At 40.9% G+C, this 72,089-nt stretch overlaps 1 protein-coding gene across 3 annotated transcripts; it reads right to left on the reverse strand.

Moving 5' to 3' along the window:
- Positions 1-3,331: 3,331 nt before the first annotated feature.
- Positions 3,332-52,926, reverse strand: Tcaf1 (TRPM8 channel-associated factor 1). 3 transcript variants are annotated; one of them, NM_001399349.1, is made up of 9 exons: positions 52,810-52,926; positions 20,367-21,000; positions 13,383-14,377; positions 13,032-13,129; positions 12,291-12,504; positions 11,745-11,984; positions 10,158-10,495; positions 8,366-8,663; positions 3,332-5,630 (listed from the first exon to the last, which is right to left on the reverse strand). In NM_001399349.1, the coding sequence occupies exons 2-8, from the start codon at positions 20,984-20,986 to the stop codon at positions 8,406-8,408; spliced, it is 2,763 nt and encodes a 920-aa protein (NP_001386278.1). In that variant the 5' UTR covers positions 20,987-21,000; positions 52,810-52,926; the 3' UTR covers positions 3,332-5,630; positions 8,366-8,405. The 3 variants fall into 3 exon arrangements, with proteins under 3 accessions (NP_001386278.1, NP_001386277.1, XP_063142321.1); NM_001399348.1 differs by lacking the exon at positions 52,810-52,926 and adding an exon at positions 26,889-27,033; XM_063286251.1 differs by lacking the exon at positions 52,810-52,926 and adding an exon at positions 26,889-27,102 and having other exon boundaries at positions 5,253-8,663.
- Positions 52,927-72,089: the final 19,163 nt, after the last annotated feature.

A 72,089-nucleotide genomic window follows, 5' to 3' on the forward strand; every position in this document is an offset into this window, starting at 1 on the left:
GTCTCTTTTTGGCCTCCTTGGGCACCTGTATACATATGACATATACACACATTCATAGATACATACACATGCACATAGATAAAAATAAATAACAGGAAAAAACAATTTACTTTTGGGAAGGGAGCTACTTAGGAACGACATTCCAAAATATATGTCTTGTTGTTTCTTTAATGTGCTTCGTAGCAGTTTATTTCCCTTCTTTAGAGTTAATTGCAGGGTTGGCTGCATCATTCTTTTTGAGAATCTGCTTAAATACCACTTTCAGAGGCTTCCCTAGACCATTCCATAAAACAGCAAGTGTGCCCATTCATGGGACTGCACTCAGAAATCTACTTTCCCAAATTTATTCACACTATTTTCTTTCGTACTACTTCATACATCACATCCAATATGCTTCTTCTTTTAAACGTTAAAATTGGAACATAGCCGTATGAGGGTCAGTGTACTAGTTAATTTTACCTAAACTGTACACAGCCTAGAGTCACCTGAGAAGGGAGTCTCACCTGAAGGATTGCCTGAGTCAGAGTGGCCTTTATTTGATACAAAGACCCTGCCCACTGTGGGTAGTACCATTCATTCCCTGGGTAGGTAGGCGATCCTGGTCTGTATAAGTAGGCTAGCTACGCATGTGCCAGTGAGGGAGCCAGCAATCAAAGTTCTTCCATGGGTTCTGCTTGAAGTTTTTGCTTGAGTTTCTATACTGACTTTCTCAATGATGGAGTAGAACTTAGAATTATAAGTCAAATAAATCCTTACCTATCTAAGCTATTTTGAGTAGAGTGTTTTATGAAAGCAACTGAAAAGAACTAAAATAATGAGGGATTTGTTTTATTTATATTTCTAGACCATGGAACAATTAGGTAAATGTACATAGATATTAATGAATAAATTTACTTGCTAGACTAAAATAGGGCACCCAAATGTTGGAGTAGCTATAACACAAAAGTTCCAAATTTGTGATGTTTGTATGGATGTTTATGAGACATATTTATGGATAATTTGAACATTCTGTTTCAGTGTGTATGGGTGGTTTGCCTAAATATAATTCTGCATACCAAATGTGGGCATGGTTCTCTGAAGAGGCTTGAAGAGGGTACCTTTGAACTAAAGATACAGTTGTGTGCTGCCAAGTGGGTGCTAGGAATCAAACTTTGGTCCTCTGGAAGGGTAGCAAGTACTTTTCACTTCTAAGATATTCCTCTAGAACCCCATGAAGTTGTTTTGATTTAACACAGGGAGGTAATTGTTCATGTGGTTTTATTTAATTTTTCAGTGAAAGTGAAAGTCAAATGAAGCCAAAAACTATTACTAGCATAGTTTCCTGTCACACACAGGCTGAAAATTTAATGAGGTAATTTGGGTACTGAAGAAATTTTTTCTATTCATATATATGTATATGTGTATGTGTATATGATATATATGTGCATATTCATGTATATGTGTATATAAACATATATATCCAAGTGAAAATAAATATTCAGGCTTATTTTGATTTTCAGTTCTTTCCACATGGTCCAATTATAGCAGTTTGCAAGTAAAGTTTATGAATATTTGTGAAATGGGTCACTGGCTGGAGGGTTCATGGACCCTAATAACATAGTTATCTCTCCCAAGGAAGTGCAGACTATTGCCCCAATTCACTTCCTGTTCTTCCAGGAAAGGGTCAGAAAATCTGTCCTTAGGAAGTGATGATGCTTCCAACCATCCGACAAGAGATCAGAAGACCTGACATCATTCTAGTTTCATTTTAGTTTACCAAACTCTTCTACCAATCAGACAGTCATTGCCCAGGGTATCTCTTGAGTACCTTATACTAATTTTATTTAAAATTTGTTCTTTGTACTTAGTCAAGAGGAATGTACATTGGAACCACTGTCTGAGGAGCAAAGGCTTCTCCTCTGTGAATGTCTCACGTGCTCAGGAACTTTTGTTGCATACTTAGCCAGACCATATTTTCCTACTGTAGATAATCAGGTACCTAACACACTATCAGACTAGGCCATTGTGAGGCCACAGTAAAATGAAAGAAATATAGGTTGTCTGAGCAACTCAAAAAATATTGACAGCCTTCTGTCTTATCTAACATGAATTGATGAAACTTGTTCAAACAAGAAACACCTTTACATCCTTGTTAGTTAGTTTGCCTCTTTCCTGAGGGTTTTATTAGAATTCTGTCTGAAGAACTGCCAGTATTCCTGGGCAGCATCCAATCCACAGGAAAGTCTTGTCTCTTCCCACCCTCCCTTAAAGTATCCAAATCGAAGCTCCACGTCATATAGTAGCTTCCTTCTGGTATTCTTTGATGGAAATGCCCATAGTTCCCACTGTGTATATTTTCCCACACTACATAAATAATAAATCCAGCTTGTGCCACTCTCCATGTGTTACTGTGGTCTCTGGTAAAGGGCGTTGACAATGCCACCTGCAATCCCTCAGTGGTTTCTCCATTATCCCCTCATTAAATGACTCTTCTTATATTCTTGGTTGTGAGCCTAGCCTTTAGTGGCTGAGCCATCTCTCCAGCTCTAAATGCCTCTTCTTGTCTCAGTCCTGGATATCTAGCAGGCTTATGCCAAGTAGGGAGAGGGGAACTCAGATAAGAAATAATGTTATTGTAAGTATTTGTCTTTGGTTAGTTATGGTAATGAGCAAAAAGAAGAAATAGCTACTAAGAGAGTAGAAACTTAAAAAACTGGTAGCATGAATATTTCTATCAGATATTCTCCTTAAAGGCAGGGGGAAAATAGCTGAAAACTAGATCATAATGTACAGACAGTGGCAAAAGAAAAAAAAACATATCAAAGGCACTGAGAAATGGATAGGAATCTTCTTATATCAACTGGCCCCATGTAAGAGCAAGACTTGTTAAAGTTACTAAATGAATAGAACTGATCATCTTAAAGTCTTATTTGGATCTTCATTAGTGTTTCATACACTAATGTCTTGCGAAAGAACAGAAGTTAACAATTGAATACCAATGCCCTTTTGAAGATTCCTTCATTCCAAAACTATTGCAAGCTTGCTAGACAGGAAGCTCAATCACAAGACATGGCAAGAAGAGCAGGCTTTGTTTTTGTTGTTGGTTTTTGTTTTGTGTGTTTGTTTGTTGATTGGTTTTTATTTTGTTTTGTCCTTGTAGAATATCCATAGAAATAAGATAAGGTGAAATGTGCTCGAACCTTGGCAGACAGAGTGACTAGAACTGTAGAGTCATGGAGGGCTTGTGATTACTTAGCCTAGTATATCAGATGAAACTCAGTACTTGCTGGTCTTGTCAGCTGGTCTATGGGTTTGGTTCAACCACATCTTACTCAATGTGAAGCCTTTGAAGGATGTTTTATTTGAGTTTATTAAAAACTTTCCCAAATAATACATGCACAAGGTAAAAAAATTTAAATAGTACAGAGGAACTTGAAATAAAAATGGTTTCCCACCCACCCTCTTTCTCTAGTCTCATTTCCTAGATGCTTTTAATAATATCTATTTTTGGATCTTCTGGTGGCTAACTTCCTACTTTTAAACAACATGTTTGAACAATAATTTCTTGACTTATTAACTTTAGACAATTTTTAATCTTTCACCATTACAAAAGATAAGGATATAACATACACCACCTTCACCTTTCCCCTGCCTACCCTTGTCCAAATGCTTGGTAGATATTCTTTTGAGGGTCTGATTTATAGCATGGACCAGCAAACTAACCATGCAACTGTGTTCCATTATCTGAAGGCAGCATCTTTTCATCCCCACTTTGAATATTTAAGTAGCCCCATTTTTCTTCTACTTCTCTTCTCTCAACTAATTCAGCCTTCATTTTCTGCATCATCTGGTCAACATCCCTTTCCAGCTCTATTCTGGGTGTAACATTAAATCTTTTAGGCTTTGTTAATAAGCTAATCAAAACTTTGACCATCCATAAGTGGCATCTATATTACTTGGAATATTAAAATACCTTTATCAAGCCAAGTGGAAGAAATTTATTTTCTCTACACTCCCAATGCCATGATGCCCGTATAAGGGAAAGGAAACATACCTACCACCAGTGCCCAGTCAAGTCTTTTCTCATACTTCATGAGAGTTTGACATCCTATCCCATTCTATTCATGGTTCAGCCACAATTTCTTGACATTTGTTTAATATTTGTGATTAAAGGCTCTATGCCTTCCATTATCTCCAAATGTCCTATTTTCTCAGGGCTACTCTGGCACATTCTTCACAAAGCTCAGAGTAGTGCTCTCTTCTTTCCTCTTATTCTTTGGACTTACACACACACACACACACACACACACACACATGTATACACACACACATGTATACACACACACATATATTTTCTTTTAAATGGAAAACTTCTGTAATAAGGGTACAAAGGAAGGAGGGAGAGTTTCTAAAGACTCACTTGCCCAAAAACGTTTTTCTTTTTGCATTACTCTTGACATTCTGTACTATATGGAGTTCTGGGAACAAAAGTTTTCAAAAGTCAATCATTGGTTCCTTGACTTCTAGCATTCAGCACTGCTACTGAAGTTGCCAGACTATTCTAAGATTTACTTCAGTTGGTTTTCCTTCCCTGGGCACTTCCAACATGTTCCTTCTAACCCTATTGTTCCAATTTTATTTAGGACTGTGCCTAGATGTGGTCAGTACTGGTCCCCTCAAACTGGTGCTCGTCAACTGTTTCTTATTGTTTTATTGTCCACATTCTCTCTGTCCCGTCTTCTGGAAACTCCCAACAGTTAAACAGTGGTTGTCTGTTCCCCTTTCCTTCTTTCCTATTGTTTGTTGTTGCGCCTCTGGGAGGATTCTTTCTATTTTGTTTTCCAGCCTATCTGCTGAATATTTATGTCAGTCTAGTTTTGCTCTTAAAATGTTCAGGATTTTCTCTTAGTATATATTTTTAACAAATGCATCTCAAGTCTCTCTGGAGAGAGGGTCAGAATCTTACAGATTTTTTTCTGTATAAATTGTATTTCTTTTAGTTTATATTTTTTCAACCCTTTTATGTCTAAGTGTTTATTTCCCATATGCTTCTTCCTTGGTCCCTTCTATGTATGAATATTTGTATCAGAAAATCCACATTGAGAACCTCTGTTAACTATCGTCTGTTAAATGACTCCTGTTTGTCCAGCAAATCTCTGCTATGCCTAGAAGCTTTAGGCATGTGAGTAAGAGTCCCAACTCTGAGAAGAAAATTACCTGACAGGCTAGTGGGGCACATTGTTCCATGAAAAGAGTATCATTTGGAGCACTAATTCTTTACCTCTCCTCAGGTGGTTTATTTGATTTCTTTATTCAAACAACAATAACAATAACAGTTTCACTAGTATCAATGGTAGGTTTTCTGTGTTCTATGTACAAGAGTTAGGGCTGAGTAGAACGGGGGTTAATTTACAACTGGTACAATTATTTAGTAGCTAGAAGTGCTCAAGTCTCTTTGGGGTTCCAGTGTTCGGATCAGTGTATTCTGTCTGAAATGGGCGGCCATGTTTCCCACTCATTATTTCTCTTCATTTACTTTCTCTCTTCCAGAAATTTGTTGAGATCTTCTCCAACCAAATGCTTTTAGTTTCCTTTGCTGAGAGGTCTCAGTTTTCCTGGACTGTATTCTTGGACTTCAGTTTCAGTGAGGCCTGGGAAAGGAGGGAAGGCAAACTTACATGTTTAGTCCATCATCTCAAATCTGGAGTTTGACAGGGGAAGAGCAGAGGTAACTTTATTGAAAAGATCCCAGGCTTGATTGCTGAAAGTAGATGAAAGGGGTGGGAGTGGGAATAGAGAAAGCTTACTCTAAGAGATTGAGGATAAGTCTCTGAGGAAACGAAGCATCTAGGAATTTGGGAAGTCAGGGACTTCACTGATGAGCCACATTATTCAAAATCTAATAAACCCCAAATTCCCTTCCTGGTAGTCAGGGAAGAATGATGATCTCAGGAACCAGAGCCTAGAAGAGTTGCCTGATGCTAATGGTTCACTCTCTTTTCTACTGGGAAGCATTTTTGGAGCCTGATTTAAGTTCTTCCTCTTCACCAATGTTTAGGAGAAGCAGAGACTTTTTGTCCTGCTAAGTTTAGATAGAGACTATGTATGAAGGGCACAGAGTCTGGCAAGCAGGAGTATAAACGTTCGGTGTTGCTGATTTGTTTCTTTATTTGATTATTCAAAGCACCATAATTATGAACACTCATTCTGTAATCACAATGCATGGCTTCAAAAATAATAGACCTACCACTATTAGCAATAGAGTCTTACATAATTTACTTAATCTCCATAAAATTCAGCTCTTTTATTCCTAAAATAAGGGTGATAATAGTTTCTACTTCATAAGATTATTGGGACAATTAAATAGCATAACATATATATATATATATATATATATATACATATATATATATATATATGGACCAATATAATGCTTGGCACATACTCAATATGTGATAATTGATAATAATTATTTTAAAGATGTTCAAAATCCCTATATGATAGATATATATGAAATAAATCTAGGATTGAGAAGTTGTACAATAAAGACACACACACACACACACACAAATATCTTCTAGTCTCTGCATTCACTCACTTACAAGCTATGCAAATAAAACGGATTATACTAAAATAAATAAACAAAAAGAAATCAGAAAATTAGTGGTGCACAACATCAATCCTAGATATAACATTAATTAAAATCATAAAAGAAACTTTAAATTAAATGGGGGAAACCAAGAGATCTTTGAATGTATACTAATTAAATAAAAGTTGGATTAGCTCTGTGGAATTTCTTGTTTCAAAGTAAAGTTTTCCATAAATGTAGAGTCAGTAAACCCCAACAGCAATTATGTCTTAAATTGTCACTATGGGAATATAAATAACATTTAAAAGCTGGGTGTCTATTGTTTTCTAAACAATGTCTATTGATGGTTAAACACTATCTTAGGATTGCTCTAGATTTTGCCAAGATCTCTTCTCTGAATTTTATGAAAGCAGGAATTAAAGCTGAAAGAACTGGATAAAGAGGTCAAATGTCAATAGCTGTAAAAGACAAAAGAAAAAGGACTACATTGTGAATGAGGGTGTGGTTGTGCACACCTGTAACACCAGCACTTGGATGCCAAGGATGAAAAAGCATTGCCCTACCTATCATAGAGAGGGCCTGTCTCAAGCATCCAGCAAAATACTACAATGCAAGCTTAGAATCTTTCCTTTAGATTCATAAAGTTATGAAGCAGAGTTATTTTAGAGGTTGAAATGTATAATATAGGACAGGATAGGGCAGATAAGAGTTATTTAAGTTTATTTAATGTGTTTGTGTGGGTGGAGGTCAGAGGACAACATGCAAGAGATAGGTCTCCCACTGTGCGAGTTCTGAGGATTGAACTCAGGTTTTGGGTCTTGGCAGCAAGTGTCTTTACCCACTGAGTCCTCTCTCGGGCACTTGATAACAGTTATGTACTGTATATGGCAAAAAATTACAAATGATTGTGAATGTTCTCGGCCTGAAGAAATGATAGATATTGGAGGAGACGGGTGTGCTTTGTCTAATTCAAGTATTTAAAAATATATTCATATTAAATGATATATTGTTAATATATGTGGGCTTTATATTTATGTATCAGTTTAAAAAATTAAAAGTTTATGACAGTATCTGTTACTAGCACCTAAAATTAAAGTTTAGTTCCAGAATGTTGTTGGGTTAATTAGATAACAAAATTGGCAAATGATGTTTTCTCAATACCCACTAACCTCCCTAATCACTTTTAGAGGCATTGTATAACTCCCAATAATCATATGAAATAGATCCCAATGTATAGAATGAGGCCATAAAGTCAAGGAGAAGTCAAGGATCTTGCTGGTAACATACAAATGGTCAATTAAAGACCTGGAATTTGGGCACAAGGAGTCTAAGAGAAAGGCTGATGTTAACTTCTGAGCTGTGGGACCTAATGGGCCAGCATGAAATGGAACCACCCTTTAGTTGGCATCCACCAAACAGTCCGTAAGCTTCTTTAAAACCATCTGTCAGCCTCTCCATGTCCACCTGCAAGAGGCAGAGACTTTTATACCTGTCCCAAAGCCACAGAGGCCAAGGCTCCATGGCTCATCAAGATGGCCGGAGAGAAACAAATTCCCAAGCTCCCAGCGCTAGGCCAATACAGGGTCAGCAGGGTGCCTGACAACTGAGAAGCAGAAGGGTCCGGCTCATAAGCACAGGCCTTGTTCTTAAGAAATTCTGGCTTCATTTTGTGCTGTGTTCTTAACCTACTTCCTAGAGCAGAAGTTGGTCATAAGACACAGGAGCAAGGAATTAAGAGGTGAAAGCTAGAACTTTAGAAGACAGAGGTAGAGGAAAAAAAAAACCATCTCTGCCTACCTCCCCAAACCTCTCTATCTGCCACCTCGATGGGCACTCCTTACAACTGTGTGAGAAGATACAATTTCATTATATTTTCTTTCCATTCAGGCAGATAGGCTAAGCTTGTAGCCACTTCTTTCTGGATAGGCCAGGCCCAGGCCTCAAAGAACGGAGCCAGATTCTTCTGCACTTGCTGGGAGAACATCTTGACCCAGAGATTCATTTTGTTGACGTTGTCTGTGGGCGAGTTCGTTGTCTGGTTTCTGTACTCAGTGAAGAGACGAATAAATGGCTCCCAACCAAAGGCCTCTTGAAGCTAGAAAGGGAAAGTTGGAAGTAAGTGAGACATCCAATCTACAGAAAGAAGGTCCAACACATAAGTGATCTTAACGAGCTCAATGTGCTAAACTTTACCTTTGCATCCATCACTAAGAATTTGGTGTGCTGGCCTCATGCCCTACTCTGATTTTCTAATCTTAAGAAAAATGTTGAGGCTAGCACGGTGCTTGCAGACCCTCAGTGAGTGATGGGTAGGGAAACAGCTCCAGGGCTTAGTGTTTCCTGCCACTGTCACCGTCTATCCGCTCATGAGATCATGAATGGAGTAATGTGATTTACACACAGGGATTTAAAAATTGTCGGGGTGGAACAAGCCTTATTATCTTTCCCAGTAGCAAGGTTAAATTCCAATAGCTTGGAAAGCCACACGATTCTCAGTCATCCTCACATTAATTCACAAGGCCACTAAAAACGGCCTTTGGAAAAGGAAGTGACTCAAGTGGGTGTCTCTAGACAGTCCAGTTAATTAGAACAAAAAATGAGCGTTAGAAGATGCCACTGGAAAGAGTCGCATGGCTTCTTTGACAGTAACTTTCATGAGACTATTGGAAAGAGCCCAGGCTAGCCAGGATCACAGGGCTTTGCAGTCAAGGGGCCACATGGTAGTTACCAGAGCCAACATGTCTTCATTTCATGGATGAGCAAAGTCATTCATGCAAGGAGAAAGTAGCAGTGAGCATGGACAGAGAAGGATTTGAACAGGCGCAAGAATCAGAATAAATCATGCCTGGCTTGAATTTAACATGATGTCACTCCCCACAGTGATCTAGGGACTGATCTCAGGCACTGGGACTGAAAACCAGGGCACTGAATGACAGTTCAAAGTCAAGGTAAACCTCCAAACTCAAGGCAGAGAGGAATCCTGGGTTGCTTACATATGGTGGAATCTGTGGCAAAGTCAAGCTCTAGTAAGGAGACAATATATACATCTAAGGAAAAATTGAATCTAAGGAAAAATAGCCCGTTATAGAATATGTGATGAGAGTTGCCTGATAGCTGCTAGGTAGGAAAGGTTGGTTTCAGTCATTGGTTTGCCTGGCTTTAAAGTCACAGAGAAAAAAGTGTATTTGTAGTAATCTATGTGCCTCAGCCAGGTTTAAGATGTTTTTTAAGTGCTATGCTTTTGTGCCTCTCAACAGGGGTACAGATGACATTATTTTTTTTTTCGGAGCTGGGGACCGAACCCAGGGCCTTGCACTTGCTAGGCAAGCGCTCTACCGCTGAGCTAAATCCCCAACCCCTTACAGATGACATTATTAAGTCAGTTCAGGGCTGTGCACTTTGCAGTGTCATACAAAATACTGTACCAAGAGGCATCATTACATGCTGTTATCCCCAGATTCTCTTATTCTCAAGTAGCTGAGTGTGGGAGGCCGATGCAGCAGTGGTCTCTAGGGTCGCTACCTTACCATTTAATTATGGGGCCTTGGTAGTGCCACTTGTCGTATCACCCTCCAGTCTTCCCCAGTACCTGTAGGTACGTTTCCAACGCAGTCCAGGCATTCCAGTTTTTCACATTGGGTCCCTTGCTTAAATACATTCGGACTCTCTTCTCCCGAACAGGGGGCCATAGCGCAATGTTGGCACGGCTTCGAGGTATGCCCAGAACTGTTTCATGCACATAAACACACCACAGGTTGCATGTGGCTTCCGTAGTATGTGGGGGGAACTCCCACTCCTGCCTCTGCTGGTTGCGGCCCAGCTCATGCACAGGACCCCACAGTCCCTTGGTCCGGATGAGCTTCTCACTAATGAGCTCCTGCACTGACTCCAGATGGCACATGATGGGGTACCCTGCATGCATCCAGCCTGGGGACACAGAAGAGAGGGAGAAGGTCAGAATCCTCCCATTCTGAGGAAGGATCAGAGGAATCAGAGGGGTCAGGTATATATCATGAGAACAAGGCTCATTAAACCAACGGACTGGGACTCAAGGAATTTGCACAGATTATAGAGCCTACAGGAGTCTAACCCAGATCCCCTACCTATACGTCATAGCTGAGTAACTCGGTGTTTTTGTGGAAATCCTAACAGTGGGAAGGGGGGCTGTTCCTGACTGCTTTGTCTACTTGTGGGACCCTTTTGCCCCTCCTGGGTTGCCTTGTGCAGTCTTGATGTGATGGCATGTGCCTGGAATGTAGCTTATTATGTTTTGTTTGGTTGATATCCCTGGGAGGCCTGCTCTTGCTTGAGGGGACATGGAGTGGGGTGGAACTGGGGGATAGAGGAAGTAGGGAAGAGAGATGGGAGGTACGGGCTAGAGACAGGGGCGGGAGAAACTGGTGAGGATGTAATGTGTGAGAGAGGATAAAAAATACTTTAAAAACAAACAAAAGAATCCCGCCCCCCCCACCTCATCACTAAATTTGTCTCTGAACCGTTTCTTTTCCCAGTAGCCCAGGCCCCTTCTAACACCCATACTGCTCCAAGATACCATGTAAACCCAGACACTCGCAGGCTTTTCCCTCTGCTCATTCTGTACTGACGTTTTCACCTTGCCCTGACTTGAGCCCTGGGGAGGACAGATTGCTGAGGACCATTCATACTGTTATGTGAGTGTCCTGCTTTGGGGAGCAGGGTAGTGATGGTATAGGTGCGATGTGAGGCTGTGTAAGGGTGCCTCCACCCTGTTCTTAGATATGGAATTAAATACATTGATACATTACAAGATCACTCATGCATTGTAAAATCAAGGATTAGAGAAATTTTGATGGTGTTTCCATGCTGTACCCGCAGCCTTTGTTTAAGCTTCTTGGTTCCTTTGCAAATAGTTCTTTGTTCAGAGTTTTCCAGGACTCTCAACTAGGTCAAGGCCCTCTCTTATATTTTCCCACTGCTTTAAAATTCCCTAGAGGCACCTCAGGTCGCATCTCTCGATGTCTTTGATGAAACTTCTTGACATGCTGACATAAGGTACTATTGATTTCATGTGTAAGTCTTCCCTTTTCCATTTAAACAGCAAGGAATATAGCTACATGTCTTGTTAGCAAAACATTTTTACTCTCCTTGCCTTCTAGTGGGTGAACACACACACACACAGAGCTTCTGGGGCACCCACCTACTGAGATCTGAACATCAGCCACTATCCTCTGTGGCAGCCGCAAAGGGAAGGGCTCGCCTCCCAACTTAGCCACAGCCTGCATCACCTCATCCCAGAGGCGGAGCAGTGGCTCAGGGTTCTCCAGAGTTCGAAGATTTGCAGTAGGCACAGTCAAGATGAGGTTGTCAGTGGCCAGTTCTCCCCACGGACCTGGATATTCCAGGAGACGCCTCTTCCACTCTTCCTTGGATGTCTCCCCTATAAAGAAAGTCAATAGAAGTAGTGCCTTGAAATACCTTTCCCCAAATCCTTTCAGTTAAAACATACATACAACTTTGACTACAGATGAGAACCGCAAGCTAAGAAACAGCTACATCCCTTTTCTCCACCCATTTTGGAAGACCCTATATGTGTGACTTATTTATTCTTCCTTGCACCAAAGCAGAACGTAAAGAAAACAGTCATCTCCCTCCACTTGTCTACCCATCTCTTCCTTTTTCCCAGAAACCTCTTCCTTTTCAGCTTCTCCCACCGCTCAGTGTGAACCTTATAGTGTCTACTTACCTAGCTTGTAGAATGGGGCACGAACGGCTCCCTTCACTGTGAGGGGCACAGTACCCAGTTTGCTATTCTGAGGCACAATGATATAGAGGAGACCACCCCAGAGGCAGTTGATTGATTTCATGGGTTTATCCAAGCAACACCGGTTAATCACAAGGGGGCCTCGGAAGAGCTTGCTGGCCCTGGTCAGGTCATCAGTGTGACAGCCAATTTGTATCTGGAGCAGAGAAATCACCCTCAGTCACATGGAGTACGTGGGTGGCACAAGAAAACATAGGAGGCAGACTCAGAAGGGTCATTAGGTTATGACCCCATGTACCGCTGACACTGTCATGTATAACAGTATGAAAATCATAGCATTTCTTGAGTTCACATGTACTAAGTTATGGGATGGAAAGTAAACTACTATTCACTGACTGAATATCTACAAAATAACAGTTAACCTTCCATTCAAGGCATTTCCTACTCCCTACTGTATGATGTAAGTTGAAAGAACAAATTTTAAGAGTAGAGATTGCTATTCTGAGGGAAGATGGTTTAGACTCCTGGGCTCTAAGATGTATCATTTTGATATATTTTGTTATATATCAAAACACATTTTTCTCAGCATTAAGAAGGGAAAGGTGTTTACAAAAACTGCCCCAAACAGCCAGTAGGGTTTTTCACAGACCACCAACAATGCCAGTTGGGATAGCAAGACCATTTGAATTTTGCATCATTTGGTGAGATGGGGAGTGGCCTTACCTTCAGATCAGCAGAGGCAGCATCTTCAGGCAAGGAAACATCTATGACTTGCCTTCCAGGTATGTAGAGTCCAGTGCTCATCCAGCAGTATCGGGTGCCTGCCAAAGCACAGGAAGGGCAGGCTTCATCCCTGCTCTGTACAGTGCTGTACGGACCCCTCGTGACTTCAGCTGCTCCTTTCCCCACCATGTTGCTGTGACCCTTTCAAACACTGCCCAGTACCTGACCCCTATCATCTTGAAGAGGAAGGCAATGAAGGATAGTGATGACCAAACCTGCCAAGACTGCAGCAATCTCATGTCCCTGTTTTGCAGATGCCCGTAAAACCAAGCTCCCATCCTTCTGCCATACCTGGATTGGTGCAGTTGACATCCACGGTGATGGGAGACTCTGAGGGGCGTAGGTAGCAGCTGCTGTACACATCTTCAATTTCTGGGATTAGCAGTGAGAGGTCACTTCCAGAGTGGGCCAGACCTGTGGCCAGGGAAAGCATGGCCCCCCTACAACAGTCATTGATGACCGGGTTCTCTCTGGTTGCCACTGGAAGCCGGTAGCGACTCAGCAGCTTCCGCAGGAGTCTGTGCACGGACATGTAAGCAGGGATCTCCTCTGCAGGAATCTGCAGGAAAGCTGCCCCATCTGGGCCCAGCTTGGCTAGCCAGCCCTTCTCCACATTTCCTCTTTTCCTGCCCATTATCACCTGGAACTCTGCCAGGGTAGAGCGGAAGTGATAGGTCCTTGTTCCTGCTTTTGGGATATGGAAAGGTCCTGGATTGAGGCTTTGGCTTGTGATGCTGATACCAAAGGCATTGAGGAGCAGGTTTCCTGGGAATCGAGCCAGTGGGGACACTCCTGGGTTCTTAAAAGCCCACCACCAGGCTTGGGTTCCAACAAACAGCCCACCACCCTCAGCTACAAACTCCTGTAGTTCCTTAACTCCCACATCACTTGTGGGTTCGAAGCAATAGACACTTGCGTCACTGGTCAGTTGGGGCTCAATGCTGGTGTCTATACCCCCTACTGCAAGCAGACCACTTAGTGTTCTCAGCTCGGTCTGTACCACAATCTTGCCTCTGCGGCCGCCATCTAGCCAGCGGACAGCATTGAGCAGAAAGGGGCCGAGTTTACCCACAGTGAATAATACCTTATGACCAGTTACAACCACCCGTCCCCGGCCATAGCGGGCAGCAGCTATCACACAGCCATGGTGGGTATCTAGCCCCAAAGGAAAAGCCAAAGACCCATGCACTAGTAGCTGGGATGGGAAGCAGTCCGAGTTGGTGATATCCAGGTCTGAGATGCCATGTAGAAGCTCATCTCTGTCTTCTGAGAGGTCATCTTCACAACTGCAAAAGACACATTCACGTTCCTGGTTAGGAGGACCACTCTACTTGTAGTTCCTTTAAGATTGCCTGCTGCACAAGGGCACTCACTATTGCTTTAATTAATCTTGTTTTCAGTTATTGTAGAAGATCTGGGACAACAGAGTGGATGGAAATTTTTTGGGGAAGGAGACACAAGATCTCTATTAATTCTGTTATGTTCATTTTCAAATCACCATTTCTTCAAAGGAAACTCTATGGAAAAAAATCTTGCTGTGTTTATCTGATACTAAACTTAAGATAGCACATTCTAGACTGAATGTTTATTCCACCCATGTTTTCCAGAATACAAAGAATTAGGTGAGGAATTATGTTTTTATTCTTATAATGAGTCTTACTGATACATTTCACACCACTAATGTTATAAAGGAAAAGTCTGTGGAAAACAGAGTTCATGCAGTCAGCGAAGAGTCAGTTTCTTAGAAGATGGGGTTGGGGTTAGTCATTAGCCTTGACTCTCATGAGACCTGTGGTTCCTTAGACCACTACCTACATCTAAAACTTCACCTGTGTGTTGCTTGCCCAACATGAGTGCTGGAATGCTGTGGGGTTTTGCTCAGCACTGGTGTTTTTCCTACTCATAATACATGCCCTTTCCTGCTGAGGACCTTAAGCTACTTATAAATGCCAAAGGGAGAACGAGTCCTGGATGCTTAGGATGATTTCCATACACTTGCAATTCCAGAATCGAGTCTGTCACTTCTGTTAGGGATCAAGCTATGGCAGTCATGTGTCAGGAGCCAGAATAGGGGTGGAGAATGGATTTTCAATCCCAGTGCTGTTCAGAGCTCTGACTAAATGGTGAGAAACTGGAGTCTTGCAGCAGATTGGCCTTCTACTATCTTGGGGTAACACCCAAGAAAATCATTTTTTCTGGCTCTGATTTTACTTCTCTTTCATGGTCTTCTGAGATGGGATAGAAAATAGAGATGAACTTGCAGTACAACAGGGCACGAATCAGCAAAGCGGGAGAGGGGTTATTTATATTGGACACCACATAAAGGGATCAGATGAATCAGAAACCTCCAGGAACAGAAGAGTGCGGGATGCATGTAAGAGAAGGTGAAGGAACAACAGGGCCAGGGTGATCATTTGTTTGTGACAATAAGTCACAGGCACCAGTAAAGATCAGTCCAGAATTCTGGTGCACCTTACAGTGGACAAAAATCACCACATATCACAGCATACAGATGCTCAACAGGCATATAAAAAGGTGCTTGCCACCATTACTCACAATGGAAACAATTAAAATTCACAATAAGGTATGGATCCCCATCTACTAGAATGAGTATTATCAAATATCAAAAAATATCAAGTCTGATGATGACTTGAAGAACAGGGAATTCTTGCACACTGTTGGAAGGAATGTAAACTAGTAGGACCAATATAGAAAGTGGTTTGGAAAGTCCTTGAATTGACTCAGGCAATTCTCTATTGGGTGTATACCCAAAGCAAATAAGATCAGTGCCTTCCAGACTCCCATGTTCTTTGAAGCATTTTTACAATAGCCAAGATAAAGAAGAAAATCTCAGCGTACATGCTGGTGAGAGGTTCGCTTGTTATGTGAAGTTTTGGCGAGAACATTATTTAATTTCCCTTGGGTTACACTTAGGAAGGAGATGGCTGAATCCTATCAATCTTTCCCTTTTGTGGTCCTGTACATTGTCTTCCACAGCAATCTTTGCCTAATGTGGGGTTGCAAGTGGTTTCTTTTGTGTGTGTGTGTGTGTGTGTGTGTGTGTGTGTGTGTGTGTGTGTGCGCGCTGTAACAAAAGTTTTTCAATTTTCTTTTGTTCTTGGGTCTGGATCTACTTTTGAGTATTTTGTGTGAAACGGGTTAAGGATCAAAGTTCATCTTTCCCATAAGGGTATCTCATTGTTCCTGATCCATATGTTGAAAACACTGCTTTTTCGTCACTGAGCAAATCTCTCTGGACTATGTGGTCTGTTTCAGTGACTGATCTGTCTACCCTTATGCCAGTTTCACAATGTTTCGATCACACAGTTCATTTCACCTCTTTTCAGTACACAGGCATTGGAGTATCCATTCGCCAGATGGGTGCATATAGTGCAGAGAGAGGGTCTCTGAGAGCAGGTGAGATGGCTCAGTGGATGAAGGTATTTTCTGTACAACCCTAGAGACATGAGTTTGAACTAAAATCCCTAAAATCCATGTGAAAGACAAAGGACAGCACTGATTCTATTTTCTTCTGGCCTCCACACATGTGCTTGCACATGCTCGTCCATCCTCCATACCTCTCTCAAGTATACAATAATGACAATAATAATAATAATGATAAATGTAAAAAGATAGTTTCATAATTCTTTGATTAGAATATATTGTATAATTGTTAGATTTTTATTACTATCTATTGTATACTAATAATATACTTAATTTATAAATTAAACTTTAGTACATTTAGCTATGTATAGAATCGTCCATTTTCCAATTTTTCTTGTCTTAAAGAACTTGTGGAGTGCTTTCAATATAATGCTGAAGAGAAAGGATGACCACAGTCCTTGCTTTGTTCTCATTTCTAAGGTAGACACAGTTACCCTTTTATCCTTAATAATATTTCTCTAGCTGGATATATACAAAGGCACAGACCTGTAATCCTACAACTTGGGAGGTGGAGGCAGCAGGATTTATGGAGTCCAAGGCCAGATTTAGCTTCATAGCACTTCAAGACCAGCCTGTGTTTTATGAGACCCTTTCTCAAAAAAGCCCAATGAAACAAAATAAAATCAACTGGACAAAGTGAGGTTTTGAGCTGCATGCCTCTTATATGGAGTCTGTTGATGTGTTATCATGATTGAGTATGAAATCTTGTTAAGCATTTTGTGTGTATTCATTGAATTGCATGACCTTCTTATTCTTAACATTATCATGCTAAATTAACTAGGCTTCTGATTGCTAAACCAGTAACTTATACCCAGAAGAACTGAATTTTGCTATGATCTCTCTCTATATATATTAATATATTAAGCTATTTCACATATTAATATTTAATCAAGAACTTTGCATCTATATTAATGAATATTGCTCTATGGGTTTCCTTTCCTTAGTCTTTTTTTTTTCACTTTATTGTTTTGTTTGTGTGCGTATGAGTGAGTGAGTGCACATGCATATGCAAATGCAAAAGATTGGTATCATGTTAGGTACCTTCCTCAATCAATCACTTTCTTTCTTACTTTCTGAGACAGGGTCTCTTCGTGGATCCAGGCTTATCAACTGAGCCGGACCACCTGGCCAGTAAGCTCAGGACATCCTCCTGTTTTTCTTCCTCAATGTACAGATTACAGATGACTCCCCCTCCCCGCACCATGGATTTAAGGGAATCCAACTCAGCTCTTAATCATGCTTACATCACAAGCATTTTCCCTACTGAAACCATCTCACCAGCCCTTTCTCTAATTTTTGTACAACAGAAATGCTCGTGAAACAATAGAGTTGGGGGTGCTTTCCTCCTACGTTCTGGAAGAGTCTCTGTGTGGGATTCTTATTATTTGCTTCTTCAAAGCTTGATAAAATTCATCAGTAAGTCTATCAGGGACTGGGGAGCTGTTGTGCTCTTGCTGATTTTTAAATATATATATATTTATATACATATATATACATACATATATATTAAAATTCAAAACAGTAGGGGAGTTGTATAATACAGTTTCTTTCTATCTTTGACATAACTACTGAAAAAGTGTTAAACAACCCAGTTACACTTGATAGAGCTAAGGCCTTAAGACAGGTTAAGTACTAGTTACTAAAGTTCTTAGCTAAACAGGTGGCAAATGCCTATCAGACCACTTAGAATGCTGAGGTAGAGCGGACACTAGTGTAAGGCTAGACTGGACTTTATATTGAGCTCTGCCAATGAACAAAAATGACTAACTTTTTGTTGTTATTATTATTATTAATTATTATTATTGCAAAGACTAATACAGTTTTGATTGGCCTATAACTCATCATATAGGTCGGGCTGGTCTGAACTCACTATGTAGACATTTGCCTACATCGGCTTCCTGAGTGATGAATTAAAAGCATGAGCTATCATGCCTGAAAAACTCTTTATCAATTTTACTTGCTTTTCTGTTAATGACTACTAGAATTCAAACCAGTAAATCACCTTTTGTATAATATTGGGGTGCTTTAATTACAATTCAATTTATTTTAGTATATATTGTCTTTTTTTCTTATGTTTAGTTTCATATTTGTGGCTATTGAGAAGTCTGTCCAATTCATTTAAGTTAACGAATTCATTGGCATAAATTGTATAAATAGTTATCTATTACCCTTAAATGTCTATAAACCCACATTAATGACCCTCCTTCCATTTTTGAAATTCTTAATTGTCTCCTGTTGTTATGATCAGTTTATCCAATGGCTTATTACTTTATTGATTTTTTCCCATTAAGTAATTATTGGTTTTCCTGATTTACTCTATTCTACACTTCTTCAATACATAACTAGCAACAACCTCTAAGGATTTGTAGATCCCTATTGCAAATACTTATCTACACCTGCCTGATATTTTCCAAGCCACTTGTGGAGATTGGCTAATGTTTATCTTCAACTTTTAAAATTCTGAAATCTTTTTGGTAATCTGAAAGTCAAAAGATTTTTCTGTTGCCAATATCATTTCATGAATAATCAGGCTAGATAAGACACCCATAAATTTGAAAGCTGGCTAATTCAAGTTTCAGCGTGGTATTTAAGCAAAAGTATTCATTTAGAGCACTTGGGTATTCAGAACATGAGCATTTCTCTGACATCCATTTCTGCAAATGCCTGATGACTTTGGGAACACCCAAGGGTCTTTCTAACCAAGAGATCCATAGTCTGAAAGGGAATGGTGCCCTAAAAAGGAACCCAGAGGTCCTACTCCAACACTCCTCTTCTAGATGGAAAGAGTTGGAAGGACATTCTAAGGACACATCATACAGTTACTGGCCTCAGATCCCAGTTTCCAGATTCTTCTGCACTACAATGCACAACATCTTGCTACACAGTTACTCGGTTTTTTAATGTCTTTACTGCCATTAGAGATACTTCTGTGCACTGATGTTCAGATTTTTGTAACTCATCTTAATGTGTAAATCTGAAATTTATCTTACGAAATAATATATGTCACAGGACATAATCAATAAACTCTGGAATAACTAATGTATAAATAGACAAAAAAAAGATTGAACTCCTTGTAGAAGCCCCAATTCTGAGTTAAAATCAAACAAGATTCCTTCTTACCAAAAATATAGGGTCACAGATTGACAGGTTAATTTGTCATGAATATTTATTAATTTAGCTTATTCATCATCCCTCTAAAGGCCTTACTGTATTTTCCTCACCCAATCTGACTCCTTTGTTTCCATCAATCAGAAATAACAGTATTATTTCTTCCAAGAAAGCTAAGAAATATCATTCGACTCCAGGGATAAACTTTAGTCTTCTAATGACCAGCATTAGTATGTAGTATTGTCCTGTCTCTTTTCCATCTCAACTTCCAAATGCACAACTTCCTGATTCCATGTTAACTGCATGGAAAGATTTCAAAATGCTTCTCACAGCTCTTCTGACTTTGGTCCAGAGGGGATATATATATATATATATATATATATATATATATATGTATATATATTTTTTTTCCTAATAGTTTCTTCTTCTTCACAGCAAAGAAACTCCCTATGAACCTTCCTACATAAAGCAGGCCAATTCTTGGGGTCAACAGTACTTTTCAGCTAAGTTCTGAAGAAGATCATAGTCAAAATTCTTCTCCTCCTCAAAGAGCTAAATGGATTGGTCCAGGGAGGCAGTGTTGCTTCTGAGCCTCAGAGTATTAAAAAGCACCTAACTGACTGTGGCAAATATGTGACTGAGTTTCAAATTCTTTTCTGATAGCATGGAATCATGTCAGGTTTTTAGTAGAAGACCAGCTTCCCACTATGGTAAGACACTCACCGAACTAAGATGGGTATCTTAGGCATCTTCTTGGAGACTTTATAGCAATTCGTGTCCGCTTTGTTGTCAGTGAAGTACACACCAGCCACACTGGTCACCAGATTCCCAGGAAAGGAGAACAGTACTCTATCATCTTCACCCAGGTTATCCCAATCCCAGGCTTGGCCTCCTATGAGCAAGCCCCCGCCACGTTTCACAAACTGGAGTAGCTTATCCGTCATGGTTTCATTGTAGGCATCGATGCAGTAAACCCCCAGAGAGTCATTCACTTCTGGTTCAATCTTTGACTCTATTCCACAGCTCTCGAGGATTTTCACCAATGGTGCTAAAGATGAGTGCACACCAATGGTTGACTCAGAAGAGGAACGAAGCCATCCAACAGCATTGACAAGAAAGACAAAGAGCTGGCTTTCCACCAAGAAGTCCTCATGAGATGCTACCACCATGCGACCTCTGCCATAGGAAGAGGCAGCAATGAGGACCTGGCCTACATCATTCACCATTATAGGAAAAGAAGCCTCTCCAATAAGAAGCAGTTCACATGGAACGGAATCATCAGGGATATCCCAACTTGTTACTCCATTCATAAGCGCCTCAAAGGTAGCAGATGGAGTTGCCATGGTTCTGTTGGTTCCTGCAGAGTAAAAAAAAAAAGACTCATTTAGCAAAGAATGGTTAAACAAAACAAAACAAAAAAAAACAAGCAAGGTATTTATTCAACCAGATATGGTAATGACATGACTGTATGATAAGACATAAAATGCACCCCATTTAGTCCATTGCCATCATTACCACCACAGAAGAAAGCAACACAGAAAGGAGAAATGGCGATAGTACCATGTCTCCCATAGGCAAAGTTGGAATTCCTAACCTGCTATCTATGAACCCGATAATTTGGAAATAAGGTTTCTGGAGGGAGATATTACTAGGTTAACAGGATGTTGTGCTGGATTTGGAAACCGAGAGACTGAAACAGGTTAGAAAGCCATCAGAAGATGAAGACAGAGAATGCGGTGAAGTGTCTGTAGACTAAGGAACATTGGGGATTGCTGGCAAACCCCAGAGGTTATAATAGAGACACGGAAAAACTCTACGTCCGAAATTCTAGAAGAAATAAGCACTGCTCAAATCTGGACCCTAAAATTCTAACCCTCTAGAACAGTCGTTCTCAACCTTCCTGATGCTGCAGCCTTTCAATTCGGTTCATGTTGTGTTGACCCCCAACCATAAAAATATGTCATTGCTACTTCATAACTGCAATTTTGCTATTGCTATGAATCATAATATAAATATCTGTCATAGAGGATACATGATATGTGACCCCTGAGAAAAGGTCATTATACCTCCAAAGGGGATGTGACCCACATTGCTCTAGAACTTGGAGGGGTAAAGATAGCATCATTTTGAGCCACCGTATTTGTGATCATTTGGTATGGATGCCTTGAGAACTGCTACAGTGGTATAGACTGCTCTCGTCCCACACTACGCACGCATCCCTTTTGGCTTCCTCTCTAGTCATATTAACCCCAGTTTGGAGCATTAGATCTCAGGCTGAATATTCAGGGATCCCTAGCTGGCATCTGTCACAAGCTGAATAAGAGGAGCATGAAGACTCTCCGTGGCTGCATACCATATCCCAGACAACAGGAAGCAGAAAGTAGCAAACTATGAACTTATGGCAGATTCTTCCATGCACCCGAGAGACACCTGAGGATCCTGTACCTGTGTATGTCAGCTCTTAAGTGTTCTTTGCTTCTTCACTGGGAGCGTCCCTCCCATGCTGCTCAACAATCTTCCAGCAATGTTTCGTCATGTGTGCATGCCATACATTTGCACATATACTTGTTTGGTTAAGAGTAAGTCATTTACTTTATATTTGTGAATAATATGGAATACTCACAAAGTAGACAAAGTAGTCTAACCTGTTGCTGGTTATTGAAACCGTCAGGCTGGGTATTTATTGACTGTGGCTCCACAGTTTTCCTCTTTTGCAGCTAATATTAATGCTAATGCTAAGACCAATTTTAATGGCTATGGCATTTGTTTTTACATATCTCTGTGGACCCCTGAAAGTTCTTAGCTTGTGGGCTATGACTACCACAGCCATGGATGGAAAGAACATTCTCCCATGTAGCTAATAAACTCGAATCCCCATTGAAAGAGAGCAGCAACTACCTGTAGCATGTCACTAACTTACAGAAGCCTTATAATCGCAGCTGTGCATGGTGGCACACTTCTGAAACCTCAGCACATTGCCTCAGGTGGAGGCACTGTGAGGAAATATAGGCCTATTATGTTAAGCTGCTCTATGTCTTGTCATGTAATGTGGCTGCCTTTGGGACTTGATACAGTGGTACGGTCTGTCAAGAATTCGGGGCCAGTCTTGGCTACATGAGATGCTGCCTCAGGAAAAAAAAACTTCCCTTAAGGGAGGAAGAAGCTTTTCTAAGTAAAATTACATGGGCTAGATGCTTTCAGCTGTTAAATACCAGAGCTAACTTTTTACATACTTCAGAGAATATCTGAAGAATACAACCACCCAATATCTGGTGAGTGAGAAACTTGTCTCTTCCTCGCCCTTCCCAGTGTCCACAAATAACCAGTATAGCACATTGTGCACAGCCATGGTAATGTCCACTCTTCCCCTTCTTCTCATTTCCACCTGGTCACAAGCCCTGCCAGTGTCCTCACTGACAATCTGCCAGCACACTGTGATTAACCCAGTTTGGTTCTTTAGTAATTCAAGACTGAAGGAATCTGGTCCAAGTCTCTCCAGTCAGTTTCTAGCTTTATTATTCTGAATGTGCTCCAGTAATATCTTGTCCTTGAAAAGAAATTCATGCAGCTTCACCTGTATCCCCTGGAGAAAACCCTGCAAGTTTTCAGCTGATTCCCTTCTCCTCCCATCCTCCTTCCCAGAAACTACTACCCAAGCCAGGCTCTGCATCCATTTCCAGCTCGTCTTCTGTCTTCCTCTCACATCCCCACCGCTACTTTTCTGTCTATGGAAACTACTGTTCTAGGTTAAGATGAACACAGGAGAAAATTCGAGACATTTTCTATGAAAAAATAATCAGTCCCATGAGTCAGACAATGGGAAGTATAATTAAGATCAAAGGATGAACTAAGAGAACGAGGAGACAGAGCAGAGATGATGTGGGGAAGATGAAGATAATTAATTGACCCGCTTGTACTTCCTTGTAAGAAGAGAGGCAGAATTAAAGATACATGCCCTGGATGCTGAATGCCCTACAAAACTTCAACTGGACACTGGTAAGTGAAACCCAAGAGGGGACATAGATCTAAGACAAGGGAGTTTCCTAGGATCATAGTTATGTCTGAAGGTTCAGGATCTGAAATTCAATCACACACTTATTTTCCAAAATCTCCCTAGATACGCCATGGTACACCAAATGGCATCCTGTTGCATATCTCCTCACAGAAATACACATTCCCTTAAGAGTTGCCCATCGGACTCTTGTGTATTGGCTAATGTTTTTCACTTTGTGGCTAATCATTTGGTCCAAGGAGTTTATTCATATTCATACTTAACCCCATTGGTTGTTCTCTTAGCTAGTCCGTGTGTGCATGAGATAAATCTACTTGGTATCTACTTAGAGTGATCTGGATACTTTTAGTGAGAATTTCAAGCCTCTGTGTAAGTAAGCTTTGAACATACTTTCTGTGACTAAGGCAACTGTAGTAATGAAGATCATATTCAACACACCCTTTATCAAGTTTCTCATATTGTAACACATCATTTATCAAATTCTGACAAACTTATGGGGTATATATCATCGCTGTCCCCGTTGTATATTTTCTAGGGAAGAAATCCCCAGATGTTTCCAGTGGTCAGAGAATTTGTCACTTGCTTAATATCACATAGATGGATAAGTGGTGACTCTAGAATCCCAATACAGGAAATGCAGAATCGAAGTAGAATCCTTTTAAACATACTTATTTGACATGCATGTATATGTGTGCTCTCCAGTTATATGTCACCTTGACACAAGCTAGTCTCATCTGAATGGAAGGAACCTCAACTGAGACAATGCCTTAATAAGATGCAGCTGTCAGGCATTTTCTTAATCATTGACAGGGGAAGGCCCAGCTGTTGTGGGTGGTGCCATCCCTGGCATGGCGGTCTTCGGTTCTATAAGAAAACTGGTTGACCAAGCCATTGGGAGCAAGCCTGTAAACAGCACCTTTCCATAGCCAACGTGTCAGCTTCTGCTTTCTTTAGGTTCCAGTCCTGCTTGAGTCCCTGTCATGGCTTCCTTCAGTGATAGTCTATAGGGTAAAAGTATGTGTCAAATAAACCCTTTACTCCTCAACTTGCTTTCAGTCATGATGCTTCCTCAGAGCAATAGTAACCGTAACTAGGACCATATGTGTCTGAGTGGTATGTATGTTGACCATGTGCCTACAGGAACTAACAGGTTGGAAGGAGTCAGATGCTCCAGAACTGGAGTCCCAGGTAGTTGTGGGTCACTATGTGTGTGCTAAGAATCAAACCAAAATACTCTTAACCACTAAGCCATCTCTCTATCAAGAGTACAGATCTTGGGTATATGTCAAATATGTTAGTACTTGCTAAGTTCCAGGGAATTTTGTTGTTTGTTTTATTCATCATAGCTCTGTAGAAGCCACAGTTAAAGATAGCAGCCTCATCACATTAGGAAAGGAAGAGGTAAATAATTTGTCTTCATATGAATTTTCATCTTTAAATTCTTCCCCCATGCTATCCTCTTTCGTTGGTGCTAACTGTAGTCCCCTTTGAACTTGCCGCATTCTCTTTCAGTGGAAAAGGTATCCCAGGCACAGCCTGTAAAATGGGGAGAAAGCAGACGTCCTCATCCTACCACAAAGCAGTCCTGGAGACTTAAGCATGGTTTTTCCTGGGAAGGATTCACGGAAGGGCAGGTGGGGTCATCTCGGGAGAAGGGATCCCTCACAGCTTGCATTCCAGACCTTGAAACACAGACTTACAAACATGAGATCAGAGAATGCATTTCACTCCCTAGATGTAGTCCATGGATGTATGATTGAAAGATGGTGCGAGGGTATGGACACTCCAGGGGATACTTCTCAGTAACAGCCAGCCTGACCTTGCCTTAACATTAGAAACACAATTCTCCTGTCTTCTCCTTTCCATGTCCTTTTCCTCTAAGAAACTTTTCTTTTTCTGTATACATAAGATTTTCCCCCCACAACGTCCACCACATTCTACTAAACCAGAATGAAAATTGACTCAGTTATTTCTTTTGCACTCCATCCTGGGACGCTCTCCACTACATCCTTATTAATTTGAACATAAGAAATCCTTCCATTACACACATGAATGAATGTTTAATGTATATGGAAGAATAGATAATAAAATGATAATATCACAGGTAAAAAGTTAAGCATCTATATGCTCGATAAGATCGCCAACATTGATACGCCCCCATCTTTAAACCCTCCCTACCCCCTACAGGAATAGGGTCAAAAAACTTGGCTTTTACTGTGGCATATTCCTGTCTCACCGCACTCCTTCCTGCAGTCCAGGGCTGGCTCCCAAGGGGCTAGCTCCTTCTAGCTTCTTCATTTTTCTACTTTTTTTCTTCGTTCCCCCATATGTTCACTTTTCCCACCGGGTAACTAAGAACAAGGGAATTTGAGGATTCTGACCAAGGAGTGAGGAGACCCGCCCTTTGCCATTAGAAACTCAGGTGCTGCCTCCACCTAGCTGTGGGGCTGCTTGCCCCAGAGGGGTTCTAACAAACACAATGTGTGATAAAGATCTTTCCACACCACCGGGGGCAGTCACAACTACGCAGGAGCCTGGTGAAGGCCCTCTCTCCTCCTTCCTTTTCCTCTAATGGCTAGCCTGTAGAGCATGTGGGTGACGTCAGGGGGTGGGGGCGCAGGAGGAGGGAGGTTCGGCTAACAGGAGGAGGGCAGCCAAGTGGAAAATCTCGGCTGCGGATTCTCCAGGCCTATGGACCAGGACTGCCCTCTAAACACACCCACACTCCAGGCCCCCGTGAACAATGCCGAGTGGGCTAGCGGTTTGCCAGGTTCAATAAGCCTTACTATGGAATGGTGCTCTATCACCAGCAACCTGTGTGACAAGAACGCCCAGCCCCCTCCTCTAAAGCCTCTCATTAGATTAGATGTGGCCACCGCTGGTGGGGCCTGTCTGGAACTCGCCCACACAAAGCGGTAGCACACAAACGTCACTGTCAAACCGAGGCTAGCAACAGTAAGATCGCTAGGTCGGGGGTGTGAGTGGGATGCTCAGCCGCGGAGAAGAAGAGCAAATACACCGTCAGAAAGCAGGCAGGAAACCCTAAGAAGCCTCTGCTCAGATCTGGACACACCCAGGCCCGCAGAGTCCAGGTCCCTCTCACAGGTCTCCAGCGTCCCCCCCCGCCCCCCCCCCCGAGTATCACTGGCTTCCCGCCCCGCCTGCCTCCAACCCGGGACCCAGTCCCGGGCAGAGGTTCCTTTGCCCACGGGCTGTCCCTGCGGGCCACTCACCAGGCAGCTGTCTTGGCGCTTCTAGGACCGCACCAGGAGGGCTGAACAGGGGCTTCTCTGTGGAGCACCAAGGCGCCCCCGAGCAGCCACCGAAAGCTTGGAGCTTAACGGGGAGGAGATCCGAGCGGGAGGAGAGGAGGGGTTCCCAGGCAGTCTCCTCCCCACTTCCTCCGGGCCAGAGTAGGAGCCCGAGGGGCGGCGCTTGGCAAGTGAAGGAGCTTCTTTGTGTAGCTGGCTCAAGCGACAAGGCATTGAGGTGGATTAGGGACACCTAGAGGAGGTATCATCCTACCAGTGTGGATAGTCGTTTTTATTAAAACTTCTCTCTAGGTTATTATTTCTATTTACAAGTAAGGTAAAGGATGAAAAAACAAGGCATGTACATCCTGTGACTCATTGAATGCTTATGCAGAACCTACATCCCTGTAAAGTTTAGGATAGATGGACCTTGGTATATTGCTCAAGGAAATCTGAATTGCAGGAATTGTTGAATATTATTTCTTTTTGGAGAGTGAGATGAGAAAGGAAAGAGACCTTTCTAATTATCCATACTGTTTAATCTGGGAAGGCATTGTATATAACCTCACTGATCTCCTTGTTAGGTGTGTGACTTTGGTAAGTTCAAAATAACATTTCAAAAGAACAATAGGCAGCTGAAGTGCATTGTTCCGGGAAGTCTTTCCTCCCTGGCAACCTGCTGACCTCTCTTTCTGAATTGCCTGGTCCTATCTGTGACCACGACTGCTAATGCTGCCAGGTCTAGCAACTAAAATGCAGTGGCAGAGGAGAATACATATTAAAGGTAAAAATTATATGGGAAGGGTACAAGCCAATTTGCCTCCAAGGATGGAGCTATGAGGTTAGGTTTTAGAAAAGGGTCATGTGGGGGGGGGGTACAAAGGTGACAAAATGTTAGCATCTGCAAAACTACTTTTTCTTTATGTCACTTTGAAATATTTCATAATGAAAAAGGTCTATGGGCAGAAATTATCAGACTTTTGTTAATTAAGTTTGAGAGGGAAAAATGGTCAACACATTGAACTGGAGCGGGAGAGGTAGAAACTGCAGAGGCAGAAAAGCACAAGAACTCTATTTTGACAGAAGTAGCTTCTTGGGCCCAACAAGTCCAGAGCTCCAGGCTGGGTTAGCATTCCAGGCTCTCAGGGATTTAATAAACTTCAGTCTTCCTCCCGGGCTGCGGCAGATCCCAGAAACCCTTAACCTGGATTCTGAGCCTGAACATACTGTGGTTCTAGAAACCACCATTGGAAGACTCACCATGGGTTCAGCAATTCCCACACCCGGGCCACTACCGCCACCCTAATGGAAGGGCATCCCATTCTGCAGAGGTGTGGCAAGGAAGTAGAGCGAGACAGCCTACAGGATTTGGTGGGTGGTGGGAGGTAGGCTGCAGAGAGGAGGTAGGAGAGGACTGGTCCCCAGAGCCAATTAGCCACTTCCGGATGAGGGTGGAGCTCCACTGTTTACTCTGGTTTGCCCAGGACCTTCTAAGTGTCAGATTCTGACTTCGTTAAGACCCCTGGCTAGGAGCTTATCTTGGGAGTGCAGCTGGGAGTAAACAATATAAACAATAACCAATTTTAAAGATTAACTCTCACTATATAGCCTAGGCTAGCTTTGACTTGCTTCTGCCCTCCTAGTGTTGATGTTAGACTATGCCTCCGTGTCCAGCTGCAGTAAGTCTTTATGTTAAACAATACACAATTGAGCCTTACATCTCTGCCTCCAAAGTACTGGGATTACAATCATGTATCACCATATCTGGTATAACTGTGTAATTACTGCTTTAAATATTTTTATGTACTTCATTAGCATTTCAATTATATTATCTCGAAATAAAAACAAATAAACCTAGTCAATTAAAAACTACATTAAAATTCCTGATAAAACTGCTGGTACTGAGATTGTGAAGCCTGTATTATGGGTTTTTGAATTTTGTTTCTAGTCCTAACTCTTTTAAAATTGAGGGTGGGATCCAACACCCAACCTTATAGCCATGACTTGACTTTGTGCTCTGCCCTGCTTGACCCTTGTCTGTCTCTGTAGCATGCGTTATCAAGGGCAGAACCCTGGAGGAAGGCCACTCATGCACCAAAAGCTGAGGAAGGTCTACGCTGCTCCTTCATATTCTCCAGCTTCCCACCCTTCTCCATCTCTATTCCCTTGGTACCAAGTAGAAGAGGCAGTTACCAGACTGGATATTTACAGGAAAGCATATTCAATGGTTAAAGGCTTCAAAAGTGTTACATCGCATTACTTAGGATGTTATAACAATTCCCCAGTCTGGAGGAAGTATAAGTTAACAACTGTGCTTTATTTTTTTTTTCAATTTCTCACTTTATCTAGGTCATATACTGGTGTTCCGCAGTGAGATAGTTTGATATCAACCCTCAACTAGATGGAAAGTAGAATCACCTGACAGATAGACCTCTGGGCATGCCTGTAGATTATCTTGATTAGGTTAACTGAGATGGGAAGTCTCTCCCACTATGGGAGGCTCCACTCCCTAGGTCAGGATCTTGGACTATATAAAAAGTAGAAGAGATGAGCATAAATATTCACCATTTTCTGCTCTTGCTGACTACTCAGGCAACATCAGGAGCTGCCACTGTGACTTTCCCATAATAAGTAACCTCAAACTGTGTACAAAACACAAAATAAAACCTCCCTTAAGTTACTTTTGTTGGTGTATTTTATAATAGCAACAGAAAAGTAGCTAATGCACATGGCGTTCACTAGACTGATAGAAAGGATAAATGGCTGTAGGTGAGGAAGTGTATAGAATCATTTCTAAGCAAAACCAACAGTTGCCAGATGTAGAAGTTACTACAAGTTTTCTTCACCATGCACTTTCTCCTCTTCATTTTCATTTGATTTTCCCCATTAAACTTTTTGATTTCTTCATATATCTACAAATGCCTTCTAAATGTTTTTGCTTTATTTTAATACTGAGTGGGTGTGCATGTGCACATGTGCATGCATGTGCATATTTGAGTGCCCACAGATGCCAGAAAAGGGCATTGGGAGGCCCAGAGCAGGAGTTAGAGGTGGTTGTCAGCTGTTCATTGTGCATTGTGGATGCTGAGAACTGAACAGAGGACCTCTGGAAGAGCAGCAAGCACTTTTAACTATGAACCATCTCTCTGGCCCCTTGATGCTTTCTTCAACACACTAGTTGGTTCTTTTCCTGTCACAGAGTCCATATTACTAAATCAATTTTTTTAAGTCTTATACCCTTTCTTATCTCTTGAGTTTCCTTGTTTTGCTTAAGTAGCCCTGAGTAAGGGACACTGCCACAAAATTCTGAAAGTGCTGAAATAACTCTTGGGACTTTAAGTCTATGTGCCCAGCCATATGTGAGACAATATCTATTGACAATCCAAACTACAAAATACTCTGTAAAAGTATTAGCTCAATTCTTACCCTGATGAATTCTCCCAATGTGTTTTTTTTTCATTGAAAATTTTATGCTTCTAATCTGACAAGGAAAAATGCGATTACTTGCTAATCATGCTTAGGTCTCTATCCAAAAGAACTGCATATACATTTATCTAAAAGCCATACACTAAGCAGAATCTATAATACTGTAAAACTGAAAGATACTCAATTCTTTTCCTGCCTTCCCATGCACTGTGCCATTCAGCTATTACCTCAATACTATCAACAATAGTGTTCATATAAATTATTGTATATTTATAATGAACATTGTGCTGTAACAATGAGTCCAATATGGCTGAATGTCACCAAATACAGTAACATGAAAGAAGTAAAAAGGACAGATAAAACGCTGTAGAAATGTGTTGTTTAAATGAGAATGACCCCATAGGCTCATATATTTGAATGCTTGGGAACCAGGGAGTGGAACTGTTTGAGAAGGATTAGAAGGTGTGGCTGTGTAAATATGGCCTTGTTGGAAGAAGTGAGTCACTGGAAACAACTTTTTTCTAAGAGATGTCTTGGTCACGATGTCTCTTCCCAGCAATAAATATAGGAGTATATTTACATTGCAATGGTTTACTTATGAAGTGTCCACCCCAAAAGAGTTATTAATTGAAGGCTTGGTTCCCAGTTCATGGATGACTGATGCTTAGATCAAACATTCATTCTTTCTTTTTCTTTTTCTTTCTTTCTTTTTTTTTTTTTTAAAGATTTTATTTATTTATCTTGTCGATGTCGCCATTTTCATACGCACCAGAAGAGGGCATCAGATTCCATTACAGATGGTTGTAAGCCACTATGTGGTTGCTGGGAATTGAACTCAGGGCTTCTGGAAGAGGAGTCAGTGCTCTTAACTGCTGAGACATCACTCCAGCCCTAGGTCAAACTTTCTTTCTATTCTTCTTTATTTTCTGGCTCAGGTGTCATGTGTCATGAGCAAGTTTGCCCCAGTCTGCTTTATCACTGTGGTCTTTCCTCCTTGAATCAGCCCACAGCAAAGGAGTGAGTCTACCATGGACTCAAACCTCCAAATTCACTAGCCCAAACAAGCCATTCCTCTTTTTTATTGTTGCTCTCTAGCTAGTATCTGTCACAGCGACAAGTCTAACACATTTTTATTTTTATTTTTACTCTTTTTGTTGTTGTTGTTTTTTTATCTTTATTAACGTGGGTATTTCTTATTTACATTTCAATTGTTATTCCCTTTCCCGGTTTCCCGGCCAACATCCCCCTAACCCCTCCCCTCCCCTTCTATATTGGTGTTCCCCTCCCCATCCTCCCCCCATTACTGCCCTCCCCCCAACAATCACGTTCATTGGGGGTTCAGTCTTGTCAGGACCAAGGGCTTCCCCTTCCACTGGTGCTCTTACTAGGCTATTCATTGCTACCTATGAGGTTGGAGCCCAGGGTCAGTCCATGTATAGACTTTGGGTAGTGGCTTAGTCCCTGGAAGCTCTGGTTGGTTGGCATTGTTGTTCATATGGGGTCTCGAGCCCCTTCAAGCTCTTCCAGTCCTTTCTCTGATTCCTCTAACACATTTTTAAAATGTCTAATATATTTTAAAAAAGGAAGGTCAATTTTAGGAATAAAGTTTACAATAATGTTCACCTTTAGATAAGACCATGAATGGCCCAAAATGTGTTGTGGCTTATTTTTAAATTTTTTTGTTTGTATTGTTTTACTTGTTACTTTTAAACATTTTAATTACTGAACCAAGGACGTGTTAAGTTTGCGAAAATTCTAAAGCTACAGAAACATTTATGTTTCACAGACATTTAATTTCCTTATAAATATTATGCTCATAACAGGGTAAGGAAGCTATTTTTATTTTTAGTTCTAAGATTATATTTGATTAGATACCCCATGTTAAATCAACAATAAAAGATTATAAATGCAAAATATAAATCTGTCATTATGATATGAAAGTAAGGAATATACAAAGCCAAAATGAACTGAAAGTAGAGGACACTGTGAGAAGTAAGTGTAAGAGTCAGCTTTCACATGATGTTTTTGAAAAACCTTGGAGAAAGAAGGGTGACTTTCACCAGTCTAGGACCATGTGAGCAAGCTCTTATTTGTAAAGGGTGTAATTAAAGGCTCACTCACTAGAGGATATATGAGGTAAGTTTAACATTAAATAATTTGCCCAACAAAGAAGAAACTAATCCAACTTGCCTATCAGTTTTTTCAGAGGAACACAGGAAAAGCCTATGAGACCCATACTAACCTCAAATCAGTTATTCATATAGATTTGGAATGTGAATGATGGCTACTTTTACTAAAACTCTAAGAAAATAAAATAACTTTGTATAATCCAGCTTGGTAATATTTCAAGTATGTAGAAACTAATAGAGATGGTTTAACCTCAATGAAAATAAAGAATTGCTACAGATAAAAAAACTCCACACAAAAGGCGCATTCACAATAATAGTTGTATAAAGTCAACAGACATTCAAGGAAGCAAAAGACCATGAAAAGGAATCATGACAAACAAGGTAACAGAAACAGTTAGAACTCGGAGAAATAATAATAGGTATAGAACATAAAACACCTGCATTTAACAGACAGAAAACAAAATTTCTAAACAAAATGGATATTAAATAGCTATATTTATAAGATATCAAACAAAATTAGAAACGAAATAATTGAATAGTTAAAATTCAAAATAAAAAATTGTTGAATAGATTAAATGGAACATTAAACAATATTAAATGTAAATTATTGCACTGGATCCAGAACAGAGGAAAATTAAGTTAAATTACTAAACTGGATTTAGAGTAGAGTAAAGCAAAGGAATATGGAAAATACAAAAAGGAATAAAAGATACAGAAGGCACAGGAAGAAAATTTAAAATGTCCTTAGTCTGACCTCTAAATAAATATTAGAAAAAATTATACCAAAGTTGCTTTTGGCAGAAGTGATTACCATTAATTTTCTAGAGTTCTTGAAAAACCCAGTTCTCAGATCTAGAAAGCCTAACACATTCAAAGAAGGTAGATGGTTTTTTTTTTTTTTTTTAACAAATGTATATCAAAGTGAACTGAAAGACATTAAGAACCAACTGGTGTGATGGTGGGTGACTGAGAGTAATTCCAGTGAGAGAAAAGAGTTGGAATTATTGAGACATAGCTAATGGCGTCATATCACACAGCTTTCTCAGAAACAAGAAGACAATATGATGATATTTCAACAATAAAATAAAACAAAAAACCAGGTGTATTAGTTAGGGCTTCTAGTGCTATGAAGAGACACCATGACCACTGCAACTCTTAGAAAGGAAAATAATTGGAGCTGGCTTACAGTTCAGAGGTTTAGTCCATTATTGTCATGGTGGGAAGCATGGTAGCAAGAAGGCAGACATGTTTCTAGAGAAGTAACTGAGAGTTGTACATCTAGATTGGCAGGCAGCGGGAAGAGAGTCTTGGCATGAGCTTCTGAAACTTCCAAGCCCACTACCAGTGACACACTTCCTCTTCCAAGGCCACACCTCCAATAATAACACTCCGTATGAGTATATGGGGGCTATTTCTATTCATATCGCCACATTAGGTAATCTGGAATATCCATCAAACTATCTTTCAAACATTTTTTAGGCTAATAAATACTGAGAATTTATCAGATCTGATTAAAGGAAATTCTAAAGAATGAATCTTAAGAAAGGAAGACAAGACAAGGATATGAGATAAACAAACAAGCTGTAACACGTAATGGTGAGAGATCAGTTGTTCCAGCCTATCTTTGGGGTAAGACCCACTGAAGATAGAAAACAGACAAACAAACAAACAAATGGGAAATGTAGAAACCCTCTTCCAAAGTATAAATAACTCAAGGCCCTTGATAAAGGCTTCCAGAAATAAATCCACCAGGGACAGAAAACACAGGACTCCACCTTTCCTACAACTTTCCCCATTTAAACGTTTTTTCTACCCATAGTGCTAAATAACCCAGGCTTCTGTCAGCCTCGTTTAAGATTAGCAATCCAAATGAAGCTCAAAGGGAGGCCTTGGAAATAGAACCTCAGAGAATGAATAAAAACTCTACATGTAGCTTTCCTATGATACGTATAGGCAGAGACTCCAATAAATCTTGCCCAAATGTCATTCATTTCTGTAGCTGAAACACAATAGTGGACATCAAGCTATAACAAGAAGGCTCCTGTACAAATGTTCTGCTTGCACTTGACACATAAGCAAAGTCATGATTTATCAGTAAGGATCACATGTTACCCATCCAGATTATGTTTTCACAGCAAAGTCAAACCTGAGGTGAGCCAAAAATAATGTTTGAAAGTTTTCCTCTAGACCAGTGGTTCTCAACCTTCCTAATGTTGGGACCCTTTAATACAGGGCCACATGTTATAGTGACCCTTTCCAACCATAAAATTATTTTTGTTGCTACTTTATAACTGTCATTGTGCTACTGTTCTTAATTGTGTTTTCTGATGGTCTTATGTGACCCCTGTGAAAGGGTCATCTGAACCCTAGAGGGGTTGAGATCCACATGTTGAGAACCACTGTTCTTGAATATATTTGTACCTCTATCTCCAAATCCTTTTTGATGGCAAAAAGAAAAAAAAATCAGCTAGAGTTGAGATTGTTTCACCAGCATCTTAAACTCAGTAAAAAGTTGAAGGAAACTAAGAAGTAGGAAATGCTGCCTCGACCAAAACAACACCACCCCAAAAGCAAAACAAACAAACAAACACCCAACCTATAAGAAAAATAGATTTTAGAGTTGTTCTAGTAGGTAGAAGATGGCTCAAGAATTAAGAGCTGATATTACCATTACGGAGGGCAAGAGTTCAGTCCCAGCAAGGCTACACACTGCCACATGGCTCCAGGGGATTGGACCTCTTCCTCTGGTTTCTGCATGCACCACACCCACATGTGCAAACACACAGGCATGCATACATTAAAAACAAATCTAGAGTTCAATGTGAGGATTGGCAAGAATGCCATACAATTAGTGTTCTATGGGAAAGAAAGAGAAGCAACAAGTTCATAATTAATATTTCAGAATTATAAGACAGATGAAAAACATAAAAACACAATGAGCTCTATGTTCTCTCTGAGCACAATAAATAAAGAGAAAATCACACTCTGCACAGTCAGCTGCTGAAAACCAAATTTACAAAGATCTGAAGAGCAGCCGGAGGTAAAGACACTTTCTTCTCAAAGAAACGAAATACAGCTGGTTTTCAAAAGAAATGATGGAAACAAGAACAGAACAGGATAATGCAGTGGAAAGAAAGAGACAGTAAAACCTGCCAGCCTACAGTTCTATGCAGACCAAAAAATGTCTCTGAAAAATTAAAGGCAAAATACAGACAATTTTAGATAACCACAGTCTGAGCAAATTTCGGAACATCAGAATACAGAACAAGAGCTACTCAAAGGAGCTCCTCAGGATTAAGGAGAATTATCCCAGAAAGACAGAGCACACTGTGGGAAGAAACAGTATACTGTAAAGAGTAATCGATGTACAGATATGCATAAGAATTGGTTTTTTAAAAATAAACAAATATCACATCTTGTGGTAGGGTATAAAGCAAAATCAAATATATGACTAACACATCTGAATGGATTCATGGAAATGAGCTGGATTAAGATTTTTGTTTTAACTCAAGAGGGATGACCAAAATGCGAATGCTTCACTCCTTCTTTAAAAGGGGAACAAGAATACCCTTGGCAGGGAATAGGGAGGCAAAGTTTAGAACAGAGGCAGAAGGAACACCCATTCAGAGCCTGCCCCACATGTGGCTCATACATATACAGCCACCCAATTAGATAAGATTGATGAAGCAAAGAAGTGCAGGCCGACAGGAGCCGGATGTAGATCTCTCCTGAGAGACACAGCCAGAATACAGCAAATACAGAGGCGAATGCCAGCAGCAAACCACTGAACTGAGAACAGGACCCCCGTTGAAGGAACCAGAGAAAGGACTGAAAGAGCTTGAAGGGGCTTGAGACCCCATATGAACAACAATGCCAACCAACCAGAGCTTCCAGGGACTAAGCCACTACCCAAAGACTATACATGGACTGACCCTGGGCTCCAACCTCATAGGTAGCAATGAATAGCCTATTAAGGGCACCAGTGGAAGGGGAAGCCCTTGGTCCTGCCAAGACTGAACCCCCAGTGAATGTGATTGTTGGGGGGAGGGCGGCAATGGGAGGAGGATGGGGAGGGGAACACCAATATAGAAGGGGAGGGGAGGGGTTAGGGGGATGTTGGCCCGGAAACCAGGAAAGGGAATAACAATTGAAATGCAAATAAGAAATACTCAAGTTAATAAAGATAAAATTTTTTTGTTTTAAAATAAGTAAAAGTAATAATTTGCAGTTAGAAAGACCGTGGCAAGCTATAATATATATAATTACCATGAAAAATGGTAAAAATTACACTATTCAAAAATGATGTAAGGACAGGGAGATGGTTGAGTCAGTAAGAGTACATTCTCTCCATTGATGATGAACTGAATTCAATCCCTAGAACTCACTTAAATATCTGGGATGGGGGATTGGCAGAACACATATCTATAACTCCAGTGTCGTGAAGTGGATGAGGAGGATTCCCCTGACTTTCTTAACCAGGCAGTGGAGCAAAAATAGCAAGTCCTGCATTCATACTGTCTCTAACTGTCTCTACAGGGAATAAGATAGGGAGTGATACAGTAAGACACATATTTTCTTTCTTTAGTCTCTGTGCATATATACGTTGTTCTCCTAACTCGTGCATGCTGTACTCACAAAACACACCCCTTCACATCCACACAAATAATATGGAGGGAAAACATTATCAAATATTGATTCCAGTGGTAGCAAAAATTAAACATGAGCACAAAGAGAAAACAGGGCTCCATTTAGGAGAAGCCAATCCCATTGTCAGGGACACATCTGTTTTCCTCCAAAGCTCATGTGTTGAAACTCAAACTGACAAGGATGTGGAGACGTTGGGTGGCAACCTAGGTTAGACAATGCCATAAATGCAGAATACCTGTTTGAGTACTTTCCTTGCAGGAAGAAAAAGGGACTAAAGTTCCCTCTCATGGATGAGCAAAGGTAGCAGTGTCACAGTTAGCCCTATAGGATGGATAGAAGTATCCATTAAAGATTTAACACGCATTAATGATGGCTTGTCACAAAGTTTTTTCTTTCCTGGCCATTTAGGTTTCTTATGTTATAAAGCCTTCAGGTGTTTTGTTCATTTGAGGGTAACACATGTACAGTGGTACAACTAAGCATAGGGCAGATTTGGGGAACAAGTAGACAGAGTTTTCTTTTCTTTTCTCTTTTTTTTAAAGATTTATTCATTTATTATATATAAGTACACTGTAGCTGTCTTCAGATACACCAGAAGAGGACATTGGATCTCTTTACAGATGGTTATGAGCCACCATGTGGTTGCTGGGAATTGCACTCAGGACCTCTGGAAGAGCAGTCGGTGCTCTTAACCGCTGAGCCATCTCTCCAGCTCCAGAGTTTTCTTAAACAGGACTTGAGCATGACCTTCAAGGGTTTAGCTTTAACTATAAAAGTTAAAGGTTATTTGCCAGGTGTCATGGCTCCCAACAGTAAGACTAGCACTTGGAGGACTGAAGAGGTAGCATTGCTGTGAATCTGGTGCCAGCCTGGCTGATACAGTAAAATTTCATCTCAAAAGATGCTATTTTTTTAAAAAAAATTAAAATTAAGTAAAGTGAAACAGGTTTTTTAAATTAGAAGCTTATCAAAGTGAAAAGGCAAGCCAAAAAGAAGAAATTTCAAATTCATCAATAAAATGAAAAATGCATATGTATATCCAGAATATAACAAAATCATGTTTTACCCCCAAATGAACAAAACACCTGAAAACTTTATAAAATAAGAAACCTAAATGTCGGACGCCAGAGGAAAAAGCCAAAGACCATCTGGAACCCTGGTGCACTGAAGCTCCCGGAAGGGGCAGCACAGGTCTTCCTGGTTGCTGCCGCTGCAGAGAGCCCGTGGGCAGCACCCCACGAGCGAACCTGAGCCTCGGGACCACAGGTAAGACCAAATTTTCTGCTGCAAGAAAGCTGCCTGGTGAGCTTGGGACACACGGAAGCAGAATTTCTCTAGGACCGGGCACATTCTGTGTTTACCGGAAGTCCCACACCCGCGGATCCCTGCCCGCAGCAGCTCTCTGCTCCCAGACCCGGTGAGAGAGAGACCCAACCGCCTGGTCAGGTGGGCACTCCTGAGGCTGCAGAGCAGAAGAGACCACCAACTCTGTTCACCCCTGCCCACATCCCTGGCCCAAGAGGAAACTGTATAAGGCCTCTGGGCTCCCGTGGGGGAGGGCCCAGGAGCGGCAGGACCCCTGCCTGAGACACCGCCGGAACCTGAAAGAAACATACCGGATAAACAGTTCTCTGCACCCAAATCCCGTGGGAGGGAGAGCTAAACCTTCAGAGAGGCAGACAAGCCTAGGAAACCAGAAGAGACTGCTCCCTGCACACACATCTCGGACGCCAGAGGAAAAAGCCAAAGACTATCTGGAACCCTGGTGCACTGAAGCTCCCGGAAGGGGCGGCACAGGTCTTCCTGGTTGCTGCCACCACAGAGAGCCCGTGGGCAGCACCCCACGAGCGAACCTGAGCCTCGGGACCACAGGTAAGACCAAATTTTCTGCTGCAAGAAAGCTGCCTGGTGAACTCAAGACACAGGCCCACTGGAACAGCTGAAGACATGTAGAGAGGAAAAACTACACTCCCGAAAGCAGAACACTCTGTCCCCATAACTGACTGAAGGAGAGGAAAACAGGTCTACAGCACTCCTGACACACAGGCTTATAGGACAGTCTAGCCACTGTCAGAAATAGCAGAACAAAGTAACACTAGAGATAATCTGATGGCGAGAGGCAAGCGCAGGAACCCAAGCAACAGAAACCAAGGCTACATGGCACCATCGGAGCCCAATTCTCCCATCAAAACAAACATGGAATATCCAAACACACCAGAAAAGCAAGATCTATTTTCAAAATCATATTTGATCATGATGCTGGAGGACTTCAAGAAAGACATGAAGAACTCCCTTAAAGAACGAGTAGAAGCCTACAGAGAGGAATCGCAAAAATCCCTGAAAGAATCGCAAAAATCCCTGAAAGAATTCCAGGAAAACATAAATAAACAAGTAGAAGCCCATAGAGAGGAGACACAAAAATCCCTGAAAGAATTCCAGGAAAACATAAATAAACAAGTAGAAGCCCATAGAGAGGAGTCACAAAAATCCCTGAAAGAATTCCAAGAAAACACAATCAAACAGTTGAAGGAATTAAAAATGGAAATAGAAGCAATCAAGAAAGAACACATGGAAACAACCCTGGATATAGAAAACCAAAAGAAGAGACAAGGAGCTGTAGATACAAGCTTCACCAACAGAATACAAGAGATGGAAGAGAGAACCTCAGGAGCAGAAGATTCCATAGAAATCATTGACTCAACTGTCAAAGATAATGTAAAGCGGAAAAAGCTACTGGTCCAAAACATACAGGAAATCCAGGACTCAATGAGAAGATCAAACCTAAGGATAATAGGTATAGAAGAGAGGGAAGACTCCCAGCTCAAAGGACCAGTAAATATCTTCAACAAAATCATAGAAGAAAACTTCCCTAACCTAAAAAAAGAGATACCCATAGACATACAAGAAGCCTACAGAACTCCAAATAGATTGGACCAGAAAAGAAACACATCCCGTCACATAATTGTCAAAACACCAAACGCACAAAATAAAGAAAGAATATTAAAAGCAGTAAGGGAAAAAGGTCAAGTAACATATAAAGGCAGACCTATCAGAATCACACCAGACTTTTCGCCAGAAACTATGAAGGCCAGAAGATCCTGGACTGATGTCATACAGACCCTAAGAGAACACAAATGCCAGTCCAGGTTACTGTATCCAGCAAAACTCTCAATTAACATAGATGGAGAAACCAAGATATTCCATGACAAAAACAAATTTACACAATATCTTTCTACAAATCCAGCACTACAAAGGATAATAAATGGTAAAGCCCAACATAAGGAGGCAAGCTATACCCTAGAAGAAGCAAGAAACTAATCGTCTTGGCAACAAAACAAAGAGAATGAAAGCACACAAACATAACCTCACATCCAAATATGAATATAAAGGGAAGCAATAATCACTATTCCTTAATATCTCTCAATATCAATGGCCTCAACTCCCCAATAAAAAGACATAGACTAACAAACTGGATACGCAACGAGGACCCTGCATTCTGCTGCCTACAGGAAACATACCTCAGAGACAAAGACAGACACTACCTCAGAGTGAAATGCTGGAAAACAACTTTCCAAGCAAATGGTCAGAAGAAGCAAGCTGGAGTAGCCATTCTAATATCGAATAAAATCAATTTCCAACTAAAAGTCATCAAAAAAGATAAGGAAGGACACTTCATATTCATCAAAGGAAAAATCCACCAAGATGAACTCTCAATCCTAAATATCTATGCCCCAAATACAAGGGCACCTACATACGTACAAGAAACTTTACTAAAGCTCAAAGCACACATAGCACCTCACACAATAATAGTGGGAGATTTCAACACCCCACTCTCATCAATGGACAGATCATGGAAACAGAAATTAAACAGTGATGTCGACAGACTAAGAGAAGTCATGAGCCAAATGGACTTAACGGATATTTATAGAACATTCTATCCTAAAGCAAAAGGATATACCTTCTTCTCAGCTCCTCATGGTATTTTCTCCAAAATTGACCATATAATTGGTCAAAAAACGGGCCTCAACAGGTACAGAAAGATAGAAATAATCCCATGCGTGCTATCGGACCACCACGGCCTAAAACTGGTCTTCAATAACAATAAGGGAAGAATGCCCACATATACGTGGAAATTGAACAATGCTCTACTCAATGATAACCTGGTCAAGGAAGAAATAAAGAAAGAAATTAAAAACTTTTTAGAATTTAATGAAAATGAAGATACAACATACCCAAACTTATGGGACACAATGAAAGCTGTGCTAAGAGGGAAACTCATAGCGCTGAGTGCCTGCAGAAAGAAACAGGAAAGAGCATATGTCAGCAGCTTGACAGCACACCTAAAAGCTCTAGAACAAAAAGAAGCAAATAAACCCAGGAGGAGTAGAAGGCAGGAAATATTCAAACTCAGAGCTGAAATCAACCAAGTAGAAACAAAAAGGACCATACAAAGAATCAACAGAACCAAAAGTTGGTTCTTTGAGAAAATCAACAAGATAGATAAACCCTTAGCCAGACTAACGAGAGGACACAGAGAGTGCGTCCAAATTAACAAAATCAGAAATGAAAAGGGAGACATAACTACAGACTCAGAGGAAATTCAAAAATCATCAGATCTTACTATAAAAACCTATATTCAACAAAACTTGAAAATCTTCAGGAAATGGACAATTTCCTAGACAGATACCAGGTATCGAAGTTAAATCAGGAACAGATAAACCAGTTAAACAACCCCATAACTCCTAAGGAAATAGAAGCAGTCATTAAAGGTCTCCCAACCAAAAAGAGCCCAGGTCCAGACGGGTTTAGTGCAGAAGTCTATCAAACCTTCATAGAAGACCTCATACCAATATTATCCAAACTATTCCACAAAATTGAAACAGATGGAGCACTACCGAATTCCTTCTACGAAGCCACAATTACTCTTATACCTAAACCACACAAAGACACAACAAAGAAAGAGAACTTCAGACCAATTTCCCTTATGAATATCGACGCAAAAATACTCAATAAAATTCTGGCAAACCGAATTCAAGAGCACATCAAAACAATCATCCAACATGATCAAGTAGGCTTCATCCCAGGCATGCAGGGATGGTTTAATATACGGAAAACCATCAACGTGATCCATTATATAAACAAACTGAAAGAACAAAACCACATGATCATTTCATTAGATGCTGAGAAAGCATTTGACAAAATTCAACACCCCTTCATGATAAAAGTCCTGGAAAGAATAGGAATTCAAGGCCCATACCTAAACATAGTAAAAGCCATATACAGCAAACCAGTTGCTAACATTAAACTAAATGGAGAGAAACTTGAAGCAATCCCACTAAAATCAGGGACTAGACAAGGCTGCCCACTCTCTCCCTACTTATTCAATATAGTTCTTGAAGTTCTAGTCAGAGCAATCAGACAACAAAAGGAGATCAAGGGGACACAGATCGGAAAAGAAGAGGTCAAAATATCACTATTTGCAGATGACATGATAGTATATTTAAGTGATCCCAAAAGTTCCACCAGAGAACTACTAAAGCTGATAAACAACTTCAGCAAAGTGGCTGGGTATAAAATTAACTCAAATAAATCAGTTGCCTTCCTCTATACAAAAGAGAAACAAGCCGAGAAAGAAATTAGGTAAACGACACCCTTCATAATAGACCCAAATAATATAAAGTACCTCGGTGTGACTTTAACCAAGCAAGTAAAAGATCTGTACAATAAGAACTTCAAGATACTGAGGAAAGAAATTGAAGAAGACCTCAGAAGATGGAAAGATCTCCCATGCTCATGGATTGGCAGGATTAATATAGTAAAAATGGCCATTTTACCAAAAGCAATCTACAGATTCAATGCAATCCCCATCAAAATACCAATCCAATTCTTCAAAGAGTTAGACAGAACAATTTGCAAATTCATCTGGAATAACAAAAAACCCAGGATAGCTAAAGCTATCCTCAACAATAAAAGGACTTCAGGGGGAATCACTATCCCTGAACTCAAGCAGTATTACAGAGCAATAGTGATAAAAACTGCATGGTATTGGTACAGAGACAGACAGATAGACCAATGGAATAGAATTGAAGACCCAGAAATGAACCCACACACCTATGGTCCCTTGATTTTTGACAAAGGAGCCAAAACCATCCAATGGAAAAAAGATAGCATTTTCAGCAAATGGTGCTGGTTCAACTGGAGGGCAACATGTAGAAGAATGCAGATCGATCCATGCTTATCACCCTGTACAAAGCTTAAGTCCAAGTGGATCAAGGACCTCCACATCAAACCAGACACACTCAAACTAATAGAAGAAAAACTAGGGAAGCATCTGGAACACATAGGCACTGGAAAAAATTTCCTGAACAAAACACCAATGGCTTATGCTCTAAGATCAAGAATCGACAAATGGGATCTCATAAAACTGCAAAGCTTCTGTAAGGCAAAGGACACTGTGGTTAGGACAAAACGGCAACCAACAGATTGGGAAAAGATCTTTACCAATCCTACAACAGATAGAGGCCTTATATCCAAAATATACAAAGAACTCAAGAAGTTAGACCGCAGGGAAACAAATAACCCTATTAAAAATGGGGTTCAGAGCTAAACAAAGAATTCACAGCTGAGGAATGCCGAATGGCTGAGAAACACCTAAAGAAATGTTCAACATCTTTAGTCATAAGGGAAATGCAAATCAAAACAACCCTGAGATTTCACCTCACACCAGTGAGAATGGCTAAGATCAAAAACTCAGGTGACAGCAGATGCTGGCGAGGATGTGGAGAAAGAGGAACACTCCTCCATTGTTGGTGGGATTGCAGACTGGTAAAACCATTCTGGAAATCAGTCTGGAGGTTCCTCAGAAAATTGGCATTGAACTGCCTGAAGATCCAGCTATACCTCTCTTGGGCACATACCCAAAAGATGCCTCAACATATAAAAGAGACACGTGCTCCACTATGTTCATCGCAGCCTTATTTATAATAGCCAGAAGCTGGAAAGAACCCAGATGCCCTTCAACAGAGGAATGGATACAGAAAATGTGGTACATCTACACAATGGAATATTACTCAGCTATCAAAAACAACGACTTTATGAAATTCGTAGGCAAATGGTTGGAACTGGAAAATATCATCCTGAGTGAGCTAACCCAATCACAGAAAGACATACATGGTATGCACTCATTGATAAGTGGCTATTAGCCCAAATGCTTGAATTACCCTAGATCCCTAGAACAAACGAAACTCAAGACGGATGATCAAAATGTCAATGCTTCACTCCTTCTGTAAATGAGGAAAAATAATACCCTTGGCAGGGAAGGGAGAGGCAAAGATTAAAACAGAGACTGAAGGAACACCCAATCAGAGCCTGCCCCACATGTGGCCCATACATATACAGCCACCCAATTAGACAAGATGGATGAAGCAAAGAAGTGCAGACCGACAGGAGCCGGATGTAGATCGCTCCTGAGAGACACAGCCAGAATACAGCAAATACAGAGGCGAATGCCAGCAGCAAACCACTGAACTGAGAATAGGTCCCCTGTTGAAGGAATCAGAGAAAGAACTGGAAGAGCTTGAAGGGGCTCGAGACCCCAAAAGTACAACAATGCCAAGCAACCAGAGCTTCCAGGGACTAAGCCACTACCTAAAGACTATACATGGACTGACCCTGGACTCTGACCCCTAGGTAGCAATGAATATCCTAGTAAGAGCATCAGTGGAAGGGGAAGCCCTGGTTCCTGCTAAGACTGAACCCCCAGTGAACTAGTCTATGGGGGGAGGGCGGCAATGGGGGGAGGGTTGGGAGGGGAACACCCATAAGGAAGGGGAGGGGGGAGGGGGATGTTTGCCCGGAAACCGGGAAAGGGAATAACACTTGAAATGTATATAAGAAATACTCAAGTTAATAAAAAAAAAAAAAGAAAAAAAAAAAGAAACCTAAATGGGCAGGAGAGAAAAAAACAAATGTTTAGTGTAAATCGTCCTTATTTAACGCATGTTAAATCTGCAATAGATACTTCTATTCACCCTAGAGGGCTAACCATGACGTGTTCAGTATCTACTGGTGATTAAGGTCTGCAATTGGTGGGACTTACACACAGTTCTTATGAACTGCTTCAGTAATTTTGCAAACATGGTCATTATCTATTCAGATAAATTAGATATAAGTTTAGTAATGAGGGCTTATGTCTATTAAAAAATAGATCATAACTGTTTCCTTTGAGGTAGACAGACAAAACAAAAGGAAAAGTCCATCAACATACACATGCACATATGTGTGTGTGTGTGTGTGTGTGTGTGTGAGACTGCATGTATAAACATACACATGAAGTTGGAAAGAGAATAAGTAGCCAATTCTCTTACTGTATAGAGACTACCCATAAGTTCTGTGACTCTAGAGAACCCTAAGACAATGATGTTAGTTGTTAGTCCTTAACTAACATAAAAGCTGCATAATTAAAATGTTCACATAAATGGTTATGGGATATAGCTAAAAACATGGCAACAGAAACTTAAAACTTCAAAAGCTTAGAAAGAAAAGTTCAGAATTATGAGCTAAGTACACAAAGTTAAGACTTTGACATAAGTGAATACTAATGAGATAAAAAGTGTGTGTGTGTGTGTGTGTGTGTGTGTGTGTGTAAGATCAGGAATTCAAGCCCCATACCTAAACATAATAAAAGCAATATATAGCAAACCAGTAGCTTACATTAAACTAAATGGAGAGAAACTTGAAGCAATCCCACTAAAATCGGGGACTAGACAAGGCTGCCCACTCTCTCCCTACTTATTCAATATAGTTCTTGAAGTTCTAGCCAGAGCAATCAGACAACAAAAGGAGGTCAAGGGGATACAGATCGGAAAAGAAGAAGTCAAAATATCACTATTTGCAGATGATATGATAGTATATTTAAGTGATCCCAAAAGTTCTACCAGAGAACTCCTTCAGCAAAGTGTCGGGGTATAAAATTAACTCAAACAAATCAGTAATCTTCCTCTACTAAAAGGATAAACAGACTGAGAAACAAATTAGGAAAATGACACCCTTCACAATGGTCCCAAATAGCATAAAATACCTCAGTGTGACTTTAACCAAGCAAGTGAAAGATCTGTATGACACAGCCTTCAAGTCTCAGAAGAAAGAAATTGAAGAAGATCTCAGAAGATGGAAAGATCTCCCATTCTCATGGACTGGCAGGATTTATATAGTAAAAATGGCCATTTTGCCAAAAGCAATCTACAGATTCAATTCCAACTCAACTCTTTATGGAGTTAGAGCAATTTTCAAATTCATTTGGAATAACAACAACAACAACAACAACAACAACAACAAAACCCAAAAACAAAAAACAAAAAACAAAAAACAAAAAACCCAGGACAGCAAAACTATCCTCAACAATAAAAGAAGTTCTGGGGAAATCACCATCCCTGACCTCAAGCAGTATTACAGAGCAATATTAATAAAAACTGCATGGTATTGGTATAGAGACAGGCAGATAGATCAGTGTAATAGAATTGAAGATGCAGAAATGAACCCACACACCTATGGTCACTTGATCTTTGACAAAGGCGCTAAAACCATCCAATGGAAAAAAGATAGCATTTTCAACAAATAGTGCTGGTTCAACTGGAGGTCAGCATGTAGAAGAATGCAAATTGATCCATTCTTATTGCCCTGTACAAAGCTTAAGTTCAAGTGGATCAAGGACCTCCAAATCAAACCAGACATACTCAAACTAATAGAAGAAAAAGTTGGGAGAGTCTTGATCACATGGGCACTGGGGAAATTTTCCTGAACAAAACACTAATGGCTTATGCTCTAAGATCTAAGAATTGACAAATGGGACCTCATAAAACTACAAAGCTTCTGTAAGGTAAAGGGCACTGTCATTAGGACAAAATCGCAACCAACAGATTGGGAAAAGATCTTTACCAATCCTACATCTGATAGAGGGCTAGTATCCAAAATATACAAAGAACTCAAGAAGTTAGACTCCAGAGAGACAAATAACCCTATTAAAAATGGGGTACAGAGCTAAACAAAGAATTCTTAGCTGAGGAATATCGAATGGCTGAGAAGTCTCTAAAGAAATGCTCAACATCCTTAGTCATCAGGGAAATGCAAATCAAAACAATCCTGAGATTTCACCTCATAACAGTCAGAATGGCTAGGATCAAAAACTCAGGTGACAACAGATGCTGTCCAGGATGTGGAGAAATAGGAACAGTCCTCCATTTTTGGTGGGATTGCAAATTGGTACAACTACTCTGGAAATCACTCTGGAGGTTCCTCAGAATATTGGACATTGCACTACCTGAGGACCCAGCTATACCTCTCCTGGGCATATACCCAAATGATGCTCCAACCTACAACAAGGACACATGCTCCACTATGTTCATAGTAGCCTTATTTATAATAGCCAGAAGCTGGAAAGAACCCAGATGCACTTCAACAGAGAAATGGATACAGAAAATGTGATACTTCTACAGTGGAGTACTATTCAGCCATCAAAAACAATGACTTCATGAAATTCATAGGCAAATGGATTGCACTAGAAAATATCATCCTGAGTGAGGTAACCAATCACAGAAAAACACACATGGTATGCACTCACTGATAAGTGGATATTAGCCCAAAAGATAGAATTACCCAAAATGCGGATGCTTCACTCCTTCTTAAAATGGGGAACAAAAGCATTCATAGTAGGGGATATGGTGGCCAAGTTTGGAGTAGAGACTGAAGGAATGGCCATTCAGAGCCTGCCCCACATGTGGCCTATGTACATAAAGCCATGAAAACTAGTTAAGATTGATGAAGCTAAGAAGTGCATGCTGACAAGTGCCATAAATGTCTCCTGAGAGGCACAGCCAGAGCATGTCAAAAACAGAGGAGAATGGTAGCAGCAAACCATTGAACTGAGAACAGGACCCCTGTTGGAGAAGTTAGAGAACATATTGAAGGAGCTAAAGGGCCTTGCAACCTCATAAGAATAACTACGCCAACCAACCAGAGCTCCCAGGGACTAAACCACTACCCAAAGACTATACATGGACTGACCCATGGCACCAGCTCCTTTTGTAGCACAGGATGGCATTCTTGGGCACGAATGGAAGGAGAAGCCCTTGGTCCTGCCAAGGTTGAACCCCCAGTGTAGGGGAATGTCAGGGGGTGTGGTGAGAAAGAGGGATGGATGGAGAGGGGAACACCCTTATAGAAAAAGAAAAGAGGAAGGGGATGGGATAGGTGGCTTATCCCTGGGAAACCAGGAAAGGGAATAACATTCTAAATGTAAATAAAAAATATTCAATAAAAGAAAAAAATATAAATAAAAAAATCCAATGAAAGAAAAAAGTGTGTATGTGTGTGCATGCGCGCGCGCACGCACGTGTGTGTGTGTGTGTGTGTGTGTGTGTGTGTGTGTGTGTGTGTGTAAGAGGCAATAAAGTACACGAAATTCTAGGAAAAAGAAGGTGGAATACTTTACTAAAGAAAAGGTCATCACAACAGAATGTAGAAAGATTTAAACCGATAATGAATTTTAGTAATAATGTTTTTTAGCAATACTGAATTTTACTTTTTAAAGTAATACTGAATACATATCAAAAGTGACTCCATAAGAAATCCCAAATAGTCCTATAATTGTATTTTTAAATAATGGAATTGTTTTATTCGAATTAACTTACAAATAAAAACATACAGCGAGCTTAAGCAAAGCATTCACTATAATAAAGTAATTCAACCATCAAGCGTAAAAATCCCCAGAACTCCAACTCCAGAGGGCTTTACTATTCAAGAAATAGATAACTGCAACATTGTGCAGAGTTTCTGTAACAGAGCCAAAGAAAAAACATTACTCTAGCTATTTTGAGATGATACCAATGGCAGATCAGAACAGTACAGAAAATGATAAGTATAGACCAATGTTAGCTTACATAAATGTAAATAATGCTTGTCTCTGTATGCTCTTTATACATGCCATGACATACGCACTAGAGATACCCTGGTATTCTAGAGACATCAGCTAGCTTACTGTTAGAAGTTAAACACTATGCCTTGCCACCAAAATATATTTAAAGAGAAAGAATTACATTATACCTTCTGTTTTTAAAAAGGCGTATTTTGTTTTGTATTGTGTGTCTATGTGTGTGGGTGTATGCATGTGAGTACTGAATCCCACAGAGGTGAAGGGTGTTGGCTCTCCTGGAGCTGGAGTTTCATTCTGCAGTGAGCTACCTCAAATCCTGGGTAAGGGGGTGTACATGCTCTCAATGGATGAGCCATCTCTCAGCCCCATGAGTTACATGATGCTTCCAATAGCCACAGAAACAAGTGATGAAACGTTCATTTATGACAAACATACTCACCAAATAAAGAATTTACCTGATAACTATGGTAAAAGCTATTTTTAAAATCTACATAATCAAACCTTTCTACTCAGCGTAGGATGAGCCTTGCCAAAGCAGGAAGGAATTAAAAAAGAAATTAAAGATTAAAGATATGCAGATAAAGAGAGAAACAAAGTTGTCATGATTTTTGATGACTATTGTCCATGTGTCAAATTTGAAAGCCGGTACTGGTAAATAAAATGACTAATTAATTGTATCAAATTTGATTGACAAAAATTAATATATAAAGACAAGTAGATTAATGAGAGTAGGGAGCTTAAAATAAATCTATACACACATGGAAAATTTGATTCATGCAGACCAGTGGTGTGATGAAAGGTGATCATCTGCATGGAATAAGCAATTAAGTAAACAGGTTTCATGTAGACTAAGCCTGAATGCCTAATGCAAAACCATTGGTGTCACTGAAACCACTGGAAAACAAGACAGTAAGTTACTTTATAACCCTGAGGATACAACTGTATCCTGCGTGTGTGCCTCTGTGTGTGGGGGGGTATCAATTCATGTGTATATGTGTTTTGTATGTGTGCTCCCACTGGAGGAGGCCAGAGGTTGAAGCCAGGTTATTGGGCATTGTATGCTACCTGTGAGTGCTGAGAATTGATTGCCAATCTTTAGCAAAGGGAGTACGCACCATGAACAGCTGAGTCATCTCAGCCTGATGAATTACAGGACGCTTTCAACAGCCATTGAAACAATTGATGACATTGTTTTCATTTTATTTACTGAGGGAGGGTCTCTCCCTGCCCTTAAAGTTGAGAATCTGATAGTCTAGCTAATAATCTTGCCTTGGGGGCGGGGGAATCACTGTTCTCTTTATACTGGTATTACACGTGGCTGCCCTACCAGCCCAACTTTTACCTGGGAGTCTGGTATTCCAGTTTTAATCCTCACATTTACACAGCAAAGGCCTGTATCCTCTCCAGCCCCCTGAAGATACAATTCTTTCTTTTCCTTTGAAGAAACCATTCTTAACAAATGATAAAAGAAATTCTCATAACTTAAACATATATTTTTCACTGAGAGGCATGGAGAGATAAAGAGAGAGAAAATCTCAGATGCAGACTGGAAGTGGATATTTGTAGCACATACAATAACTTAGATATTGATTGAGACATGGATCGTATAAAGAAAAGACTCCAATGAACCAATCAGGTACAGAAAAACAACTTACTAGGAGAATATGTACAAACCAGGTATCAGAAATGCAGACAGAAAGCCAAGTACTTGATCGGCATTTACAAAAGGCAGCCTGCCTTGTTAGCTCTGTGGAAATGCTAAGTGAAATCCCATAGGAATGCTTCTACTACATGCTCGCCAGACTAAAAACGTAATTTATTATGACAGGTCTGTGGATATCAAGATCTCTGCTCCTTTGCTGGAGGGAGTGCCAACTAGTTTAGTGCTTGAGGAAAAACTTAGAAATGGCCTAATAGAGTTGAATATACAAATCCTATGACCTGTTTATTCTGCTCTTGGATGCACATTCTTAAGAAGCACTTGCACACAGTCATGTGTGTTAGAAGACATTATGTGATTGCTATAGTAGGCAGTCTTTGAAATATATGCCTATGGGTGTCCATGCCCATGTGAAATTCGCCTCTTGAGTGTGTATATGGAGTGAGGGCAATCAAGAATAGAAGTGACAAAAAGAAAGAGATGTCAATTTTGAGATTAAAGAAGAAAAGGATAACCTGGTTCATGCCTTTCTTTTGGCAAGCCCTCACTCTGGGGGGTGGGGGTGGGGAGGAGGTAGAGGGAGCAAGATATTATGTCCCAGCAAGCCTCTATAACAAGGCCCTCACTACAAAGAAGGACATGCCCAATCAAAATCAAGGAGGTCCCAAGTCTACAACAATCCTGTGGTAGCTCCAATGAGCCTTGAGTCAGGCTGAGCCAATACCCCTTTACCATATAGCACGTAAGGGCCTCTAGCCAGAGACTCCAGCTAAGCCACGAGTGGGGTCTAGATCCACAGAAACTGGGAGGTGGGTAAAGACATAATAGAAGTGGTTTTGTTGTTATTATTGATTTTATACTGTTACATGTTGGGATAGTTTGTCACATTAAAAAAAAAATGAAGGCATTCCCCGAAGCTAGAAATCAAAATGCCCAAAGGTAGAATAAGTATAGGGCATTAAACCGTAAGAAATAAAAATGAAAGAAGTATATGCGAGGGTGAATCCCAGAAAAATAAGAAATAAGGGATAATATTCATGATATGAAAGCATGACAAAATCATAAAGTAACACATATATGGTTTACACACAAACGTAGAACTATGCAAAACAGCCTAGTTAAAAGAAAAATCGTGAAGGATGCCATGTCTCAGGCAGGGAAGGGCAGAAATGAGACCCTCCAATATGGTATTCAAACCTTATTTTTACCCACAAAATGGTCAGGCATTTATTTCATTATCTTGTAGGCTAGATCACTTTGGAATGATATACATTCTTTTTATTCTTAAATCGTTAAAGTGAAGCAAAACAAAGTAAAGAGCCGAAACGCAATCAGTTTGCAAATCCATTGGAGAATGGCTTTAAGGGATTCGTCCTCCACGTTTCCTCGATTGTCTAATTGGCAAGATCATTTTTTCTCCCTCCCATTTTGTCCTTTGGGGCTCCCTTCACTTCAGGTTGGGCCAACCCAGGCCAGCTGGGGGATGTTTATCTGCCAACTGGATAATCTAAGCCCCTACTGCTGCAGGCCAAAGACATTGCAGACCTGCGTTCTCCAGAAGCCCCACACCCATTTCAGCAGCACCCTGCCCACATCTTCCCACCCACCTCTCAGAGCAAATTCACTCCAGGCCCCTGAGTGCTTAAAGGACAGGGAAAGGACTTTTACCTGGGGGCGGGGACAGGAGGCTAAGCATAGACCGTGGCCTTTAAAGAATTGTGCGTGGGGCCTCCCTCCGGAACCTCTATGATTCCTTTGGTCAAATCCCAGTGGCTTCCTTTGATCAAATCCCAGTGGCTCCCCGCTGAACACAAATCACTCAACAGGGAAATGGGGATGGCGGGGAGGGGGTTCCTGGCTGGCGAACGGATAACAATGCAGGAAGACTAAAGGAGATATCTAAAGCAGTGGAAAGCTCAGAAAGGGACAGAGAGGAAGGTCTCAGTGTGGAATGCATCAGCCACCTCAGCACGCCCGGGGTGCCCACATCCCCCACGCAGCCCCCCAAGACACTCGCTACCTCCTGCCCCCTTTCCCACCCTTCTGGCAGTGGCCTTTGTCATCGAAGCCCTCTCCTGGTGCAGACCCAGTCGCTAACCCCATTCACTCTACCTCGGTCGGAAGTGCTGGTTCGGAGGCACAACAGCTACGGAGGAGGCTTCCCAAGGGGAAGAAGCTTCGGGCCTGCAAGTGAGTGGGCGGTGGACCAGTGGTTGGGGGACGCGGAAAGTCACTGGCACAGAAGGGGGAGCAAGCAACGGGCCGTCCTGAGAACTGATTGGTCACACGGGGATGTGGGCGGTGCTCAGCTCCCTGCTGCCAGATCTCAGAGGTTCTCCTTTGTGTCAATTTCTGTTCCAGGATGCAACCCTGTATCTGGGATGGAGATGAAGTTCCAACTCCTTGGTGTGCAACTGGCCAATTTGTAAAACAAGCAAACGAACGAACGAACGAACGAACGAACGAACGAACGAACGAACGAACGAACGAATCAATAAATGAATGAAGAAAGAAAGCTTAACACTTTGAACAAATAGAACATTGATAAAACAATAGAGCTTTGTCAGAAATTATGCACAATTACATTAAGAGGAAAAATAAATCTATGGGTCCTATATTAAATTTAATGAGACAGTCAAGTTTTGGTAAAAGAGAGTGTGATTACATTTTGTTATATCTTATGTAAAAGGGAGACTAAGAGTGAACACGTCAGCATTCACAACCACCGAATTAATATAAAATAGAACCCAGTGTCCTGTGACTAGTTAGGTAAACCAGGGAAAATCCTGGCTTTTTAAAAATAAGTTTTGCTGCATAGTTTCCCTCAACTACACCTGTTCATCCATCGATGTAGCCACCTTTTATTTAATTTGTGTGTGTGTGGGGGGGGGGGCGTGCACGCGTGTATATGTACACACTTGCATGTGTGCCAGTTTTTAACGAGGGAGTGCACTGTGTCACAGCCTCAGTCTGCATGTGGTGGTCATAGGTCCATCTGTAGGATACAGTTCCTTCCTTGTACAGGTCCTGAAGATCAAACTCAGGTTGTCAGACAGGACAGAGAGAACCTTTACCTGCTGAGCCATTTTACTGACCCAAACATCTGGAGTTTGAAGATGTTGCATCTTTTATTTCATAAACTAGGAATTCTATCAGTTAATAGTGGCTGCTACAACAGTTTGCCAGACAAGGAGATGAATTCAGCAACACCCTTCTGGCATCTTATAATTCTGTACATCAGAAGCCTGGCACAGGCCCCATTGGGCAAAGCTACCATTCTTTCTGGAAATTCAAAGGGAGAATTCATTTTCCTCCCTTCTCTAGTTTCCAGGGAATGCCTTAAATTATCTGACTTTCCCTGCTCAGGGACCTGTCCTGTCTGTAGAGGCATGGACTCATCACTCCACCCATACTTCTGCTATGGCCTCTTCTCAGCTTTCTGATGTTCTCAGTTCCTTAGGTACCCTGGTATCCATTCCACTGGTCCTATCCAAATGACTTCTCAGCTCAAGGTCAGATAAAGTAGCAAGCCTAATTCCATCTGGACTTTCACTTCTTGGTCCTGAAACATTGCATCCTAACAAGTTCTAGAATGATATATGGTTTCTATCTATAGGGTCATTTGTCTTTCACAAGAGGTACATTAGGATGGCTTTTGTCCTCTTCTGTGATACTTGTCTCTATCAGTGTTAAAGTAGAACTTTACCAGTACATGCGACAAAGATCATATAAATGCCTGCTTTAGCCTGAAAGGGGACAAGTAATTGCAGACATGGGTGATTGCATCATACTGCCACATTGACGGGCTTTACTCTATTGTGACTAGGACATCCTCCTTGTAATGTGGAGACCTTCATCACTGACCTTCAGCTCGCTGGTACCTAGCTTAACATCAAATCATTCTCTGGGGGTCTTTGTCACAGCTCCATCCACACCCAGCCCTGTGTGCCCATTCCTCCTCTGACTGTTACTTACATCTTCTTTGCCAAGTAGTACTGGGCCCTGGAGAGAAAAAAAAAAGAGGGGAGCCAGCACCCGGCTCCTAGCATATTTCTGAAATTCTCTGGGAATTTGAGGAGACCTTTCTCACACATTGTCTCAGTGTGCTGCAGTTGTAACCTGACTGACTGTAGCCTGGTCCTGTTCCACCCCAATTCTAGCTGGCCTCTCGTCTTCAACTTTCCTTTTGAGGCCATGTCTCTCTGCCATTTAGTCCTCTTTTCTCCTCTGGACTGCTCAGCTTCCTCCCTGAGAGAGTGCAGTTCCACAGGCAGAGTGTGTAGTGGGCAGATCATATCAACAGAACACTTGCCTTGGTCTCGAAGAACCACTTATTACCACCTCAACTTCTGCCGCTTTAAGAATTGGAACACACTGTGATAATGTGTGAGAAAAGTCTTCTAGAATTCCAGGGCCCCCCCTTCCCTCCTTTTCTCCAGGGCCCAGCACTTCTTAGAAAAGAGCATGTAACTCTCAAAGAAGAGCAGAAGCACTAGAGCCAGGAGAGGATGGGCTGTGACAAGGACCTCAGCAGTGGAGGAAAATATAGCCTATGTTTTTTCCATACTGGTCAGGGAGGAGCTCCTTGCACTGACAATGTGTCTGTTCATCCCCCAAGATGCTGAAGATGGGGTGGGGGAAGGAATGGAGAGAGGGAGGGGTGGCTGCCCAGTGATCATAGGCTAGGGAGAAGAGGACCTAGTTCAGTCTGTTTGCCACACAAGCATGAAGGGCTGAGTTTGAGCCCAAGTAAAAAGCTGGATGTAGTGGCACAGGCTTGTAATCCCAGAGCTAAAGAGGCAGGGACAGATGAATCCCTGTGGCTTAATGGACAACCAATCTAATCTACTTGGTGAGCTTTGGGCCACTGTCTAAAAACAAAATGAAACAAAACAACTACAACAACAAAGTTAAGATGAATGGATCCTGAAAATGTACACCCAAGTTACCCTTTGGCCTCCACCTATATCCACACATCAACACACACACACACACACACACACACACACACACACACACACACACACCAACATACACACGTATGCAAGCACTTAAGTTTCATTGTTATCCTCTATTTCTATCTGTACAAACTCTTTCTTACTGCCTGTATTTTGGAGTTCCTTTGTCCACAGAGGAATAACCCAAACTAAAAATGTTCCCTTACCCCATGTGTGTGAGGAGAGCACTACAGGCATGCATTCTGTTGGTCATCTTCTTTGAGAGGAGACTTTGGCAAGAGAGCAATGCAACTGTCTTGGCAGGGGAGCACCAGCTCAGCTCCAAGGAGCCCTGGTCTGCTGGAAACAGGTGGTAATCTGCAAACACCCATCTCCACAGCTCATCTCACACAAGTCTGATCCACAGACAGACCAGATCCCAGCAGCTCTCACTGGGGTAGCCATATAAATTAGTGTCTGACCTTTGAAGGCTTTTGGGTTTGTAATCCTCTCTCTAGTGGTTCACTGCATGATGTCCCCCTTGGTGGGTAAAGGGCAGTCCCAGCAATGTGGCGACTTGAGTTGAGAAAGGGACACAGAGTTGCAAAACACTTGGAAGGTCTCCAAAAGAAAAGCCATGGGTTAGGCATCTGGTGGACTCCCTAGGCTTTCAACATTAGAAGTAGTAGGTAGCAGGCACTCATACCACAGTCCTCAATTCTGAGAGTAGGAGGTACAATTGTTCATTTGGATCCCACCTCACATTGAGGATCCAGTGACTGTCACCAGACAAACATTGCACCCTAGGACAAGTGAGCAGGTGGTAATGAGGTGTCCTAGGGCACTAGCACTTTACATTTAGAGCTATTTGTAGCAATGATGCTTGGTGGCATTTGATGAGGAAGTCATTGAGCTTTGTGCTTTTAATAGCTCAATAACTGGATTCTTTTTGCACTATCATTGCTATGATGGTTAGTGCTATAGATCAGTTTAGCTGGAACATGTACTCCCTGTTTATCTGGATGGGCACATTTATGTGTGTTTCTATGAGAGTAATGAAGGAAGATTATTCTTCCTAATGATAGTCTGAATGTAGGAAAAAGGTTGACTTTCCCACAACTAATAGATTCTTCCTATCCAATTGCCTTCTAAGTGGGACATTGCCTTTCCCCATCTTCTTTCATTTTTGAGACAAGGTTTTGCTGTGTAGATTGGGTTAGCCTCAAGAATCACAGAAAATCACTTGCCTCTGCCTCCCTATCCTGGGATCAAAGGTCAACACTACCATACCCAACCTGAGACATTAGTTTTAATCTTGTGGATGTGGATGGAAAGAAATGCTTTCCTGGATCAGACCATGTTGGCCTTCAGCTCCCCTTTGGGTACTAACTGAACCAAATCATTGGCCTTCTAGGTCTCAAACTTATCAACAAGCCTTGAATTCCTCAGAATTGGTTAGCCTTTACAACTATAAGAGTAGATAGATTTCTTATAATCAGTTTTTTCATAATGACTTCGATGTGTCCATGCACACACGCATGCTTGCATGCACGCGCGCGCGCACACACACACACACATCATATACATGTCTACACATGTGACTCTTTATATTATATAACTTTGAAAATCTGAAAGACAATCCTCTCATTTTAGATTATTCCTTTAGAACCATAGCTATCAAACACTTCTAAATTTGTATTAATTTTGAAATTGGATATATATTTCAAACAAAACTGTTATTTATAATCAACTGTAAGATCAACATCTCTAAGAATTTTGGGACATTTAAGATTCCGAATTGGGCCCACACCCTCGGATCCCGGCCTGCAGCAGCTCTCTGCTCCCAGACCCCATGAGAGAAAGACCCAACCGCCTGGTCAGGTGGGCACTCCTGAGGCTGCAGAGCAGAAGAGACCACCAACACTGCCCACCCCTGCCCACATCCCTGGCCCAAGAGGAAACTGTATAAGGCCTCTGGGCTCCCGTGGGGGAGGGCCCAGGTGCGGCAGGACCCCTGTCTGAGACACCGCTGGAACCTGAAGGAAACAGACCGGATAAACAGTTCTCTGCACCCAAATCCCGTGGGAGGGAGAGCTAAACCTTCAGAGAGGCAGACAAGCCTGGGAAACCAGAAGAGACTGCTCTCTGCACATACATCTCGGACGCCAGAGGAAAACACCAAAGACCATCTGGAACCCTGGTGCACTGAAGCTCCCGGAAGGGGCGGCGCATATCTTCCTGGTTGCTGCCGCCACAGAGAGCCCGTGGGCAGCACCCCGCGAGCAAACTTGAGCCTCAGGACCACAGGTAAGACCAACTTTTCTGCTGCAAGTGACCTGCCTCGTGAACTCAAGACACAGGCCCACAGGAACAGCTGAAGACCTGTAGAGAGGAAAAACTACACTCCCGAAAGCAGAACACTCTGTCCCCATAACTGACTGAAGGAGAGGAAAACAGGTCTACAGCACTCCTGACACACAGGCTTATAGGACAATCTAGCCACTGTCAGAAATAGCAGAACAGAGTAACACTAGAGATAATCTGATGGCGAGAGGCAAGCGCAGGAACCCAAGCAACAGAAACCAAGACTACATGGCATCATCAGAGCCCAATTCTCCCACCAAAACAAACATGGAATATCCAAACACACCAGAAAAGCAAGATCTAGTTTCAATCAAAATCATATTTGATCATGATGCTGGAGGACTTAAAGAAAGATGTGAAGAACTCCCTTAGAGAACAAGTAGAAGCCTACAGAGAGGAATCACAAAAATGCCTGAAAGAATTCCAGGAAAACATAATTAAAAAAGTAGAAGCCCATAGAGAGGAGTCACAAAAATCCCTGAAAGAATTCCAGGAAATCATAAATAAACAAGTAGAAGCCCATAGAGAGGAGTCACAAAAATCCCTGAAAGAATTCCAGGAAAACACAACCAAACAGTTGAAGGAATTAAAAATGGAAATAGAAGCAATCAAGAAAGAACACATGGAAACAACCCTGGATATAGAAAACCAAAAGAAGAGACAAGGAGCTGTAGATACAAGCTTCACCAACAGAATACAAGAGATGGAAGAGAGAATCTCAGGGGCAGAAGATTCCATAGAAATCATTGACTCAACTGTCAAAGATAATGTAAAGCGGAAAAAGCTACTGGTCCAAAACATACAGGAAATCCAAGACTCAATGAGAAGATCAAACCTAAGGATAATAGGTATAGAAGAGAGGGAAGACTCCCAGCTCAAAGGACCAGTAAATATCTTCAACAAAACCATAGAAGAAAACTTCCCTAACCTAAAAAAAGAGATACCCATAGACATACAAGAAGCCTACAGAACTCCAAATAGATTGGACCAGAAAAGAAACACCTCCCGTCACATAATTGTCAAAACACCAAACGCACAAAATAAAGAAAGAATATTAAAAGCAGTAAGGGAAAAAGGACAAGTAACATATAAAGGCAGACCTATCAGAATCACACCAGACTTCTCGCCAGAAACTATGAAGGCCAGAAGATCCTGGACTGATGTCATACAGACCCTAAGAGAACACAAATGCCAGCCCAGGTTACCGTATACTGCAAAACTCTCAATTAACATAGATGGAGAAACCAAGATATTCCATGACAAAAACAAATTTACACAATATCTTTCTACAAATCCAGCACTACAAAGGATAATAAAGGGTAAAGCCCAACATAAGGAGGCAAGCTATACCCTAGAAGAAGCAAGAAACTAATCGTCTTGGTAACAAAACAAAGAGAAGAAAAGCACACAAACATAACCTCACATCCAAATATGAATATAACAGGAAGCAATAATCACTATTCCTTAATATCTCTCAACATCAATGGCCTCAACTCCCCAATAAAAAGACATAGATTAACAAACTGGATATGCAACTAGGACCCTGCATTCTGCTGCCTACAGGAAACACACCTCAGAGACAAAGACAGACACTACCTCAGAGTGAAAGGCTGGAAAACAACTTTCCAAGCAAATGGTCAGAAAAAGCAAGCTGGAGTAGCCATTCTAATATCAAATGAAATCAATTTTCAACTAAAAGTCATCAAAAAATATAAGGAAGGACACTTCATATTCATCAAAGGAAAAATCCACCAAGATGAACTCTCAATCCTAAATATCTATGCCGCAAATACAAGGGCACCTGCATACATAAAAGAAACCTTACTAAAGCTCAAAACACACATTGCACCTCACACAATAATAGTGGGAGATTTCAACACCCCACTCTCATCAATGGACAGATCATGGAAACAGAAATTAAACAGTGATGTCGACAGACTAAGAGAAGTCATGAGCCAAATGGACTTAACAGATATTTATAGAACATTCTATCCTAAAGCAAAAGGATATACCTTCTTCTCAGCTCCTCATGGTACTTTCTCCAAAATTGACCATATAATTGGTCAAAAAACGGGCCTCAACAGGTACAGAAAGATAGAAATAATCCCATGCGTGCTATCGGACCACCACGGCCTAAAACTGGTCTTCAATAACAATAAGGGAAGAATGCCCACATATACGTGGAAATTGAACAATGCTCTACTCAATGATAACCTGGTCAAGGAAGAAATAAAGAAAGAAATTAAAAACTTTTTAGAATTTAATGAAAATGAAGGTACAACATACCCAAACTTATGGGACACAATGAAAGCTGTGCTAAGAGGAAAACTCATAGCGCTGAGTACCTGCAGAAAGAAACAGGAAAGAGCATATGTCAGCAGCTTGACAGCACACCTAAAAGCTCTAGAACAAAAAGAAGCAAATACACCCAGGAGGAGTAGAAGGCAGGAAATAATCAAACTCAGAGCTGAAATCAACCAAGTAGAAACAAAAAGGACCATAGAAAGAATCAACAGAACCAAAAGTTGGTTCTTTGAGAAAATCAACAAGATAGATAAACCCTTAGCCAGACTAACGAGAGGACCCAGAGAGTGTGTCCAAATTAACAAAATCAGAAATGAAAAGGGAGACATAACTACAGATTCAGAGGAAATTCAAAAAATCATCAGATCTTACTATAAAAGCCTATATTCAACAAAACTTGAAAATCTACAGGAAATGGACAATTTCCTAGACATATACCAGGTACCGAAGTTAAATCAGGAACAGATAAACCAGTTAAACAACCCCATAACTCCTAAGGAAATAGAAACATTCGTTAAAGGTCTCCCAACCAAAAAGAGCCCAGGTCCAGACGGGTTTAGTGCAGAATTCTATCAAACCTTCATAGAAGACCTCATACCAATATTATCCAAACTATTCCACAAAATTGAAACAGATGGATCACTACCGAATACCTTCTACGAAGCCACAATTACTCTTATACCTAAACCACACAAAGACACAACAAAGAAAGAGAACTTCAGACCAATTTCCCTTATGAATATCGACGCAAAAATACTCAATAAAATTCTGGCAAACCGAATTCAAGAGCACATCAAAACAATCATCCACCGTGATCAAGTAGGCTTCATCCCAGGCATGCAGGGATGGTTTAATATACGGAAAACCATCAACGTGATCCATTATATAAACAAACTGAAAGAACAAAACCACATGATCATTTCATTAGATGCTGAGAAAGCATTTGACAAAATTCAACACCCCTTCATGATAAAAGTCCTGGAAAGAATAGGAATTCAAGGCCCATACCTAAACATAGTAAAAGCCATATACAGCAAACCAGTTGCTAACATTAAACTAAATGGAGAGAAACTTGAAGCAATCCCACTAAAGTCAGGGACTAGACAAGGCTGCCCACTCTCTCCCTACTTATTCAATATAGTTCTTGAAGTTCTAGCCAGAGCAATCAGACAACAAAAGGAGATCAAGGGGATACAGATCGGAAAAGAAGAAGTCAAAATATCACTATTTGCAGATGATATGATAGTTTATTTAAGTGATCCCAAAAGTTCCACCAGAGAACTACTAAAGCTGATAAAGAACTTCAGCAAAGTGGCTGGGTATAAAATTAACTCAAATAAACCATTTGCCTTCCTCTACACAAAAGAGAAACAAGCCAATAAAGAAATTAGGGAAACGACACCCTTCATAATAGATCCAAATAATATAAAGTACCTCGGTGTGACTTTAACCAAGCAAGTAAAAGATCTGTACAATAAGAACTTCAAGACACTGAAGAAAGAAATTGAAGAAGACCTCAGAAGGTGGAAAGATCTCCCATGCTCATGGATTGGCATGATTAATATAGTAAAAATGGCCATTTTACCAAAAGCGATCTACAGATTCAATGCAATCCCCAACAAAATACCAATCCAATTCTTCAAAGAGTTAGACAGAACAATTTGCAAATTCATCTGGAATAACAAAAAACCCAGGATAGGTAAAACTATCCTCAACAATAAAAGGACTTCAGGGGGAGTCACTATCCCTGAACTCAAGCAGTATTACAGAGCAATAGTGATAAAAACTGCATGGTATTGGTACAGAGACAGACAGATAGACCAATGGAATAGAATTGAAGACCCAGAAATGAACCCACTCACCTATGGTCACTTGATTTTTGACAAAGGAGCCAAAACCATCCAATGGAAAAAAGATAGCATTTTCAGCAAATGGTGCTGATTCAACTGGAGGTCAACATGTAGAAGAATGCAGATTGATCCATGCTTATCACCCTGTACAAAGCTTAAGGCCAAGTGGATCAAGGACCTCCACATCAAACCAGATACACTCAAACTAGTAGAAGAAAAGCTAAGGAAGCTTCTGGAACACATGGGCACTGGAAAAAATTTCCTGAACAAAACACCAATGGCTTATGCTCTAAGATCAAGAATCGACAAATGGGATCTCATAAAACTGCAAAGCTTCTGTAAGGCAAAGGACACTGTGGTTAGGACAAATCGGCAACCAACAGATTGGGAAAAGATCTTTACGAATCCTACAACAGATAGAGGCCTTATATCCAAAATATACAAAGAACTCAAGAAGTTAGACCGCAGGGAAACAAATAACCCTATTAAAAAATGGGGTTTAGAGCTAAAGAAAGAATTCACAGCTGAGGAATGCCGAATGGCTGAGAAACACCTAAAGAAATGTTCAACATCTTTAATCATAAGGGAAATGCAAATCAAAACAACCCTGAGATTTCACCTCACACCAGTGAGAATGGCTAAGATCAAAAACTCAGGTGACAGCAGATGCTGGCGAGGATGTGGAGAAATAGGAACACTCCTCCATTATTGGTGGGATTGCAGACTGGTACAACCATTCTGGAAATCAGTCTGGAGGTTCCTCAGAAAATTGGACATTGAACTGCCTGAGGATCCAGCTATATCTCTCTTGGGCATATATCCAAACGATGCCTCAACATATAAAAGAGACACGTGCTCCACTATGTTCATCGCAGCCTTATTTATAATAGCCAGAAACTGGAAAGAACCCAGATGCCCTTCAACAGAGGAATGGATACAGAAAATGTGGTACATCTACCAATGGAATATTACTCAGCTATCAAAAACAACGGCTTTATGAAATTCGTAGGCAAATGGTTGGAACTGGAAAGTATCATCCTGAGTGAGCTAACCCAATCACAGAAAGACATACCTGGTATGCACTCATTGACAAGTGGCTATTAGCCCAAATGCTTGAATTACTCTAGATCCCTAGAACAAACGAAACTCAAGACGGATGATCAAAATGTGAATGCTTTACTCCTTCTTTAAATGAGGAAAAAGAATACCCTTGGCAGGAAAGGGAGAGGCAAAGATTAAAACAGAGACTGAAGGAACACCCATTCAGAGCCTGCCCCACATGTGGCCATATACATATACAGCCATCCAATTAGACAAGATGGATGAAGCAAAGAAGTGCAGACTGACAGGAGCCAGATGTAGATCGCTCCTGAGAGACACAGCCAGAATACAGCAAATACAGAGGCGATGCCAGCAGCAAACCACTGAACTGAGAATAGGACCCCTGTTGAAGGAATCAGAGAAAGAACTGGAAGAGCTTGAAGGGGCTCGAGACCCCATATGTACAACAATGCCAAGCAACCAGAGCTTCCAGGGACTAAGCCACTACCTAAAGACTATACATGGACTGACCCTGGACTCTGACCTCATAGGTAGCAATGAATATCCTAGTAAGAGCACCAGTGGAAGGGGAAGCCCTGGGTCCTGCTAAGACTGAACCCCCAGTGAACTAGACTGTGGGGGGGAGGGCGGCAATGGGGGGAGGGTTGGGAGGGGAACACTCATAAAGAAGGGGAGGGGGGAGGGGGATGTTTGCCCGGAAACCGGGAAAGGGAATAACACTCGAAATGTATATAAGAAATACTCAAGTTAATAAAAAAAAAAAAAAGAAAAAAAAAAGATTCCGAATTGGATTTTAATAAAACAAAATCTTGTCCATGTTATTGTCTTTGTGAATAACTCAACTCTAAAGATAAGATAATAAAGGCCAATCTTTCTGCCTAATCTCACGCAAGGGCAGGAACAGTGACCTTTGCTCCCCATGACATTACACTGTGATGTACCTTGAAGACAACCTGTTCCAGGGAGACACAGAATTAATGGCCTGCAGCTGCTTCTTTAGACACTGATTATGAGATACAATCTAGTAACAGATGCTTTTTGAATGCAGAGAGAATCAACTCCATTTTATTAGAGAGGTGCAGGACAAAGGATTCTGTGAAACTGCTCCTGATAGAAGCCACCATTGGCTTCTGAAAATCACCCACATTCTAGCACAGTTTAAAGAGCAGAGAATGCTTACACCTGAGCATTTGAGATCAATTTGTTTAAATGATGTTCCAACACCCTCTGAGTATCAATCCCTTTTCATAAGTAATACAGACCAACAAAATGCCTACTATTTGTTACATTTCGAATTCTCAGATCCAGTTTGAGGTTAGTCAGTTGTCCCAAAAATATCATTTATGACTGTGGGGCATGTGACATTTGAATGTCTCATATCTTCAGTCTTTCCTTGGCTTTGATAGCCTTGGCATTTTTGAAGATTATACATATCTTCAGTGAAGGATCATTATTTATTAGACTAGAAGTGAGGCTTCCTCTTCATTGTCAGAACAAGAATTATATGAGGAGATGCATCTTCAGAGACATGATGGGGTAGGTGGGAGGGACTGCCATTGGGGGTGGATGTGTGTCTGACTACAGGAAGTTTACAGGAGCTTTTCTTTTCTTTTATTCTTTTTTATTAGATATATTTCTTTACTTACATTTCAAATGTTATTCTCTTTCCCCATTTCCCATCCATAAGCCCCCATCTCCTCCCCTCCTCCTCCCCCATACAGGTGTTCTCCCCATCCATCCCCCTTTACTGCTCCCCCCACATTCTCCTGCACTGGGGGTCCAACCGTGGCAGGACCAAGAGCTTCCCCTTCCACTGGTGCCTAAACAAGGCTATTCTCTTACAGGAGCTTTTTAATGTGAGGGGAATTCACAGTTTGTTCTGCCTTTTTTTAAAAAAAATAAAAGTGCTTAGCATTCTACTGACTTACTTACATTATTCTGTTTTAAAATATTAAGTTCTCTCTGAGGCACTGAATCTGAAAAAGTTTCTGCTTGGAAGCACTTTTTTAATGCATTCTTAGAAGTTTCTACATCTGTCAGGCTGTCAAAAATGATCAACAAATGGATATTAGATAAAGAAGTACACAGAAAAAAGGAAAGGCAGGATACTCTCCACTAAAATAAATAAACACAGTGTCAAAAGATGAGCTGCTTTCTTTGATTGTAAACTTTTAGTCATGAACCCTGTTGATGCAAGGATATTAAGATCAAATAACAGGGACCATTGTCTTCAGCTTCAAATGGGTGGGGAAAGGAGAAAATTTCCTTTTGGCAAAGTAGCCAGAAATAAGCAAATATGATTTTCCAGTGAGATTTAAATATTGGGCAAAAAAGTTTGTGGGAAAAGCAGAAGGAAGATGAGCAATGCTTTTGAGAGAGGATATTTACGTCAGAAAATTTCTAGGCTGTTTTCCTAACAATGCATGAGGTTTGGTGTGCTGCTCAGCTACTCTGACCTTAGTGACAATTAGGATGTTGACTTCAGGAACTGGAGCTGTGGAGAATAGTTACCTTTAAATGTCAAGGAGTATCTCAGTGCTCTTCCTATTAAGAACATGGGCTGAATAGTTCAGGAAATACCAAAGAACAAATAAAAATCAGAGCTTCTTATATTTTTTTCCACTAAGAATTTAATTAGAAAGATAAAATAAATCTCCTTCATTGTAAAAGAAAGCTATTCAACATTGTTAAGTACTTATTTTTATTTTTTTCTTAAAAAACAGTTCTAAGCTGAACCTTACTGATAATTTGAATTTTTCAAGATTTATAGAGTTGGCAAGATGGCTCAGGGGGTAAATGTTCTTGCCTCCAATCTGACAACCAGATTCAATCCCAGGGATGGACATGGTGGGAGGAGAAGACCCAATCACAGGTTGACCTCTGACCTCTGAATGGACACTGTGGCACATGTATGTGCACACACACTACAAATAAAATGTAATATAAAATCATTCATGATTTTTAATTTTGAAATAGAAATTTAGAGGAAGTTGCAAAAGGAACCATAGCTTCGTGTGTTACAAACAGGAAGCAGAGTCAGCATACTTTGCAAAGCTGATTGGAGCTTCCCTGCTTTTGAGTATGCACCTTTGTACACATAACTATAACATTTTATGTCATTATGTGAGTAAGTTTGTGTGCACACCAATCAATACTTAGAACTGGTCCATCGAGACTCCTTTGTTTACTTCCTTATAGTGCACACATCCTTACAAATACAATGTCTGAACACTGTATGCCAGATACTCTTCTGGGTACTGGAAATATGTTAATAACTAAGTCCTCAATCTAAGTAGATAGAAAATAAATCATTTCTCTATGACAAGAACTTCAAGTCTTTGAAGAAAGAAATTGAAGAAGATCTCAGAAGATGGAAGGATTCCCATGTTCCTGGTCTGGCACGATTAATATAGTAAAAATGATCATTTTGCCAAAAGCTATCTTCAGATTCAATGTAATCCACATCAAAATTCCAACTCAATTCTTCATAGAGATAGAAAGAGCAATTTTCAAATTCAGTTGGAATAACAAAAAACCCCCAGGATATCGAAAATTATCCTCAACAATAAAAGAACTTCTGGGAGAATTACCATCCCTGACATCAAGCAGTATTACAGAGCAATAGTGATAAAAACTGTATAGTATTGGTGCAGAGACAGGCAGATAGATGAGTGGATTAGAATTGAAGGCCCACAAATGAACCCCCACACCTATGGTCACTTGATCTTTGACAAAGGAGCTAAAACCATCCACTGGAAAAAAGATAGCATTTTCAATAAATGGTGCTGGTTCAACTGGAGGTCAGCAGGTAGAAGAATGCAAATCAATCCATTTTTATCATCCTGTACAAAGTTTAAGTCCAAGTAGATCAAGGACCTCCATGTCAAACCAGATACACTTAACCTAAAAATGTGGGGAAGAGCCTCGATCACATGGACACTAGGAAAAATTTCCTGAACAACACACCAATGGCTTATGCTCTAAGATCAAGAATCGACAAATGGGATCTCATAAAACTGCAAAACTTCTGTAAGGCAAAGAATATGGTCATTAGGACAAAATGGCAACCAACAGATTGGGAAAATCTTTACTAATTCTATATCTGATAGATGGCTAATATCCAAAATATACAAAGAGCTCAAGAGGTTAGACTCCAGAGAGATAAACAACCCTATTAAAAATGGGGTACAGAGCTAAACAAAGAATTCTCAGCTGAGGAATATCGAATGGCTGAGAAGCACCTAAAAAATGTTCAACATCCTTAGTCATCAGGGAAATGCAAATCAAAACAACCCTGAGATTCTACCTCATACCAGTCAGAATGGCTAAGATCAAAAACTCCGGGGACAGCAGATGCTGGCGAGGATGTGGAGAAAGAGAAACACTCCTCCATTTTTGGTGGGATTGCAAACTGGTACAACCTCTCTGGAAATCAGTCTGGCAGTTCTTCCGAAAATTGGACACTGCACTACCTGAGGACCCAGCTATACCTCTCTTGGGCATATACCGAAAGGATGCCCCAACATATAACAAAGACACATGCTCCACTATGTTCACAGCAGCCTTATTTATAATAGCCAGAAGCTGGAAAGAACCCAGATGCCCTTCAACAGAGGAATGGATACAAAAAATGTGGTACATCTACACAATGGAATATTACTCAGCTATCAAAAACAATGCCTTTATGAAATTCATAGGCAAATGGATTGAACTAGAAAATATCATTTGAGTGAGGTAACCCAATCACAGAAAAACACACATGGTATGCACTCACTGATAAGTTGATATTAGCCCAAAAACTTGAATTACTCAAGATGCAATCCACGGACCACATGAAGAAGAAGGATGACCAAAATGTGGATGCTTCACTTCTTCTTAAAAGGGGTAACAGAAATATCCACAGGAAGGGATATGGAAGCAAAGTTCAGAGCAGCGACTGAAGGAATAGCCATTCAGAGCCTGTCCCACATGTGGCCCATACATATACAGCCACCAAAACTAGATAAGATTAATGAAGCTAAGAAGTGCATGCCGACAGGAACTGGATATAGATCTCTCCTGAAAGACACAGCCAGAGCATGTCAAATACAGAGGTGAATGCTAGCAGCAAACCACTGAACTGAAAATTGGACCCCCATTGGAGGAACTAGAGAAAAGATTGAAAGAGCTGAATGGGCTTGCAACCCCATAAGAATAACAACGCCAACTAACCAGAGCTCCCAGGGACTAAACCACCTCCCAAAGAGTATACATGGACTGACCCATGGCTCCAGCTGCGTATGTAGCAGAAGAAGATGGCCTTGTTAGGCACCAATAGAAGGAAAAGTCCTTGGTCCAGCCATGGTTGGACCCCCAGTGCAGAGGATTGTCGGGGGTTGGGGGGCGGTAAGGGGAGGTGGATGAGAAGGGGAACATCCTTATAGAAGAAGGGGAGGGGGAGGGTTTAGGGTGCTTATGGACAGGAAACCGGTAAAGGGAATAGCATTTGAAATGTAAATAATGAAATATCATGCTATCTTTAAAAAAAAGAAAATAAATCATTTAAAATGTGAATAGTATATGTTAAGTGATGGGTATCATAGGATGAAGTAGTTTTTAAAATGGCTGTAAAGAATTGAGCATGCACACAGCTGCCACTTTTTTTTTCACACAGACAGATAAGGAAGACACTATTGTCAGCATTTCATAGGAATAAAGGTTTACAGTGATTAAATGGTTTACTTAGGGCTGTAAAACAAAGAAACTATATATGTAAGTTCATAATTTTATAAACACTGCAGCAAAAACGTTCTATGTGCAGGCTATTACCAGCTCTTTTCAAACGTTACTTTTTATTTCTGCACAGTAATTTGTGGTGGCTCTCTGGAACACAAGCTAAACCATGTACTGCCTTGGAAAACAATTCTTGTCTTGTAGGTTATGACAAAACCTGTACTGCTTTTCTGTGAGTTCTGAGACCTTCATTATTTTCTCCTTTATCGCCCACATAAAATTGGTCATATTATCCTGTCCCTTTTATAATAACATCTATTATATTGCTGTGAGCTTTGCTCTGGCTTGCAGTTAAATTACTGGGAATTACTTTGATCATTTTGGATCTTTCTTTTTAGATTTGTTAGGTAAAGCCAAGGTAGCATGCTTGCTTATTAGCCTAATTATTCAACATCACAAAAGAAAAATTGAGCCACTCTCCACAGTGGCTCAAGAGCTGTCTTCTGATCCTTTACTCTGAGCCATCCTTCTATGTATACAAGTGTCTATAAACATGAATCTCATCCCATGAGGCTTGAAAATATTTGGGAAAAAGACATCTGTACAGACATTTTCAGACTTTCTTCCTTGCCATTGCTCCCTGACATTACATAGCATGGGCATTGCATCTTGTAAGGACTCTAAAGGTGCTATAAAGATCATGGCAGAGGGTGGGTGGACATAGATCATGCAATCTATGCTATGCTGTCTTGCTCATGTCTAGTGATCTAATCTGGGAACTAGCTCCCAGTAGATAACTAAAGATGACAGTGATTTTCATTTGAGTGTGTTTTGTTGTTGCTGTCATTCATTTTGGTTTTGCTTTTTATAGGTTGCAAGAGATTGAAACCTAGGTCTTGAGCCTGATAAAATAGTCTACCATAGGGCTACAATACATCCCTATGGTTTGTGGTGACTTACGACAATGGAAACTTACTTGGAAAAGAATGACACATTAGGAAATTTTGTACTTTATGAATATATAAATTATAATAATCAAAGTATTGTGTATCTAAAACAGCTTCAATATAGTTATATCTAGTTTCTCCAGTGACTATTCCAGCTCCCACTGGTCTTGGACAGTCTTCTACAAATCCTTCTTCCATCCTCTCTTGTCAAGATCTATGAGTTTATGATTAAAAAGGAAAAAAAAGACAGAGAGAGAGAGAGAGAGAGAGAGAGAGAGAGAGAGAGAGAGGAAGGGAGAGAGGGGGGAGGGAGGGACAAGCACAAGCCTTTAGGTTGGGAAGGAACTGGGCATGTGTTTTGGTGTTTTAAGGAATTATATATTTTACAAAACTTTGAAACTTCCCTATGGAAGCAAAGGGAATCAGGTGAGGAAATTTAGGAAAAACAAGGCGAGTGATACTGAGAGTTCCCCAAGGAATACAGACAGCCATAATAGAAATCTAAATGGATCTGGGTAAGTTGTTGCTGAGTGCTTATATTAGGGATAGAAGACAGACTTGGAAAGCTGTCTAGAGAGGCCACTGCTGACAGCCTGGGAGGCCTTGTGCACCTTATCTGGGCTGAGACATCATCTCCAGGGCAAGGTTGATGGAAACCAGCAGCTGCAGCAGCAAATAGCTCAGCCCGATGCCCAGGTTCAAGGATTTTGTAATCATCATTTGAAGGTCTTTCCCTTGTGGTTATAGCTTGTGATAAATACAGTTCAGATGAACAAATAAAAAATAAAGAAAACAAAAGTTCTCCTTTTTAACTTTTTATTATGATATTTCAACATAAAAAAATTAAAGGAAAATCTCACTGGTTTACTCTCCATGTTTCCATCACTCATCATTATCCCTTACCACCCCCGGTGATTAGCCACAGAAGTAAACATGAGCTAAACTGAGTAGAAACTACATTACTAAGATGAACTACAAAGCCTATATAGTCTCTGAAAATCAGCCTCCGAGCTGATGGATACTGAAAAAACGTTCAGAACTGATTTGATACCATTGATTCTGTGGAGACATCATTGTAGTAACTGGGTCTGAACTTCATAATGTAATGAATCCCCCTGCTACCCCGGTTACTTCCCAACCTTGAATGTTTACCAAATCTGGAAACTGAGCGGTCTGCTGCCTTTGGTGCCAACCTCAGCAAATTTTATTCTGAACATTTGCTCCTGTGTGTCTCCAAGGCATTTTGCCAAACTCTGACATGAAAGTACTTACGTGACAAAAACTAGATGAGCCTGTGCACCTTTACAGGACATATTGTCCTGGCTACTAGTGACCCTGTTTTTACACTAGTGTCTAGGCATCTGTGTTTGGGGATATTGTAATTCTAGATGCTGATGTCTGCTCTTGTCTTTATTGGGTGAATGTTGTGTTCCTTAGTTTCTGTTGCCCTTACTGGATCTCAAGAGGGTGCAGTGGCTGTGTGTTATCACAGGAACACTTTGAGGAACCTGTTAGGTGTGGTCATTTGTGGTCTCAGGTAAAATATGCTAGGTGTTAGAAATTGATACTTCGGAATATATATGTACTAGCATAAGGGGTGGTTGAGGGGGTTCAGGGGAGGAAGGAAAGCAGAATGTTCAATAAGTATCTGATTAGTTCATTGGGAATGGCGGCAGAGAGTGAGGAGAGTCTATAGACTTCTGTTTTTAAAACACACTTTTAATAAGGGTTCTGAAATGATTTGATCCCCCTTCTAGTCCACCATCCAGCAGTAGAGGGTCAAGGATAGTAAATAGGAAAAAGGGTTATGGACCTGTTTAGAAGTAGTTCCAATCACCGTTTGTTAGGATAACAGCAGTTGAGTTCAGTAGTGTTAGGATACCAAACATGAATCAGCACTGGTGGCATGATCTTGCAGAAACAGCCAGGCCTCCACCAAATCATCACAATTCAGCAGGAGGATCCAGGACCAGCAGGAATGACAGGAGACCTTCTCTGCCCTGCCTCTCTCGTCGAAGTGAAGATCAGCGAAGATGAAGATGCTTAGACCAACAAAGCATTTCAAAACTAGATATGCGGTATGCAGTCACTGTCCAATGAGTCCTACTTATACTTTCTCCAAACATCATATGTCTTCCCACAGGTCTTGCCTTGGGAAAATACAATGTGAGTTTGTCTTAGCAAAACAACACATGCTTCTGTATCATATGACATAT

The sequence above is a fragment of the Rattus norvegicus genome, chromosome 4, assembly GCF_036323735.1.
Source record: "Rattus norvegicus strain BN/NHsdMcwi chromosome 4, GRCr8, whole genome shotgun sequence".
NCBI classification, from domain to species: Eukaryota; Metazoa; Chordata; class Mammalia; order Rodentia; family Muridae; genus Rattus; species Rattus norvegicus.

Bases quoted from the DNA above. Each gene is read 5' to 3' on its own strand.
- Tcaf1 (NM_001399349.1), bottom strand. From the start codon at position 20,986: ATGGCAACTCCATCTGCTACCTTTGAGGCGCTTATGAATGGAGTAACA. The intron at 13,130-13,382 runs GTATGGCAGAAG...GTGCTTTGGCAG, and splicing joins TGTCAACTGCACCAATCCAG to GCACCCGATACTGCTGGATG. The intron at 10,496-11,744 runs GTGGGTGCCCCA...CTGTGTCCCCAG, and splicing joins TGATGTTCAGATCTCAGTAG to GCTGGATGCATGCAGGGTAC.